Source organism: Dermochelys coriacea, chromosome 22 (assembly GCF_009764565.3).
Source record: "Dermochelys coriacea isolate rDerCor1 chromosome 22, rDerCor1.pri.v4, whole genome shotgun sequence".
Classification (NCBI taxonomy): Eukaryota; Metazoa; Chordata; order Testudines; family Dermochelyidae; genus Dermochelys; species Dermochelys coriacea.
Genome location: NC_050089.1, coordinates 6,607,507 through 6,678,875, shown reverse-complemented (window position 1 = coordinate 6,678,875; position 71,369 = coordinate 6,607,507). Strand labels below are relative to the sequence as shown.

Here is a 71,369-nt window from a genome sequence, read left to right as displayed (position 1 = left end):
TTGCAAGTACATAGCCTATAAAGATGGAGCCATGTAGGCATATCTCATACTGATATAACGGCGTGGTGGACCAGAGAGTCTCAGGCTGTCATCTGTGAAGTCTTTGGTGCCAATTCAGCAAAGCAACCTTAAGGGCCTTGCATAATCACAGGTTTCAGAGTAGCAGCCGTGTTAGTCTGTATTCGCAAAAAGAAAAGGAGTACTTGTGGCACCTTAGAGACTAACAAATTTATTAGAGCATAAGCTTTCGTGAGCTACAGCTCACTTCATCGGATGCATTTCATCCGATGAAGTGAGCTGTAGCTCACGAAAGCTTATGCTCTAATAAATTTGTTAGTCTCTAAGGTGTCACAAGTACTCCTTTTCTTCTTAAGGGCCTGTTTAACTTGAAACACACGTTTCAACTCATCCCTATTCAGCAAAGCACTTAGGCTCCTGATCCAGTTAGGTGTTGCAACACTGAGTGAAGCAATGCCCAAATACCTTTACAAATCTGTGCCTAAGGGTACATCTACACTGCAGCTTGATTAGACATCCCCAAACTAGCTTTAATCTAGCCAGCTCGGGTAACAGAGCAGTGAAGCTGCGGCCATGTGTTTCAGAGCTGGCTAGCCCTGCAACTAATCACCCAGGGGTCTGGGCAATTAAAGCTAGCTCAGGTATGTCTTCTCGAGCGGCAGTCAGAAGCCATCACTGCCATGGAGAGAGACCCTAAATCTTATTTTCAGAAGTGACTTAGACTTAGGCTCCTAAGTCAGTTAGGCATTGAAACCCTGAATGGAGCAACACCTAAATTACCTTTAAAAATCTGAGCTGTAGGGCCTGATCAATGGGTGTTTAGAATTATCCAGGTAAAGGTTAGGAATAATTATCAGTAGTGGTTTCACACCTAAATTGTGCTAGATAGCACTGATCAGAAAAGAGGGGATTTTTCTGAGGAAGTTTTTGATTTTTTAGAGAAATATTTCCACTGAAAACCAAAATGTTTCTATTCAAAATGGCACCATGGTGCCTCATGGGAGTTGTAGTTCAGGTACTCCCATTCTCTTATGTGGGCCAGACTCTCTTGCCAGCCTATATCTCCCATGATGCACCGTTTTATCCCTTCTTAGTGAGTGGAGGTTCTTCATCATAATAGTCCCTGGCCATGGTGCATTATGGAAGATGTAGTCTGGCCAGAAAGCCTGATTTCAATGGAATATTTTTGAGCAGTCCAGACCACTTTACAGAGCATATAAAAAACCCAGTCCTTGCCCCAAGAAGCATACTATCTACATGAGATATGGCACAACAAGGGAATATGAGAAAAACAAAATAAGGGAGTGCATAGACATTACAATAATGGGATGATGTGGTTGCTTAGAGAGCAGGACACACATCTCAATGAGTGTTGCAGGGGATTTCTTTTCTTTGTTGAAGGTTTATTTTTCCAATTGTGCATTTATAATATGAGTATATATATTTTGATGGTCACCCTTTAGGGTTGAAGTGGGGAGGAGAATAGAGGAACAGGGGAGGTCCTGAAGGAATAAAATAACAAGGAGAGATATAGCACATGTTCTCTACCATTTTTGTATACTGTGTAGTAGGCCCTAATCCAGCAAAACAGTGGGATTCCTCGTGGGATTTAAATTAGGCACTCATTTTAGTACTTTGCTGACTTCTGACTTTAGTATATTAGGGCTAGGCTAGACTAGAAGTGGTAGTATGTACAAGCCCAAAGAATCTACAGTGAAAGGCACCTTAAATAAAGACCCACCAGGGGTCACCTAATTAAATTAATAGGTAGTAGGTTTAAAACAATCATAAAGAAATACTTCTTCACAGACTTAACCTGTGGAACTCATTGCCAGGGGATGTTGTGAAGACCAAAAGTATAGCTGAGCTCAAAAAAGAACTAGATAAATTAGCCAAGAGGGTTAGGGATATAAGCTTATGTCCAGGTGTCCCTAAACCTCCAACTGCCTGTAGCTGGGAGTGGACAACGCGGGATGGATCACTCGATAGTTGCCCTGTTCTGTTCGTTGCCTCTGAAGCATCAGGTACTGGTCACTATTAGAAGACAGAATCCTGGGCTAGATGGGGCATTAGTCTGACCCACTACGGCTGTTTTTCCGTTGTCTCTCTCAGACCCTGATCCAAAGTCCTTTGAAATCAGTTTAAACACCCCCACTGACCTGTTGAGCTTTGAATCCGATCCCCTGTTGTCTCTCTCTTGGTCAGCAGAGTACAGTCCTACAGCATCGCAGATGGCACCCTTACTGGAATGTGACTGGACTTAGTTCTCACGCTGACTGTGATGGGAAATGCCTGCATTCAAGCCAGGCCAGTTTATGATGAGAACTTTATGCTGGCTGTTGCTTCAGAGGATGCCTGGAATAAAACAATGCAGAAGTAAAGGATGACTCATGGATGAGTGACCATCAATTAGCAGCAAAAAAGACACACACACACACACACACACTCACACCCGAGAAGGTGCATGGCAGATAGGCACGGAGCAATAGAAAATAACAAAGAAATGTCAGCAGCTGCAAAAGCCAAATTCATAATGAGGGTTTGCAGCATGTCACACGCACATGATGATACCAATTTCATTTTGCTTCAAATTACAGGAAAGGGAAACACACTCGTTGGCTGTGTTGTACTATCTCCATCACACAAACATGTACAATGGGGAGAAGAGATGTTCCCACCTGGCGACATTCGTCCCTCTGATGGTAAACATTGATGCATTTGTGATTACATGTCCCAGGTCACCAGGATGTAGCTCACTTGCTCAAAGGAAAGACGAATAATACCCTCTGTAAATCAGCCCGGGACAGAAAGCTCACTCCTGCAGCCTTCCTTCATATCATGCTCAGGTTCATTGACTTCCATGGGCCCACTCACATGTGTAAGGGCCGCTGGGAGGACGAAGGGTCATGTTGCTGGAGCAATAGCCTGGGCTCAGGAGAACTGGTTCTGCCCAGGCTTCTGGGCTAGTCCCTCTCTCTGTGCCTCAGGCTCCCCATCTGCAGACTGTGGTTAATAACGTCTCCCTTCCTCACAAGGGTGTGGAGGATGTGATATACCAGGGTACAATCCAGACTAATGAGCTGCTGCGTCACCCCACCCTGAAACCTCGGCTGCCCTACAACGCCTTGCTGAAGTAGCTCCCACCTGGGCAGCTCACAAACATTTTCCCAGGATGCAAGCCACACCCTGAGTGTCTGTGTGTAACCGCAGCCTGCTGGCCACACTTGGGTTACATTCTGGCTCTCACCAGCCTTGGTTATATTTCAGGGTGACCCCAACACACACCCAGTCAGCAGCCTGTTAAGCCAAGTCCAGGGTCTGCGTCCCAGGGTGGATGCAAGTTAGCATTTTTGAAATTCCTCAGCTTGCCTCTCTAGCCCAGAGTTGTTGCCACTTTGCAATGACATAACTGTCAGCCCTGCTTTGCCGTTATTGGCCCAAAATTGGCAATGGGCCAGCAGCACTGGATGAGCGCATGAACCACCGCCGCAAAAGGATGTCAGACGAGTTGCACATTGACGAGGGAGTGTGTCTCCTGAAGCAAGACGTGTCCCCTACTGGGGAACTGTAGTGGAGCAACTCCATATATACACCAGTGTGAAAGAAGAATCAGGCCCAGGGGATGGGATTCAAGGCCCGTTTCACGGACAATGTGAGTGTTTGTATCTTTCCCTCCCTAGCTATCCATTGTAGCACATTTCTGGCATCCATCAACGAAGTCCTGAAGCCCCTTTGTTTGTCTCTCCCATCACGCTGTTTGGTTTATAGTCATTTTCAGCCCTTGTGCCTCACGCCTCAAGGGGGAATGCAGTCGGGTTTTATCTCCTTTCCACTCCAGATTTATCAGTTATTTGTTTATTTGGGTTTATTGCTTTACTTGTTCATTTTGTAGTTTAATTTATTAAATCCCCAAGGCTGCTGAAACATGGCACCAAAAAAGAGCAAAGTACAAATTATTATTATTTGCGTGTTCTCTGGACTGAGCCAAGAAAAAGAGTCGGGGTGGGGGGGAAGGGTGGGATTCTTCTCTGTTTGTTTCTTCAGAGACACGATGGGTGGGGGGGAGGCTTATGAAATACTTAACCCTTGGCTGCCTAGCCATTGCTGCACCATCAAGCTCTCGGCATCCAATTGAAACAGAGGAGATTGTGGGGTGTAGGTTGAATATTCGTTAGCAGGGAAAGGGAAAATGAGAGAGTGTGAATCAGAAGCAGGTTCCTTTATATTACCGGTTTTCTGCCATCAGAAACTTGTCCTGTTAAAAGTGCAGGAGGGGATGTCTATGGAGCAAGTGGGAGAAGGGGGTAGTGTGGTCTGATAGGGCACGAGAATGGGAGTTGGGGCCCCTGGATTCTACTTATGGAGCTAAGAGCTATTAATATACCCCACGGGCTAGCATAGCAAAGGCCTGCAAATGCCTTGGCAGCATGAGAGGGATCTGACCTCAACGCTGCAAATGAAAGTCTGTTGCAACAGCTTGGAATTCTCCCCCAGCCATCTCTTCTGTTGCAAAGGAGCCTCCATTGCACATCCCCTGCCTTCCTGCAGCGGCAATGAGGGAACTTTCCCAGTGGACACAGCTCTGCCTTCACTCAGCAGAAGGGTGAACAGCAGCCTTTGCTCAGGTGGGTCTGACACAGTGATGCCCATCAGATACTTTTCTGGAGATAGTCCTTGTGGAAAACAAGGGGTTTCAGCTCTGACCCTATGGCTGCCTATTGTCTCTTCTAGATCGGGTCAGAACTGTTGATCTTCATTGTATCGTTTGCAATGATTAAATTCCCCTCCATCATTATCCCCTGGCATGTTCCGCAGCACAGCTGCTATTCCATTATTAACTGGATACAGCAGCTTAGATAAGTCATAAGCATCTCCTCAGCCTGTGTCTCTCCTGCTGTGTGTTAGAGTTTCTGCATATAGCATCTCAGCCTTCATTCTACCCTAGATCAAACCTCTGGAACAATTTTGTTTGCTTTGCAAACTCAGTTCACATTCACAAATGTCTTCTCCTGTCATTTAAGCAGTTTAAAAAAGTTTATTTCAAGGGTGTTTTGACTTTTAGAAAAACACAACCGACATGACATCTTTTTCCTGGCTGAGCTGTGTAGGTGGGGGAGCAGCGCCCTTAAGAGCTCAGCTGGCGCAGCTGGGTGCACTATGTACTGCAGCCAAGATTTTCAGAAGTGACTAGGTTTGGTTTCTTCCAATTCTTGGGAGCCCAACTTGAGATACCTTATAGAAACCTGTTTTTCAGAAAGTGCTGGGCACCATACCCACCCACAACCCGTCCCTGGAAACCAGGACACTTTAAGGTGTCCCAAGTTGGGCTCCCAAAATCACTAGTCACCAGGGGCAGAATGTGCACCCCCCGTTCAGAGAGGCTACCCCCTGTCCCACTTCTTCTGCCTGAGGCCCTGCCCCACTATGCCCCTTCTGCCTGGGGCTCCACCATGCCCCCCCCCACCAGCCAGCCCACTGACACAGCCCCAAACCCCAGCCAGTGCCCAAAGAAACCCTGAGCCTGGGACAGCCCGCCAGCACCCAGAGCAGTGTGGAGGAGCCCCGAGCCCCAGCTGGGAGCTCTGAGGCCCGGTCCCAGGGCTGCGGCAGAAAGCATTAGCAGGCATTTGGAGAGGCTTAGCCTCCCCCAGATTCCCTTATCCATCGCCCAGGCTAGTCACTTTTGAAAACTTTGTCCTAGGCACCTAACTGTTGGCACCCCACTTCGCAAATGCTGACCCCAGCGATGTCCCAAGGCTCGCACAGTGCCTCAGCGGCACAGCCAGCGCCAGACCCTGATCTCTAGCCCTCTGCTTTCTGCGAGCCCTCTCTGTTTCTAGACCACACTTTCCTGCCCTCTCTCCCAGCGTTTGTCCACACCCAGAGTGCATGGAAGCGGAGCTAGCTCCCATCTCCAATTAAGAATTGTACCTAAGCACAGCCAGAGAGGACAAAGGAAAGTGGTTTTGTAGGTCAGCTATTGCTGAATGGGAGACGTGGCCATCGGGGAGAATTTGATCTTCCAATCAGAGCTGTCTCCCTTCCAGATTCCATTCTGTCAGCATCTGGAAGCATGGAGAACAGATTGCTGGCCTCAACTCATCCATGGTCATTGTTTCTTTAGTCAGCAGCAATCACATCTGCAAAGGATAATGCCATTGGGTCAGAGGGATAATACCTAACTAGCTTCCTCCTCCTCCTCCTCCTCTCTGGATCACAATGAACGCTCCCTGGTACCCTGCGCTGATGGCTTAGCCCAGGTAATGCCAGCCACCAATGGGGGACTTTGCTGGGGAATCCAAAATGTGTGACTCATCGGAGTTGAGTGGGCTCAGAGATGGGACCCAGGTAGGAAAAAGTGCTCTCTTTAGAGCAAATGCTTGCTGTGGTTTCTTAGGGGCCTGGACCCGTGTTGCTCCCACAAACTCTCCCTGTGCCTTTGAGTCTATATAGCAACGCACATTTAGCTGTAAAGGCTGCAGCTGCATTCTGTAGCATGAACAAAGTGGCTTTCAAATTGCCCCAGCTCCCTTTGCATGGGAGGAAGGCAGCATGAAGCTAGAGGTGGCTTCCTCTCACCACTTCCACCTCCTCCTTGTTCTGTGCTCTACAAAAGGTGCATTGCATTTCCCCAACCCCTGGACAGCTCCCAGCCAGAAGCTGGGGCACCTGTAAACTTTACTGCCCTACGAAAGCCGTGATGTGTTTGCTGAAGGGAAGATAATAACAGGGTGCCCATAAGGGGGGCAAGTGGGGCAATTTGCCCTGGGCCCTGCGGGGGCCCCCACAAGAGTTTTCAGGGGCCCCCACGAGAGTTTTCGGCTGCACTTCAGTGGCGGGTCCTGCAGTGCTGCTGAACACACCTGGAGTGAAGGATCAACTGCCAAAGACCCAACACCGCTTCTTCCATTCCGGATCTTCGGCAGCAATTTGGGAAGACCCAGAGGGGAAGGACCCCCGCCGCCAAAGACCTCAGGCCCCCTGAATCCTCTGGGCCACCCTGGATAATAATATGAACTGGTGAACCTCAGAACGATCGGCAAGTCCAGCTGGGAAAGCATCTAAAAACCTGCAGCTGACAATGCCTATTTGGGCAAGGGCTAGGAGCATTGTCTGACAGGGAGGAGAGCTAATGTTAGATTATGGTGAGCCTAATTTTGCTCCTTTTTCCCATGCCAAGGTCCACTTACTCATGCAAATAGTCCCACTGGGCCTGGCATTTGCTCTCTTTGCCCACTACATAGCCATTTACCCCAGGGTGCACAATGCTACCCGGTCAGTGTTTTATACCCACTTGGAGCTGACTCTGCGCCGGGGTCAATGACCCAGATTTCAGGGCAGCAGCAACTCGGGCCCACTGTCTTGATATGTGCCGCAGTGTGGGGTCTATACACCCCATCACACTGACAGCCAGGAAGGGGTTAATGGATGGGTCAGTTACTTCTTCAGCTGCAGCTGATTAACCACAGCTGAGGTCAAGGAGGGTGGCTGCCAGAGTTGCTAAAAACTACCCTGAGACGGAGCCTCAGCACCCAGCTAGGAAAAACTGTGTGGAGAATGGAAACTCCAGGGAGAGGTGATTGGAAATTGCAGCTCTCTGGCAGATCCCTGCAAAGATAGGAAGCAGTTCAGGGAATCAGCAAGGGATTGTAAGAACCAAACCCTAGCTGTGTATTGCTGGAGGGTGGGACTGGGTTCCTGTGCCATCCTTTGCAGGGAGGGGAGCTGTAAACCTTGGGAGTAAAGGGACAGTGACTGGTGAGGCTGAAGACCTGGGAGTCTAGGTTTTTGTTTGGCTTTTCCTGTTACCTGAGAAGGTGTGAGGTGTTTTGCTAATTTATTTTATACCTGGTGTGTTTTTGTTTTTAAATGGTGGGGTTGGTACTACTGGTGGCTCTGCAAGATAGCCAGAGAGCGAGAGAGAGTGTGCACCCATTTCAGACACCTCGGCCTACAGGAGACTTCTGAGTATGGGTTAATTGCTTCCTATTGTTGCTTATTTATTTGTCCTGAAGCAAACTCATTTCCGGTGGCTTTTCCATGCTGTAGACTGAGTTGCAGCCACTGCCCTGAGAGATCCTTGCTTGTGGCTACTGTGCTTGAGGGGCAAACACTCAAGAGCTCCTTGTGCCCTCTCTTTTTGGCATGGCATAGAAATCCAACTTGGCAGGTGCCCTGGTAGATGGGCAGCTAGTCCTGTTATCTCCAATAGCAAGAAAGAGAGAGTAAAAATGGAAGAGCACAAAAAGAGAGAATGAGGGGAGGAGGAGATGGACAAAGAGGTTGTGAGACCATAACATAGCCCATTGTAATACATCATTATTATTGGGGATATCTCCAGTGGCTTTAACCAGCCCCTGATCTGTTGCATGCGCCCTGGAACCAGTTTTCAGCGTATCCATTTGAATGAATTTTGGTGAGGATGGACCCAGTGAATGGGTCGCAGTGGGGCAAATGCATTTCCAAGGTGGTATCCAGCATATTCATCCACAGATTTTTAAGGCCAGACTGGCCTCCTGAATGAACACAGGCTCTGTTGCTCCCTGAATTTCTGGGACTCTGCTTCCTAGCTCATGAGTGTGGTGAGATGTGTATGAAAAGGGCCTGGGGATGGGTATCAAAAGACAAACCTGGACTCCAGATCTAAATAGCAGTGCAGCCTAAAGAATCATTCGTAGCGGCACCAAAGGCAAGGCTGAGCTTGTGCAGAGTACAACCCTATGTGAAAGTGGTGAGTTGGCACCGCTCAGCTGTTCCACAGCATCACCGCTATGTACATTTGCGCTAGCGTGAGAGCCAGCATGAGTATGTGTGCACAAGCAGGGTAATCATACCCCTAGCTCGTAGTATAGATATGGCCTTGGTGTCTTAGCTGATCTGTAAAGTGGAGATGATGGCATTCAGGGATGTTGGAGGATAAAATACTAAAAGGTGTGAGGGTTCAGACCCTATCGTAACAGGGGCCATATAAGTACCTTAGGCCTTGCCTTCATTGTTAAAATGGGTGATCTTTTTACAACAGGGTAACTAACACACATGAGCTATCCCAAGGTCAAAACCACAGGGGAAGACCAAGCCCTCTAGTTTTACCTGTAGGAAACCAGCTCTGTATCCCCTCTCTCTCTCTCTCTCCTTCCATGTTGCTTTCAGTCCCTCTTTTCCTCTTGTTTCCTGTCCAGATGTCCAGTCTTTACTTCTTGTGCCTGTTTTTATAAAGCAGAAGGGATTGGTTCTGGATAACCTATGTCGTCAGGAACGTAGGGAATCATCTCAAACATGCTGATATTGTCCCTAAAGCTGATATAACAGGTTTCTGCTATGATATTAAGTGTTGGACTTTAAAAATATGAATTATGAAAAAAATTATGAACAATATCTAGTTAACTGAAAGATCAAGGTAGTAAACTAACAGTAAAGGACCCTGTTCTGTGACCTAAGGAGAGAGAGAGAGATGATATCTATTTTATTTCTAAGGCACAAATGCACACAGGCCTTGATTCAGCAAAGCACTCAAGCCTGTTCTAACCTTTAAGCATGTGCTTAAGTCCCATTGCTGAATATTGTGCTGAATTAGGGTGACCAGATGTCCCTATTTTATAGGGACAGTCCTGATATTTGGGGCTTTCTTAAATAGGCTCCTATGACCCCCACCCCCATCCCAATTTTTCACTCTTGCTGTCTGGTCACCCTATGCTGAATTAATACGGCTGAATTTAAGAATGTGCTTAAATGCTTTGACTCAGGGACACCGTGTATATCAGTAGATAAGAGTTTCTTACCTACTATAGCTTGGGTACATGTAATAGCTTTTAGGACCAGGAGGATCCATTATAATGACCTATATAACACAGGCTTAAGAACTTCATCCACTATTTGCTGCATCAAGCCCATTACATCTAACTGTGCTAGATTTATCAGCTAGTTAATGCACAGAGTAGTTTATGGCTGATTTTCCAACTGGCATTCTAACTTGCCCCCAACCCTCAAACTAATTAGGATTGAGCTGCTCTGTTCTCAGTCTCCTAAATCTCACACACCCACTTTAAGGCTCCTCTGCATTGCCAGAGTGGTATAAAGGGGCCTTAGTGTAAAGGAGACCCAGACCCATTGCTGTCAGAAGTCTCCTGTTGCGGTATTAGAGCTGAAGACGATTTGGTCCATTGAGAGGTGAGGTCAAGGTAGCGGAGATCAAAGGGGCTGGTGCAGAAAGGGAAACCGTGCACAGTGTGTAGCTCTAGCCAAACAGTTGTGTCAATACTATGCTCTACTTAATAAGTCTATCACTGTTATGGGTCCCGCCCCTTTGAGCCGTGATGGCAAGCAGGCAGAGAGCAGCTGACCGTCTGCAGTGGTGGAAGGCTGCCTTTGGCCATCTCATTTGATGAGTCCATTTGGACTCCAATGTGTTAAAAGTCTCTGGGCGTAGCATCCACGATATTTCTCACCACCCCTGCAGCTGTTCTCCATTGCTACAGTTACATGTGGAGGCAATCCTGCTCAGCGTGCATGCAGAGACTTGGCATGTGTAAGTGCAACATAAAAATTGGAGAACTGGAGCTCAGGAGATCTCTATCTACGTGCAGAAAATCCCACTCGACATGCTGATATGGCCCTCATGGCCACAGTTCTGAGCACCCCACAGTCGTAAATGGAGTTTATCCTTACAACAGCCCGTGGAGGGAGAAGTTTTATTTCTGCTTTAGAGAAAAATAAACCAAGGCAGAGAGAGATCAAAGGATTTGCCCAAGATCAAATAGCAGATCTGTGGCAGAGCTGGGATTAGAATTTAGATTTTATGGGTCTTAATCCCCTGGACACCCACATGGAAAAAGTGCAACTGGGGACTTTAGTTACTCTGTCCCAAAAGGGGGGAAAATGCTTCTTGCTGATCTCCGCAATCACTAGCCAGTATCCATACTTCAAGGGACAGGAAAGAGCAGTAGCTCTGTAGCATGGAATTGCCCATATAATTGTTAGCTGTTATAATGGTATTCTTATGTAGAAAACAAGAAACCTTCAGTTTCCAGGGATGTTGGGCTGGCACCTTTCACCAGCGCTAAATTCATTTACAAGAAAAAGATGTAAAAATAATCCCATTAAATTAAATTACCCTCCACGATTTCATCAGACTCGGCTGGTGTCCTGGCTGCACCTGAGGTGAATTACGCCAAATCCAAAAGCAGTGTCTTTTGTGGTACTCGGATGGAAAGTGCTCCCTGATCACTCCATGGCTGCAATTTCCAAAGGATTTACTTAGTTAAAGGTTATAATCTTTAACAGCTGCCTGATTTACTCAACTCATTTTCCACCCTTCATTAGAGATGCTGACATGGATCTCAGAAGAGGAGTATAATCTTCCTCCTTCTGATGCCATTTCTTTGAGGATTAAGCCTTTTTCATAAAGGCAAAGTCTGTGATGGAGACCTCAGCATGGAGCTCCAGTGCTTCCCAGCATACCGCACTGGTACAGTCGACACTATCAGCAAGGAGCTGAGAGCATATTTGCCACCAATCTGTTTAGGCCCACTCTCCAGGTTAGAATTGCTGGACAAATCTGACCATCTTCATGTTGCACAATTGGGCAGCTCTAACATCAGCTTCCTGGCTAGGGAGTCTGATTCTTTAGGAAGTCCAGTGGGCATCACCCCATAACTGATCAGTATCTCCCCCACTTTCTCACTTTTGCAGATCAGCAGCACTTAAAGGCTTTTAAAGCTATTCCCCACCCACCTCCTAGTAATGTAAAACATTCCATTAGGTCCGTCCTTTCTTGATATAGATCTGATGTTTATCTGGCACTGGTCCAGACTTCCTGCAGGCACATGTCCGGGGCCATTATCAGCGTCAGATAGTCAAAACTGGCTTGGGGCCAAAAAAAGACTTTCCTGCATGGAGAGCCTCTCTTGGCTAGACTCAAATCTTGGGCAGAGATACCTCTGGAAAGCACACATTGTGGCAAGAAGGCTATGACAGTTAGCAAAGCCTGCAGTCAGCCAAAGGAAACCATTCAAGTGCCCCAGTCACACACAAAAATTGGAGTGGGACTTGAGACAAGTTCCCAGATTTGATCTACTGTGGGCTTTGGGAGTTTGAAATTCTGATTCAGATCTTGGTTTTGCAGTTTGAGGTCAGCTCTATTGAAAAGCAAACTGCATGCAAGGTAACTTGTCAGTATCTAAACTCTGTTGGGACACACTGGGGCATTTCCATGTGACAACATTGGAGGAAAGAGACACTTAATTCGTGCCTTCTCTCAGGATGGGGGCAATTCTCCCTTCCTCCTGGTGTTTCACTGGTCTCTGCTCTAACAAGCTCAAGCTGAGAACTAATCACCATGGCCACAACTCTGCCACTGCAAAGCTCCCTCGGACATCCATGGGAGACCTGACTGAGGAGGGACTTCAGGATTTCACCACCTGTGAGTAAAAGGCGCTTTCCTGTTGATCATCGTCCGTCCTTCACCTTTTTGGAATCTGGGAGGTAGCGTGGCTCAGTGTGTAGTATGCTGGATTGGTACTTGGTTCTTCCTCTGACCTGCTGGGTGACCTGGGGCAGTCCCCCCACTTTTCCATGCCTCAGTTTTTAAAATGGGGCTTATGACGCCTGCTGCTTTTGTAAAGCGCTTTAAGAGCTATGGATGCAAGTGCTATGTCCGAGCTAGGTAGGTACTGTCTGCTAATTGCTGTGCCATTCCAATATGGCATTGAACGAACACTCTTTTGATCTAAAGGACTAATAGCAGCTTAAAGCAACAGAAGCAGGTGTCAGGCAGGGATTCTGTTGCAGATGTTGTTGGTTGGTTTATTGGGCATCCCATCCACTCTGCATTGTAAGTGGATTGGGACTAAATTTGATGCTGATCCATTGAATCTTTGTGGACCCCCAGAAAGGTCTGTCAACCAGCCTCCTCGCCAGTCCATCCCATACAAGATTTTTAGCCTGGCTTCACTCATGCAGGCCCCAACTATGCCATGAGCTTCCTCAAACCTGCGCAGTTTGAGGCTTCATGTACCCAGTATCCTCCAATGACTCGCACCTCTTGCCCACTCAACAGGTATAAAACTGCCCCTTTCGCGCCAGCTGGGGTGCCCAGGACCTAGCTCCTCCCACTGGGTGGAGCAAGAGAGTTCCACCTCCCTTAAAGACACATCACCCTTACTAAGGGGGAAAAAATTGTCACCAATTTGCTCCTCACTCTTTACCTTCTGAAGAGCTGGAGACTTAATTTCAGCTGCTTTGTCTGCAAAAGTGGTTACAATTTAAAAAAAAAATAGCCTGTATAACAATCCAGTGATGGAGCCAGGACGCTAATTCAGTGGTCAGCTGGCAGGAGTCCTACAATAAACAGTGACTACAGCAGAATAAACTAAGGGGCGTCGCGTGAATCGGCTGTCTTCAATCATCAGAGTGGGACAGGAGTTTACTCCGTCACTTGGTATCATCCTCTGGTGCAGGCTGCCATTTTTGTTTGGCTTTGCCGACCCCACATGATGGCCTGTATTTTATGTATCTGGTGCTAGGCATGACTCGCTAAGAGCCCCAAGTTGTCCTGTGCAGCTTGGTTGCACTCGGGAGCAGCATTTCACTCCACATGTTACGAATTAGGCCCATTAATTCAATCTACGTCTGTTTGTTTTTTTGTCTCTTGGCCAAAAAAAAAAAAAATCAGGAACCCAGGCTCAACAAGTTGATCTGAAGCCACATCTCAATCAGAACTAAATCCTCTGACCAAAAAGAAATACCAGGAGGCCTTTTAACATTGCTTAGGAAGGTTTCTCTCCCTCAAAATACATTTAACACTCTTCTCTTCCCCACCCTCAATTCCTTTTATTTCCGTTTAGAACGAAGGAAAACAAGCAAAATCCCAGTCAGTCCCAGACCCAGGATTAGAATCTAATTTTGAAAAGTATTTAGTATGCACAGATCAAGCCATCTTCCTTCCATTGACTTAAATGGAGATACATAAGGAATGAATTGGGAGCGAAAAATTAGTTGATTTGGACAGAAAGCAACATATGACTTCCTCCCTGGCACCAACCGCACACCGTATTAAATCACTTAGCAAAGTTTATTGCTCATGATTTTCATTACACTGATGGCCCAAAAACCTAAAGATCTGTTTATCCACATATTACACAATAATACTACTTCATCCCACGCTGGATAGGAAAGGTCAGTTTCCACAGCCATGGGGGGTCGGTATTTAGAGGCAATAGCTTTGCAATGCAGACACCACTGCCCTGGGAGCTCCCTTCACAGAGCTGACCTTTCCTGGACTGCTGACCTGGGCTGGCTACCAATTAGGTCAAAGGCACCAGAACCTAACGGCCTCATGTGCGTGTGCAAAAGGAGTGAGGATGGAGCCCTGCCATCATGCCCTAGTGTAAATGGAGAAATTGCCCACAATTACCCCCCTGCAATTTCCCTGGGAGAAGACCAAAGCCATGGGAGAAAAATGTTTGAAACATTCTGAGCAGCTCTAGTCACTACTAGATTCCCAGTGTTTAGTGCCGACGACCACAAATGAATGCATCAAAGGGACCACCCTGGGCTGAAGAGGAGCATATTACATCAGGGCAAATTCAGAGCCATTCTGAAGTAGAAGAGTAGGTGCACTCCTCCAGAATGCTCTGGGATAAATGCAGCTGGGGAAAAGCATGCATCATGATTCTCCTATAATGTTCAACAGACAGTAGAAGTCCTCTGTCTGCTTGATTCTATGGCTACTTCTATTAAGTCCTCCTCCCTCTACCTAAAACAACTTACCTGCACCTCCGGCTGTCTGACACCAGGGATATCTACATCTCCTTCTACCTGACTCTTTCCCTCACCCCTCGGTTGTACTAGTCCCTCTCCCTGTCTGCCACTAGTACAGACTTTGTAAATGATTCCTGATGCTGGGAGAGTTTCAGGGAATTCCTGGGCTGGGGTTCTCAGAGGGACTCCCACAAGTCCATCTCCAGGTGACCATTGGGACGTCCCTAAAACCACGCATTCAGCACAGCACCAAACACCTTCATAAAGTTCAGAGAAAGAAGGTGGGAGTGTCGGGGGGGGAGAAGGGGGTTGTATTAGTGCAGCAATAATTCCTGTTTGGTGGCTCCGTCAAAGTGAATGGGCCTTTTATTAAACGACTTCCCTCTAAAAGCAAAACATGGCCCAATGTGATTTATAAGGTGCTATTGTGCTTTTATTAATGGCAAGTGTTTGAAAGCAACCTGCTGTTGGCACATCTTGGCCCTGCTGCTGGCATGTGTAGAGGTGCTAACAGAATGAAGGGGAATTAAAACCCAGAAACATTCATTTAAATGTGGGCAGCAGGGAAACATTTATAAGTGCCTTATAGCCAGTTCCCAGTCCGATCAGTGAACAAAGCTACAGGGTGACCTTGGTAAGGAATAAGAGGTTCTACAGTTCCTTTTTGAAAAGAAGATTATATTTGTACAACTCCTTTCATCCTGAAAGGTTAGTAATCATGATTGCTAGTTAGATAGGAGTCACTTATTCCAGTCTGCTCTAGGTTGCTACACAGAGCTGCTTAGCTGCGCCACACAAGTAGTGAAGAACAACACTGCATGCAGTTGTAACAGGGACGGAGACTTAGGCTAGGTAAAATGTAGAAATTACCCCAACTGAACTCGGCCATGCCTACATCTCTGTTCTTGTCTATTGCTCCACTTATGTCCTGGCTGTGCCACAAGCTTCCTGTGTGACTTTGGGCAAATCACATAGCCTCTCTGTGACTCAGTTTCCCATCTGTAAAATGGAGATAATAGCATTTCTGTATGTCACAGAGATGTTGTGATGGGAAATACGCTAAAGATTGAGTGGTGTTCAGATACTATAGTAACTGAGGTCAACTCAATACCATAGTTTTATGGTTCCATTCACGGTACTACCTAAGCATCTCATAGACATGAATCAATCATTCTTTCAACACCCCTGTGAGGTAGGGGAGTGTCACTGCCCACAATTCACCTGTCCTGGAAATCTGGGCCAGAGTCAGGAACTGAATCCAGGTCTCATGAATCCCACTCCAGAGCTTTCACCGCTAGGCTGTCATTCTTCGGGAGCTTTTTGCATGTTCATCAAGTAGTTGAACCCCAGATTTCTGATGCCCGTGAAAAGAGGCACCTCCAGTGGCACGGCACTGCCCTGAGGCATTGGTTCAGGAGTGGCCCGCAAGGGAAAGTGCCACCAATGCTACTTGCCGCTGTACGCTGGGGTTTCACTGCAGCTTCCCCCTCTGAGCACTGCCACAGCCTCGCCCTGCCTGGCTGGTGAGATGGCAGGAGTGCACTGGCCCAAGTGGGCGTGGCTGCAGGCCAGGCAGCGAGGCAAGGCTACCCCCTTGTATCTTGAATTCGTTTCCCCCCTCCCCCAGAGTGAACGTTCCTCTGCACTCTATAAATAGTGCTCTCGGCCTGAGTGCAGAGGAGATCGGGAGGCACAATGCTGTCAGGTCAGTGACTAATGCCTGGGGCACTTCGTCACCCAAGGTAGCCAGCAGAGAGCTTGGAAACTGCCTACTCAGAGGAAATGGCCTTGCAGTTACAAGCTGACCCATCCCTAAAATGTGAAGCCTTCCTGGAATAGCCTCTCCCAGTCCACAGGGGCATCAAAAGACCCAGAGCACTGGGCACGGCTGAGGGAAACTCCAGAACTGCAGGCAGCTGAGTCAGACACTCTGAACAAATACCTTTTCCTTTTTCTTATGGTTCTTGGTATTAAAACAGTTCCTAAGAACCATCATTTCCCCACAAATTGAATATCACCCATGAACACCATGGGCTTTCCGAGCTTCGCTATATCCCTGTGACTGTCATATTGCAGTTACTGCCAAATTGCCATGACAAACCTGATGGGTTCCCCCAGCGAGTGGCTGGAGCAACTTGGCTTTGTTTGGACAGACTTGTCTCCTTGCTATAGCCTAACGTCATTAGCTGACTGGGGACTCTGTCCAGAATGCACTGGATTTGCCATAACTCTCTGCAAGGAGAAGTCAGCACGATTGAGACAATGGATCAAGCTCTGAGCTGGGACTCGGGAGATCTGGATCCCTAGCTCAGCCCCAAGATCTGTTGTCTGACCTTGTGCAAGTCACTTCACCTCCCCTCCAACCCATTAGGTTGTTTGTGAGCAGCACAGGGCCTGTCCCTTACTCTGTGTCTGTGCAGCACCTAGAACCATGATCTCAGTTGGGCCCTTGAGGAGCTACCAACAGTAATAAACAGTCCTCCTTTGTTGGAGCAATTAGCTCTCCTCCCTCTGTAGGGTGATGTGGCATCTCCATTTCATAGACTGTCTATCTCATGCTGGCCCATGTCCATTGGGAAGTTGGAGAGGTTCCATATCTCTTCCTGAACCTTGCTTCCCCTTAAAGAGAAGCCATCCTTTGAGAGAGGTGCAACAACAACCCAGCATCGAGTTTCACTGCTGTGTAGAGTACTCCCAACTATTTTAAGCTGCTCTTTTCTAAATGGTGTGGATATATACATCAGTTGCCTCACTGGAGCAAGGCTTGCCTGGGGATGGCTCCTGGGTGATTATAGTTAATCCAGCCAAAGGCTGAGGTGATAGTGGGTAGAGGACACTGAGTTGAAGTGATATCCTGCTCCCTTTCTCCTAGATGCTGGGGGCTATTTTTGAGGGGTAGACATATTGAGAGGAGGGACGTAAGGACTGGCTGTGGTTACAAATGGGTTTATCTAAGCAATGTGGCCAAGGTGTATCAGTACTTGTCTCCTGGGGACCTGGTGATAGTATCTCCCAGATGCAGACAAAAACAGACTGAACCACATTGTTAGGGAGACCCTATGAATAGGAAAGAAAACAGCTCAGTGTCAGAAACCCAGAAGCTGATGTCCCTTAAACCCAGTCTGACCACAGGGAAATCTACAGATTTACATTAGTGCATGTACTCCAGTGTAAATCTGGAGTAACTGTCAAATTCAGTGTGGTCGTATGGGATTTTTCTCACTGGGATAACAGATCTGAAGAAAGTCATAGAGCCATAAGGCTCAATCCTGCAAGGTGTGCTGAGCATTCTGAACTCTCAATGATTTTGGTTTTCAGGGGCAGATCCTCAGCTGGTATCCATCACCAGAACTCCACTGTAGTCAAAGGAGCTCTGTGAATCACAACTGCTGCAGCTCTGGCCTTCAGCATTCAGGACCTTACAGAAGTGATCCTTTTGGGGGAAAAGTTCTAATTTGGGTGCCTACAGCTAGACACCCAAATCCATAGGCATAAATATGGATTTAGGTGGATAGCTGACCATTTTGGTCTTAACACATCTCATAAGAATGGCCATACTGGGACAGAGCAATGATCCATCTAGTTCAGTATCCTGTCTTCCAACAGTGGCCAGTGCCAGGTGCTTCAGAGGGAATGAACAGCACATGGCAATTATTGAGTGATCCATCCCATTGTCCAGTCCCAGCTTCTAGCAGTCAGAGGTTTAGGGACACCAGAGCATGTGGTTGCCTCCCTGACCATCACGGCTAATAGCCATTGATGGATCACCCCATCACAAAACTGATTTTCTAACCGTTTGTTGGAATGTTACATACTTCTTTTTCAAATTCTGTATTTTGGGGTTGAGATAAAGCACTTGGTTGAGATTTTGCCTGTCCATAAGAACTTCTCTCCTCTGCCACTAATTATGCTCTCTTTTTTTTTAATGTTTGTTCTTCGCCAATGTCCTGTTCCTGAACAGTTTGTTTGATATGGCTGTTCCATATCACATACGTCATTTATGTCATGACCTTTAATAGTATATTTCTCAGACACGTTAAGCAATTGTGCAGCTTTCCCTAGGCGATATTCCCAGATAAGGCACTGAGCAAACAAACTTGGAGTTGACCAAACATAGACTCTAATCACTTTACTTTGAGCTGGGGTTTCAAATAGTGGTGGTTGTTTCCTTTAGTCTTTTGCCTGGAGATGGTTCCTTTGCATCCACATAGATTCCTCCCTCCCCTCCACCCCCCACCCCAGGGGCATTTGGTGAGATGCAGTGGTGCTATCTAGTCCCCAGTGAACAAGGGGTTAACTTGAACTCAGTTCCCCACCTCTCCTCACATGGGCACTCAGAGGAAGAGGTATGGAATAAGAATAAAGTTCACCCCTGTGCAGAGGGTTAGCACAAAGCTCATTGTGCTAAGTGAGACTTAAGTGGCACATAGATCTTGTGCGAAAGTGGGATCTAAATTGTGCGGATCCTCTGAATTTCACTCTAAAGCAATGATGACACAGTGAGAGACACCCATACTACCACACCAGCATCTACCAGACTAGATTATTACACACTTGGTTTGCTGGTATCTTAGAAATCCAGCAATCGTAATAGGACAGGATCAATATCTCCGTCTCCCTTATTCCCAACTTCTTCAGCAGCAGGAGACATTTATGCCATGTACACACTCCAGCTAGCTCCTCGGGTGGTGTAAATGAGCATAGCTCCATTCCAATCACTGGATCACAGCCCATGTGCACTAGCTGAGAATCTGGCCATGTGATCTTGATAAAGCTGTTTGTAACTGAATCCCTTGCAATATTGTGATATATTTGAACAGAATTTTTTTTCTTCTTTTCAGGATAGAGGAACAAACTATTAATCACTTTCCATAGATAATTTAGATGCGGAAGTGGTAGCAATTTCTTGTGCAAAAGATGTTCATCCCCAAAACTTTTGGAGTGCCCTCAAAATTTGCCAAGCAACTACAATATGACAATCAAGCTGCCATTTCCTTTGTTTGGAATAAAATAAAGAAAAGGACAAACTGTCCTTGCTGAGAGCTGGATGTGACATTAGCTGTCTCTATACAGACCTGTCCTGCTACAAGGAAGGAATTGGGGCTTATCTCATGTTGGTAGTGTTATGACTTAAGGAGCAGGAACTGACTCATCAAGGGTGTGCTGGGAATCTTTGAAAGCATATCTAATGTTTTTTAAGCACCTAGCAACATTGTTAATGAGCCAAACCGCTCTCACTGGCACCGATATAAATCTGGAGTTGCATTCAGGAAGAACTCACAGGTGATATGCAAAGTGGTATAACTTCGCATCCCTTTGAGTATGACTTCTTCAGACCTGTATACCTAGACTCCCTCAAGCATTGGTCAATAAGATGGTCCAGAGGAGCCTCAAGGAGGTGTAAACAAGGGTCAGTTAAAGTATTGTGCCGGCTATTCTAATGTACACCTTCCTTTCATCAATAAAAGCAACCATCTTCCAGCCCCTCAGCATGGGAATTCCTCCAGATTAGATTCAGTTACATTCAGTGGGCCGGATTCACATCTAACTTATTGCAGTCCATGGGAATTACACCAACGTAAATGAATAGGTAACTCTGTGTGAGTCGAAGTTGAGAAGGAGTAATTGGTGTAACATAAGCACTGAGTGGGCCTGATGAAGATGCAGTTTATAGCAACTTGCATGGAACATCAGAGAAGGAGCACAGGTTGCAGGAGGAATACATTTGGAGGAGGCACCATGAAGTCAGTCTGCGTGCACATTGTTGAAATGTTAGCTGCAATTGCAGCATCCTTGTAAATAGTTATTTTAATGAAGAACCAATTTAGTTGAAGTAATCTCATGCCATTACTCAGCACACAGTGCATGAAACAGAGTGGAAACAGTCAGTCTAGTGAGACTCAGTGAGCAAGAATGAGACAAACAAAGCATCATCCAGAAACAGAGCAAACAGGCAGCATGGAGAGACGGAGACCACAGGCAATGCTAAATTTCTCTCCCAAAAACCTTGCACAAGCATGGAAGCAAGAACTGAGTCTTTATAGGAAGCTGACCATGGGGCGAAAGATGAGAAAATGAAGATAGCTTTTTTTTAAATTGTTTCTCATTGGGGAAAAGGAGAAGAAGTGAGAGAGACACTGTTGCCAGAAATAAGGCCCAAAACATGAACAGCTAATAAGTGTGTTTGAGTACTATGACCCTAGGCAGAAAGACTGTAGAAAGAGTAGTGTTTTTTGTTGTTGTTTTTTTTACTGGAAACCAAAAACAGAAGAGGGAATGGATACGAACATTTACAGAACTGAGAGCTCTGGCACCCACAAGTAATACTGAGGACATGAAGATTCCTTGATGGGGGGGGGCATGCGGGTGATGTGATTCAAGCTTACAAGAGGGATTGTGGAGAGAAACTGCTCTAACCCTAGAGAAATACCCTTGTTTTGCAGATGTCTGAACTGTCCAGAGACAGGATCAAAACTTTGACTGCAGAACAAGAACGCAGGCCCTCGCTAAAAGAAGCAGGGTGGAGGCAGGCCGACTGGGATTGCAGACATCAGTGTATATACTATGGAGAGCAGCACAAATTGCAGAAGTTAAAAGCGCCTGGCCTATGGGCAGTGGTGCAAGGAGTGTGGGGAACCGGAACCATTTTATGTCCCAATGCTACAGCTGCCCCCAGGAAGAAAAATGCAACGGTACATGCAGTGATTGAGGAAAGAGAGAATGTCTGCAATATGATTTTAGCAGATCCAAAGACTCTCAATGCGCTGCAGGAGGAGGCTGCTAGCCATTCAACTGCCATATTTGGATCAATGACAAAGTTTATTTCAGCTAGATTGTGAAGCCAGCTGCAATATAATCCTAGCAACAGTGATAAGCAGCAGTGTTTGAGTGGAGAAATGTGACCAAGTGCTAGTGATGTACAATAAAACCATTGCTAGGCCAATTAGCAAAATGCAGGATGTAGATAAGAGACATTATCACTTAGCAAATATGTTCGCCCACAAAAGTACCACCCGCTGCTGGGCAGCAGGGCAGCAAAAGCCATAGATTTAATCCCAGAGCAATAATAAAATATCCTCCATGTGAGAGAAGAGGGAGAACAGTTTCTCTGGGTCCTGTCCAGTATTGTAACAGAATTTAAGGATCTACTTCCAGGAGATGGACACCTAGAGGGCAAACTGAAGTTGAGGGGGAACCTCATGTGCAGCCCATAAGGCTACCAAAATACAGAGTTTCATTAACCCTGGTGGAGTCGCTGAAGAAGGAACTGGCAAGCCTGCCAAGAAAAGACATTGATATGTTTGTTGAAACAAGCACAGAATGGATCCCCGACCTGTAGGGGTAAGAGAACCATCAGGTCAGCTGAGGAGCTACATTTGACCCAAAACCACTAAACAGAGCACTGAAACAAGTCACTCCACATTGCCAATGATGAAAGTTCTTCTATCCAGAGCCAAAGGTTTTCACTGTTCTGTGGCGTCAAGAAGGGGTTCTGGCATATTGAGCCAGTCAGTCACTTGACAAACTTTTTCACATCTTTTTGGCAGGTCCCAGGGGATATGAATGTCCATCACATCAGCCTGGCCTCAGAGGTGCTCCACTGTAAACTCTGTTTTAACAGTTTTATAAAGCACTAACTTTTTGAATCTCTACTGTCAGATTGTCTGACCCACCCCTCACACAACTGTGGACACATAAATTGATTGTTTTTAACCTTTTTTTTTTATTTTAAACATCAGTATATCTGAAATTATATTTAAAAACACATTTCATTCTGCCAGCCTCCATGTAGGTAAGCCAAGCTTGTTGTTTGATACATGCTATCTCCTACCATAAACTTTAGGCTCTTTAGGGTGTACCTTGACCAGTTAATGTCTGTGAAGACTACACCCATATGGAATAAAAATCTAATCCTGATAGGGTTAGGCTGAGAGTAGGCCAGTTTCTGCTCCCAAGTAGGCAGAATGCACGGACCCATACCCCCAAAGAATAAGATGAAACTTTAAATACCACTTTATTTCAGGTTTGCTATCAATGCACAAACAGCAAAGACTGATGTACAGTATACATGGTATACACAAAGCAGCCAGTACAATAGGCATTTCTGTCCTTCTGCCATACATTTTGCAAAAGAACCACAAAAAAAACAAAACAATCCCCACCCCCGCCCCCCCATGACTGTGACAATTCTTGATGGTGTAGGGAACCAATTCTTTCAATGGAAAGACACAAAGGGCAGCCCCTCAGGACCAGCTGCACAACTGGAAGCGGTAGGGGTTCAGCTGTGCTAGACACAGAAACCCCACCAATAAATGTCATGTATATTCCTAAGGATGTGGAGGGGGTGGACTCTGAGACAGGGAAAGAGGTAAAATAGAAGTGTTACATACAGACACTGTATAATCTAGGGCCTGGTCCAGTATGGCCTAGTGCAGTGCTACTCAAAGTGGTGGTCCGCGGACCGGTGTCGGTCCTCCAGCCATCGGCTGCCGGTCTGCGCGCACTTTGGGAAAAAAAATTGCCAGTCCCCCACATCACATAGCTTGAGAAGCACTGGCCTAGTGCAGAACTCTTTGACTACCCTGGTAACTGCTTGCCCAATGGGATTTAGTTTCCTTTCTCCTGATCCTCTCTCACTAAAACATATTGTTTCTCTTCTGTAACCAGTAACCAACCAGTCCAAGTTCTCTCTTCCCCTATGCTGATACTAATTTTATATTATGAGAGATTATGGGAATGCTGAGCATTGACACTATCTTATCAATGCTTATTGATCACTCACCACTGGGAAGAAAAGTGAAGTGAACACTCAAGAGCTGATGTGTCCTGGAGACTGGGCATGGTTTGATTCTGTTAACTATGGCCTTTAAAGAGGATGAACCACAGCTGGAGTTAGGTAACAATAAACCCCATCACCCATTCTGCACAGCATCTGTGAAGGACAGTGGGGAGAGAGAGTTGGTGTAGCTCTATCAAAGTCAATGGCGTAATTAAGGCAACAGAGCTATACTGATTTACACCAGAGGAGGATCCAGCCCAGAAGCCCTAAATCTATCCATCAGAAAGGGGTTTTGCCATTGAAGAACTGTCTATAATCCTAGTGCTATAGTTCCTTGATCTGAAATCCAGCATTAGGTATGGTTAATGCCCTTTTAATCAAAAATCAGAATTCTGTTGAATTTCCAGTTGGGGTTATTTTGAAGCCCAGAGATCTATGGGCCCAGTTCCATCCCATGCAAGTCTATGCCAAAATTCCTACTTGCTTCAGTGGGCAAGGAAGAATCATCTTCCCCATAGGGTGGAGAAGCTGCCCCAGAAGACATTCCCTAACTACTGTTGCTGGCATCACAACATCAAAGGGAATCCTCTCGATTAATATAGGGCTTTGGGGCTGGAGAATGATCCATGGGCAAACCTTGGACAGAACATCCAACAGATGCAGATGCTCAGTGCAGCACTTTGCGTGTAAGACAGACAGCTCAAACAAGAGATTTGGATGCTCTGTTATGGGCCCACACTTGGGAGGTGGGCTCCTGAAGGCAAGCTCACTCTAGAAGAGTGTCCGATCAAAGTATATCAAGTGGGCTGGCTGGAGGGAGCTTGTGGGTAAGAAAGGCTATGATAGAGCCATGAGGAGCCCAATAGAAGGGCAGGAATGGACAATTAGCCCTTTGCCAAACAACATCTGAAGATGAGTTGTTCATGTACTTTAGAAGGCAGTTGGTCTTCGGTTCAGTGCCTGAGTTGCAACCCAGCCAAGGGCCAATAATAAAAAATAATAAAAAATACTTTCCCCTGCTCTGGTATCCTCCATGATAAGATCTCAAAGAGCTTTGCAAAAAATGAGCAAGTATCATGATCCCCATTGAACAGATGGGGAAATCGGGCCACGGGGGCCCCAATTCAGCAAGGTATAATCCTCACTTTAAGCCTGTGAGTTATCCCCTTGATGCCAGCGGGAACACTTGCAGACTTAGGGTCTGTCTACACTGCAATCACAGGGTGTGATTATAGTTTGAGTTGACCTACCCAAGGTACCTTCAATCTATCTAATCTGGGTCCTGGAGAAATGAAACTTCTGGCTTTTGCTTCAGCACAGACTGTCCAAACCTTCCTGGGCCCCTGCTGAGGCTAGCCTGGGCTGAAGCATGCATGACTGCAATGTCACTGCTCAGGGACCTGAGCTAGCTAGATTAAAGCTAGCTCAAGTATGTCTGCACAAGATGTAATCACGCTCCTCAATTGCAGGATAGACACATCCATAAAAGTAGGGATGGGCTTAAGCAGGGTTCGTGGCATATATCTGAAGGCCGGAAAGGCCCACACAAACATCTGCTGGGAGGAGAGTTAGTCCCCGTTTCTTTTATATTTCAGGACTGAAGATCTCTGTGTTTTTGAGGGCTTGTCTACACTACCCGCCAGATTGGTGGGCAGCAATCAATCCAGCGGGGGTCAATTTATTGCGTCTAGTATAGATGTGATAAATCGACTCCCATCAACTCCAGTACTCCACCAGAACGAGAAGCGCAAGCAGAGTTGACGGGAGAGCGTCAGCTGTTGACTTACCGCAGTTAAGATACCGCGGTAAGTTGATCTAAGTACATCGATTTCAGCTACGCTATTCATGGTCGACCCCGCATGATAGTGTAGACAAGCACTAAGAAATAACCCTGAACAAAGATGTTAGGAGAAGAGACTGGAGGATAGTGTGAATACTGGGCATGGAGTGACAGTTAGTGACATACACGAGCACCATTTTGAGAAAAGACTCAGTATTTGCCACCCATGGCAGTCATGCATACAATGCTCTTGGCAGTGTGTCTCATTCTTCCAACAGGAAGCACTGCGGTGGGGCACAATTGTGCAGCCATATTAGAATTACAGCCATATTCTCACGTACACAGAGATCCCTTTAGGCTTCAGCAGGGTAAAGGGGTCACGGGAATGCAATTTATGCTCATTTTAAGGCACCTTTACACTATTAGCACAGCAAAAAGGGACCTAAGTGTAAAATGGTATCTGGCCAAAAGAGGTTTCTTTAAAATACATACCAACACTGTATTAGGGGTACACTGCCCCTTCACACACCCTTCTCAAAGCACCATATAAAGAGGCATAGTCTTCTGAGAGGATCCAATGGAAATGACAAAATTACCCCAGGTCCGCAGGGTTTGCGTAAACCACGAGGAAGGAGAATAAAAATATGGATCTTAAGCACCATAAGAATCTACGTTGTTCGGTCCATACACATGAAAAGCAAAAGCCGCCGATCAATGGCCGGCGTACAGCCCTGCATGACAACACTGCTGCACAGGTCTGGAGAGCAGCAACACATCGGCTGCGGAGTCATTGCTAGCAAGCCCTGAAGGCATCGGTTCGTAATAGACCCCAGCACTTTATTGCACTGGTCGTTAAGCAGTATAGTTTGTCGTCCTTGCAATGGTAGTTCCTTTTGGTCCCATCTAGCACTAGTGTTTCAGGGGTTGGGGCGTGACCCTTTGAAGCCTTGAGGGAGGCTGGCCATGGCGATACAGAAACACACTCTTGTTGTCCTTGATGTTTTGTTCGATCCCGGAGAGCAGTCCCCAGAGACCGATCCTGTTCCTACCACGCCCATAGCATCCTCTGGATGGGGAGGGAGCCTGGACAGTTTGCAGCTTCGAGGTAGATGTTTTATTTTACTTCATCTCTGAGCAACCTGTTCTATAACACCCCTCTCATGTGGGCACGCTCTCGCCCTGCGTACAAGTCCTTTTGTCCGCTGATATGCCCTATGTAACAGACCCCTCACTTCAGACAGCTCCCCCTCTCCCTCCCCCCAGCTGCTGTTCAGCCTTCAGCCATTTATCTCCAGCCAGAGAGACACCAGGCCTTCTTTGGAAGCAGTGCCCACAGGGTCAGCACGGCCTCAGGGTGCAGAAATCCAGCTCCTGAGGCTTCTTCCTGAGGTTGCAGCGATCCCGAGGCAAGAGCTGGCCGGCCCACGCCGTGCATTTCAACAGGCGCCTCTTGAAGCCCCGGCCACAGGTTTTGGAGCAGGGGGACCAGGGGCTCACCTCCCACGTGGGGCAGGGGTCACCACATATCCTGACATCGACGGGCTGCTGGGCGGCGTCGCACGCGGAGGCCAGTTGGCCATAGGAGTCGCGACAGTGCACGGAGCGCTTCTGCAGCCCATTGCCGCAGGAGACGGAACAGGCCTCCCAACTACCAGCCGCCCACTTGTAGGACACGCGTTTGTAATTCGGCCTGCCCGGATCCAAGCGGTTGGACATGCTCAGGACGTTGTTGTTGAGCACGGGCGGGCTTTTCCCATCTTTCCGGTAAGAGGACTTGTCGTCTTTGCTCTCCTTAGGCAGGTAGAAGGAGTAGCGCACGCGTGGTGGGGTCATCTTCCCCACTGACAGCACCTCCACGGTCAGCGGCTCCTGGATGGGCTTGAAGGCCTGGAGGCTTTCCACCGCCGTGCCCGTCCCACTGTACCGCAGCACGCTGCCCTTCACCATCAGGTCCCTCTCCACAGCCGAGACGATGAAGTGCCCGTTCAGCAGATACTTGCCTTGGCCGTTCTTCAGAGCTAGGTAGTTATCGTCGCTGATGAGGCCCTTGTAGCCCCGCTGCCTGATGTCAATGCTGGAGGCTCCTGCCGGGATGATCACCACAAAGTTGTAGCCGTGCCTGTAAGAGATCAGCAGACAAGCCACCCGGGAGGTGGTGTCAGCATCACCGACATCACTGGCCATGGGCCTTTCATTTATAAGCTGTTGCTCTTAGAGGTGAGACTCGTCCTCTCTAGGGCTGGTGCTTCCCAAACTTCTCCCTCCCAGCTCTGCCGGGACCTTTCCCCTGGCCTGAACCCTCCTCTGCTAGACTAATAGAGAGACCCCACAGCTCTGCCAGTATGCCTCAGTCCTGACCCACAGTGTCCCATCCCAGCCCTGTCAGTACTCTGCAGCCCCACAGCTGCTCTATAGCTCTGTTCCTGAGACTTTCCCGGCCCTGACAAATCCACACAAGAGGTGCTGGACACACAGCATCAAGGTAGGCTTCCCTGTTCCCCAGTGGACCTCACCCCTGAAGGGGTCATCTCTAGTGATGAGAGAGGAGTTCAGTCTCCATGAGTTTCCTTGGTCCCTCTGCTGAGACGGCTACCAAGGCAGGTAATTGTGGTGCTGAGTCTTTCTGATGTAGACACCTGACCACTAGGTACTAGGCTGAGAGCGATCGATCATTTTACACAGTCCACTAGAAAGCCACAGTAAAACCATCTACTCACTCCCAGCCTGGGCTGGGTCTGATTCAGAAACCTACAGCTGAAAGGGTCACTGGTCCAGGATCAGCCCCTGAGTCATCTAGTACAGTGGCTCTCAACCTTTCCAGATGATGGTACCCCTTTCAAGAGTCTGATTTGTCTTGCATAACCCCAGGTTTAATCTCACTTAAAAACTACTTGCTTAAAAAATCATACAAATGTGTCACAGCACCCTCTTACTGAAAAATTGCTTCCTTTCTCATTGTTACCATATAAAAATCTATTGGAATATAAATACTTATATTTCTGTGTATAGTATATAGAGCAGTATAAACAAGTCATTATATGAAATTTTAGTTTGTACTGATTTTGCTAGTGCTTTTTATGTAGCTTGCTATAAAACTATAAAACATATCTAGATGCATTGGTGTACCCCCTGGAATACCTCTGCGTACCCCCAGGGGTACACGCACCCCTGGTGGAGAGCCACTGATCTAGCAAGGTTCAACTGTAGACAGTTCTTCCCCCAGCGCAAGAGACCAGATTGAAACCCCTGAGAGTAGCCTAGAACTTGGAGCCTTGTGCTCCAAAAATTCAGGCCCTACCAAGGAAGCTAAAGGCAGCTCTCTCATCCCTGGAAACACTGCCATTGGTCCCTCCCTTCCATGAGCCCATTTTATAGGGCACACTGGGAAAGCAGCAGGATCCTCTGGCACTCACATGGGTTTGGTGAACAAGCCCGAGACCTTCTTGCAGCTCTTGTTGTCTCCTCCACACACGCTGCACTTATCAAACTTCTTTTTGGAGCCCAGCTTGCCGTCACATCCCGCTTTGATGCATTTGCCCTGGACGCAGACCGAAGTGGAGTCGGGCGCGCAGGGAGTGCCGTCCACAACCTGAAGTTGACCCGCAGGCAGAGGGAAACACAGCAATCAAGTTGCTTTGTGCTCAGGCGAAGATATTTGCCCCACCTGTGCGTGTTCCACCGGCATTCCAAGAAAGAACTTCTGGGTGCCCATCCGGGACTATCATAGCCCCATGTGCCACTGAGCCGGCAGCTGCTCTAAACTAAGTTGACTGAGCAGCCCAGTGTGGAGGTGTTGTTGTGTTGGAGGACATAAAGCCACCTTTGCCTCCATTCCGGGCTGTGCCTTCGAGAGGTACTAAACGGAACGGTGCTCTTTGATTGCTGGCTGCCACGTCTATAACCACATCTCCCTCTCTTTCCTCACATTTAATCCTGAGGGCAACACCCTGCAAACTAGCAGCTTTTGAGATTCGATTAACCCTTCGGCGGTGTCATGTGCGCACCACATTCCCAGTCCCAAATCTGGCAGCCGGCCCCGCCCTGTGCATGTGAGCCAGAATCCCCGGAGGGAAGTGTCTAGTTATCCTTTATTCCTGTTCTAGGGCCATAGGCATGCAATCTGGGATGCTTTACAAACACAAGTCCAGGCATGGGGCCAGATCCACAGCTGGTGTAAATTAGCACGGCTCCATTGATTTACACCAGCTCATCTGGCACATGGCCTCTCATCTAATCCCCTTTATGCCCCATGATAACACTGATAGCCAAAGAACAGGCTATTTTTCTGGAATCCCAGCCTCTGGGGCAGTGAATTCTAAATGTCACCCGCTGGGTCAAAAAAAATCCTTCTGATCACTCATTTCCAGGTGCCCTTGTGTTTCCCTATAGCTCCATACCCGATTTCATTTACAGCCACGCCCCTTCCCCCACGCTCCCAGGTTCACACTGTTTGTCCTCCTGCTCACCTTAGGAGCCAACACATAGAAGTAACCCGTGCCATTAGCTCTGCAGATGAGCTTGCATTTGTCCCGAGGCGAGACTCCCGAGTACTTCGGGACCCAAGAGACAGTGGCGGTGAGCCGGTTGGTGCTATGGTTGTAGCCATTGAAAGCCTCGCACTGCTCCTCTCGGAAACTCTTTCCTAGCCCTGGAAGGAAACAAAGCACACGTGGGCATTTCACCAGAGAGGACATCCTCAGCTAGGAAGCATCAGCCATACTGTATTGCACCGTGGAGTCTGGGGATGCCCAGGGTCAGATTCTTCTCTCCCTGCAACTGGTTTTACTCCAGTTCTGCTCCATTGACTTAAGTGGAGTTGCTCCTGATTTACACTAGACTGGCTAGGCTCTGGTTCCAAATGTAGGGCTGGTCTGACTTGGTCCCCAACTGGACTATTAAGGATTGTAGGTGTCTGCCAGACTATCTGGCTCTCTGGGTTTACTAAAGCAAATGAAGCTCTGGTGTTGCAATTCATGAGACATGTTATATCCTAGACTCAGAGGAAACTTGTCTGACTCTTTGTAAAGTCAGGGCACCCCCAATGAAGAGATGATGCAAGGGAGAGTGGTTTGTGGGGGTAGGATAACAGTGCTACAGTATCACCAATGGTGGAGGGAACAGAGAGCCACTTCAAGCCTTACTCACAGCTGAGGCGGTGTCAGTTCCAGGGGTAACATCCCACAACCATTGCTCAAAACAACTGCCACCTTTTTGCTCCAGGGAAAAATGAAACCGGCAAGACTGTAAAGTCTGCATGAATGGCTCACTTCTTGGCAATCACTGCCTCATATTGCAGGCCATTTCTAGTAAGAGGGCGGGGGAGGGTGGCCACTTGATGTTATTGCAGTCGTTCAGAAATGGGAACAAGGTGTGTAATAAAAGATAATAAAGCTCTTCATCCAAGGGTCTCAAAGGAGGGTAAAGAATATTATCCTCATTTTACAGATAGGGAAGTGGTGAGACACAGAGTCGGGCAGTGACTTGCTCAAAGCAACACAGTAAGAATATAAGAATGGCCATGCAGGGTCAGAGCAATGGTCCATCTAGCCCAGTATCCAGTCTCCCGATAGTCGTCAGTGCCAGATGCTTCAGAGGGAATGGACAGAAGAGGGCAATTCTTGAGTGATCCATCCCCTGTCATCCAGTCCCAGCTTCTGGCAGTCATAGGTTTAGGGACTCCCAGAGCATGGGGTTGGATCCCTGACCATCTTGGCTAATGGATATGGATGGACCTATTCTCTATGAACTTATCTAATTCTTTTTTGAGCCCAGTTATATTTTTGGCCTTCACATCATCCCTTGGCAATGAGTTCCACAGGTTGACTGTGCATTTGTGTGAATAAATACTTCCTTTTGTTTGTTTTAAACCTGCTGCCTATTAATTTCATTGGGTGACCCCTGGTACTTGTGTTATGTGAAGGGGTAAATAACACTTTTTCTGCACACAATTCATGATTTTATAGACCTCTATCCTATTTCCCCTCACCCCCCTTAGTTGTCTCTCTTCTAAGCTAAGGAGTCCCAATCTTTGTAATCTGTCCTCGTACGGAAACTGTTACATGCCCCTGATCATTTTTGTTGCCCTTCTTGGTATCTTTTCCAATTTTAATATATCTTTTTTTTTTTAGATGGGGTGACCAGAACTGCACACAGTCTTCAACATGTGGGCGTACCATGGATATTCCACACTATGTTTGTTTGTTTTTATCTGTGTGTTAGGCACTCCTTGCAAGGCCTCTGAGCAGTGTGCAATAAACCCCGAAGAAGACATCTGACAGTTATATTATTAGAAGAGACACCGAGACCCTAACCAGGAGATGGCAAGGAAAGAGTTAACACTCTCTCCTGAGCAGAGGAAACTACAGTGCACAGCTGCAGCCCCTCGGTGCAGAGATTGTGGCTCCTGTCCATGACTATGGCTGAGCCCAGCTGTGGTGAATTAGGCAATTCCCCCCAGCACATTAGAAGAGGCACGTGCTGCAAGAAAGCTGGAGTAGCTGGCATTAGGAGCTGGGTCCTGCTGGTGGGAAGGAGGAGGAAAAGCTAACTGGACAGGCCTTTCCAAATGGCTCCATGCTTGAGCTGCACAAATCAGTCCTTTTGGTTACGCTCCAGACCTTCTGATGTCCTTCTGAATAATTCTGTGAAAAGGCCACAGTCAGAGGGAGCTTGGGCTATTGGTCTCTCACTGTGCAGGGATATTTAGGGGATTGTTAAATATCTATCTGGAAGGTATTTAGACTGTTGCCCATCACCATAGTACCTGGGCGGCTTCCACATATGATCGGTAAGAGTAGCAAAGCTCCGAGAGGATTTCATGGTGTCTTTGGCAACTCTCCCTTTGGGGAGTCAAAATTCTGCTTGGGGGATGGTGTTCTGGGTGTTGACAGAGGGTTGGAAATAGAAAGCGAGGTTTGTATCATCAGTGTCACTTATGGGACCTGGCTTTCTCAAAGCTGTACAGCATTTTCTAATGATACTCAGACACTGGATGTGCCTGACCTCCCCTGGAAGACCGTTCCCTAGCCAGAACCCCTCAACTGAGAGTGATTTGTACCCAGCTCTCAGTGGCTTTGTCTTGGGCTTCGTGACTTTTTCACTAGGAGGGTGGTGAAGCACTGAAATGCGTTACCTAGGGAGGTGGTGGAATCTCCTTCCTTAGAGGTTTTTAAGGTCAGACTTGACAAAGCCCTGGCTGGGATGATTTAGTTGGAGTGTATAATCTCTCTCACACACACAGGCACTAGCACTATATTCCCCTGCCCTGCAAGCTGTGCAGTCACTTCCACTTATCCAGTGTGTGATATTCCACTGTAGTACCATGGCCAGGCTGGAGTAAACTGGTGATGCTCTGTTGGCTTCAATAGAACAGGCTGGTGGCTTATCCCCACTTTGCACTGCTGTAAATGACTGCACACAGCAGCAAGGCCAAGGAGAATTGGGCCCACTGTCCCTCTTGAATTTGTCCCTAAACTTGCAAACATGGCAGTGGTTGCTGCGACGAGGCTAGCTACAGCTCGTCGAAAATGTTTGACGTTTTTTGCAAAATGTTCTTGCTTATTTTTTTACCAGCTTAGTGCTCAAAATGTTCCAGAAAATTGGGTTTTTGATTACAGTTATTTTGTGTGCACACAAAAAAATTCTGCATGTTTTACACATACTCTAACTTTAGCTCCGCTATGCACAGATGAAACAACAGTTCCAGACATCTGTCCGAGCTTTAGTCTCTCGTGATGTATTGTTTGCTTGATACTGCAGGTGGAGTTAGGTCAGACGTTACCAGCTCCAAATACCACCTCCTAATCAATGTGGGCAAATTAAAAACCCAAACCAGCTCTTTTTAGGTCTGGTTAACTTTCCTTTTCTGCCCCATCAACCAGGTTTTGTGGGCCTTTGAATGTTGGCCAGGGCAGAAATACCATGAAAACTGGGATTTTTATTGTATTTCCAGCTCAACTGGACTGAGTGGAAATAGAGCAGAGAAGGAATGAGCGCCCCCGTTTTCAATGGGGATGAGCCAAACTGGGTTCTACTAAAAGATACAAGCTCCCATTAAACCATGACCTACTTTAGATCTTCCCAAACCCATTGTAGGACTGATATTTAGAGATGTTTTCTTCACTTCTGGCATGAAAATCCCTTCCGACCGTCTGTTTTCCCTCATTCACCTGCTCATTTTTGCAGTCTCAAGAGGCTGAGACACCACTCTGTTGTGTGTGTATCAGTACTGACCACGCACTCAACCTTCGGAACATCTCTCCACTTACGGATCCCATCACATCGTGTCTGAGCGTCTCACAGTCTTTTGTGTTTTTATGCTCACAACTCCCCTGCGAGGTAAGCAGTGCTATTGTCCCCATTTTACTGATGGGGCACTGAGGCCCAGAGAGGCTAAGTTACTTGCCTGAGGTCACACACAGAGTCTGTCTCCCCCTAAGTACTAGGTTGGTGCTCTAACCATTGAACTGCCTTCCTCTGGTACCTACTGAGATCTCCAACTTGATTTGCAGACCAGAGAGAGCTGTGTAACCTCCAGAAAAGCTGCCAAACGTTTGGAGTCACCTGACCCAAACCTCCATAGCTTTTGAGGCTTACACCTCCAAACCCCTCATCCGCCACTAACTTCAGTGACACCTAACAGCGCCATTAGCACAACAGAGAATCAACAGCAATGGGACTGAGTGGGCTAGCAGGTTGCTGCTTGGGATTGGTGGTTTGCTTTAACACGTACAGCTCTTTGAAAGGCCCAACTGTGCCCATTAGAAACTAGTGCCAGGGCAGGTCTCTTCCCTCCCGGCTGGTCCCGTCCCTTGGGGAAGCCTCACCTGACTCAGAACAAAGGTCGAGGTTACAGGAGCGGTACTTGACCCGGACACCTTCGCAGTACTTCCCTCCGTTGGCAGGTGCTGGGCTGTTGCACTCGCGCTTGGCTAGCTGGACTCCCCCACCGCAGGTCCGAGAGCACTGGCCGTACGGGGTCCACTTCCCCCAGCTGCCATCCACCTGCGGGAGAGAGGGTGTTAAGAGGAAAATCCCTTGGCCCTACCACCATGTCTCTTCAAAAGCAGCCAGTCGTGCAATATTTGGGTCCCCTGTGGAGGGAATCCGACTTGGGGGGAGGTACCCAGCATTAAGCAGAAAAGGACTCTACTCTCTATGGCTGCCACACCCAGCATAAGCCATTCACACTTGGTGTCAGGAGAAAACCAAGAGGAGAACAGAGCTGCTTCAGAGTGACGTTTTGGGCGTAGCTCTGTCCTCTGTCGGAGGGAGCCTTAGCCCTAGCAACCAGGGCCCCAAGTCCTTTGCAAAGATATTATTTTGGTTCCTCCTCTGCTCCATCCCCACAAGCACATTTGCTGTTTATACACCTGCTGGGGACTCGGCTTGGCCTCCCGGGTTACAGATGGGAAGTGGGGGCTTTCCCATCGAGCTTGCTGACTTTCCGCAGTGCTTGGAATTGGCTGGCCTGTTTGCAACAAGTTTGCTTATTTGTGGCAGGTGTTCAAGCAACACCCAGCATCACAGCCAGTGTCTTGGATGGCGGCCGTGGAGATGAACTCCACTCTGAGCCCGCCAAGTGCTCACGCCGTGGTGAGGCTGCTCTATGAGGAGTACGCTGCGGTTATCCGGTCTAGAGGAGCCCTGGATAACTGCAGCCAGGCCCAGCGCCCTGGAGAAACTGTCACGATCGCTGGGTTCGAGGACGATGATGACTAGCACACCTGTGCAAATGGGGAATGGACAAACCCCTTCAACTTCTGGCAGCTTCCCTCTCTGCAGCAAGGTACAGCCCGGTCGATGGCTTTCGGCCATGCCCCTCCCTTGGCCGGCCCCTGGGAGAGCGTTGCCACTATGTCACCTGATTTCAGTGCATAAAGAACTCTGAGCTACATATTCTCAGCTTCAGCTCAAGCTGCCTTGCCGGGCTTTGCCTTATATGCCCTCCCGCAGCCCTCCCCACTCGCATCCCCCAGCACGGAGCAGTCAGGTACTCACCCTGTACTTACTGATGTTATGCCTCTCGACACACACGCCTTTCAGGCAGAATCTCCCCTCCCCGCAGCTGGTGCCATCGGCCCAGGGGAAGTGGCGCGTCTGGCACACAATCTGACCCCGGGCTTTCCCCGTGCACCAGAGCTTGGTGCAGTATTGCATGTAGGGGCAGGGTTTGGAGCCGAGGCCAAAGGCCAGCTCGCACTGCTGGTTGAGGTTGTAGCTGGCCCCAGGGAGGTCCTCCGGCAGCGAGATGGGCTTGATGGGCTGATCCAGCAGGCAGTCCCCTGCGGGGCAGGGAGAGAAATATTAAATGGGAGATACCATTCGAGTGACTGGGCATTCAATACACAGGGTTGCTGCACCCAACCCTTGGAGAGCATGCAAAGCAGACGTTCATGGCTGATGCAGGCAGACCTGTTACTTGGCACACTATAATTTGTGGAACTCACTGCAGCAGGAAGCCATCAAGTAAAGCTAAAGCTGGATTTTCTTCTCTTAACAAGGCCTGTGTGATTTTTCTAATCAACAGCATTTGTAGTTTCAGTGGTTTCCATCCCATTCCTACGGGTACAGGTGTCCACTAAGCAAAACCTACCAATGCAACTGGCACTGACTAGCAGCTTCATCAGCCTGGCCAGTGACCAGCCTCCCCTCATACTTAGAAGTAACTATTGAACTTTTGCAAAAAGAAAAGGAGTACTTGTGGCACCTTAGAGACTAACAAATTTATTAGAGCATAAGCTTTCATGAGCTACAGCTCACTTCATCGGATGCATCCGATGAAGTGAGCGGCATCCGATGAAGTGAGCTGTAGCTCATGAAAGCTTATGCTCTAATAAATTTGTTAGTCTCTAAGGTGCCACAAGTACTCCTTTTCTTTTTGCGAATACAGACTAACACGGCTGCTACTCTGAAACCTGTCATTGAGCTTTTGAGATCGGTCTAGGGGATTTAGACACACATCTCCCATTAAAGCTGAATATCCTTGAAAATCTCAACCAATCCCTCTGGGTCACAAGACATAAGCATGTTGGCCGTAAGTTGTTCAGAGGCGCATCCCAGGAGAAAGGGCTGCAGTAGTTGTGTATCTAGCCCTTACGTCATGTAGACCTCACAGCAATGAGTACAGTCGAGATGGTGCGTGCAGGGGGAGGGGAAGTAGGTGGGCAGAGGCAGGTCTCTAGACTGACAGGTCTCAAGGCAGCTGAGTCAGAGTTAGCCAGGGCCCAGACTGATTTGCCCTCGGCCACTATTGACCCCCTGCATGAACACAGCTTATATGATTTACTGCTTGCCAAGAGTAAACTGTTTAAAAAGGGAGAACCGTGCCGGAGTCTGTAGAGCCGAGGGACGTCCCAGCTCAGCTGTGAGAGGGCTTCAAGGCTGCAGACATCTGGTGTGAGGAGCACAGATGCTTCCTCTCTCCCCACCCCCTCATCCCCGTGAGAGGCAAAGGCTCTAATTCTTCACACTTAAAGCTCCTGAGCTGCAGGGCCTGTTTTAAACCAGGTCCCAGCAGGCGAAATGGGACTGGTGACCTGCAGCTGGGAGAAGGCGAGATGAAAACCCAGGCTGCACTGACCCAGAGCACTGGGATGGAGCGGATCTCACCATGGAGCAAGCATGGATCCTGTCACAGGAGTAGGTAGCTACAGGCTCCCAACGCCTGCACTCGCTGCTTACCCACTTCTCCTCCCCGCAGTGTCTCCACACTTTATGTCTGAACCCTTACCAGCTGGATGGCCCGTTCCCCGGCTGCAGTGTAAGCCCCTCCGGGCAGGGATTTTGCCCCTGGGTCTGTTTCATTAAGTGCTGCATGAGCCGCCATCAGCAACTGCAGCCGCATTCCCCTTCCCAGCATGCCCAGCTCACCGTGCCCGCTGTCCAGGAAGTCGGTGATTATGGCGGCACTGCAGGCCGACCAGGGGTTGGCGCGATCGATCTGTATGAGGGTGGGTGACATCATGTGGTTGGTCTTCAACCTGCCGAAGACTTCCTCGCAGACCTTCACGTTGTCGTGGGGCATGTTGAACACGTGCCCTGGAAGAGCGAGGGGAGCCTTTAGTCATCCTGAGCTCTCACACTGCACTTTTCACCCATAGGTCTTGGAGCAATTCACAACGTCCGTCCCATTATCTCCATTTTACAGCTGAGAAGCCTGGGGCATCGCAGCCAAGTGACTTGTCTACGAAGCCTCGGGCAGAGCCAGGAGGAGAACCTGGAAGGCCCATGCCTAAGCTGCAAGGCCATCCTTTCATCACAAGGCAACCTCTCCTTCTCTAGCAGGAAGCTCTGATCTGACCAAGTTTCCTGTACATGGATAGTGCGCTTAGTCTCAGTTTATATACATATCTGGCTAGTCCCCTAGGATCCTGGCATGGATCCTGCTCTAGCTAATGCCACAGAGCCCTCATTTGCTTTGATGAACCACCACACCTATATGGGCCCTGTTGTAACAGCAAAACCACCACTGCCTCAGCAGCTGATGTCTCTCCCCTCCGCCCCGTGTGTTCTTCCCGGATGCTAATGAGTCACATCACCCTGATCTTGGCCATTCTGGCTAAGCCAGAAGAAATCGTTTTGCTTGTGGGACTAATGGCTCTAAAATGCCTGCAGCCCGGTGGTTAATGGTCTGGGTGTCCTGTCCCGCCACCCCGGGCTCCACAAGCTCCATTCCTTGTGTTTAAACCAGATCGTCCTTAAGACGGACAAGTTATAACACATTAAACCTGCCAATGAGGTCTCTGAACCGGCACTTTGCTGGCCAAAACACACACCATCTGCTTCTTGTATGGATGCGGTTTATTCAGAAAGAAAAGAAGGAAAGGAAGAAAGAAAGAACACTGAAGAGAGAGAGCGATTTCATTGCTCAACCCCCCAGAGACTGCAACTGTCTCTGGATTTAGGTGTATGCCTAATGCATCCCAGCCTTGGTGTGTTATTTCAGGACACCCAAATCCTGGAAACTGAACTAAAGTGGCAATAACAACAATAAAATATAGCTGGGCCGGCTGACCCGCCCTCACTGGCCCCTCTTGCTTTCCTAGCAGCTGTTTTCCAACAGTTCCTCTCTCACCTCCCAGAAGCCCTGGGAAGAAAGCCGGTGCGTTTCACTTTCTCACCCCGAGGTGGAGTTTCCCCTGAAAGCTGTTCTGGACACTTGGCTATTGTCTAAACTTCCTGAGGCTGCAATTCAGGGTTATTTTAAACATCTCAGGCTTTCTTCCCTCCTAATTGTGGAGCCATAAACATTAGCAGGTTTGGGATATGGGTGTGGTTTTTTTTTGTTGTTGTTTGTTTTTTTCCCCAGGTGGCAACTGCAGCTTGGAGCTCCACATCTCTGCTGTGGGTTTGGTTAAAGTGGCAGCTTTCTAAGCCACAGAATGATGGATGGAGGCGTTCGCTATTAAAACCAGAAATGGTCTGGCAACTGTTTGAGGGACAACGTGCAAGGCGGAGGCTTGAGAACACAGAGAATGAATGACTTGCCTGGGAGATCGGACACTCGTGCGGTTCATGGAAGCACAACTCTGGTGACACTAGCATTGTACAGCAAGGGGAACAGAGCGTCAGCAAACTGTACAAGAAAACGCAGTCATGCTATTATCAGCGGGGCAGCACATTCCAGTGGGCTAGGAATCAGGATTCCTGGGTTCTATCCTGGCTCTGCCACAGCCTTCTTGTGTGACCTGGGGCATGTCACATCACTCCCCTGCACCTCAGATTCCCACTGGGTGCCACAAGCTTTGAGATCTGTGAAGTCGAGGAACAGGAATGCTGGCCAAATTCTGTTCCCCCAAAAGCCACAAATGAGGGAGCAACCCCAAAAGGGGATGGGCATGCTCTGCCCTTGAACCTCAGCTCCTTACCCAGCTCGTGAGCCGTGGTGAAGGCAGATGGCAGCCCATCGTCCTCGATGACCGAGCAGCTGCGCTTGGGGTCACACATGGTGCCAACGTCGGCCATCCCCAGGGTGTCGCAGGTGGTGGCGCCGCACAAATCCTACAGGGAACGTGGGGAGAGGACAAATGGGACCAGTTAGTGGTGGGCAAGAATTGCACTGGTGCTGCAGACCCGGAGATGCCAGCACCAGAGAAACCCCTCTGAGATGCCAGCGTGTGGCTTTTGTTATTGCACTAACTAACCCCTAGAAAACAAGACCGATAGGAGACTACAGGATAGGAACCATGCATCCCCGTTTACACTGAGTAGGAGCCAGGAAACCTTTGTGGCTCACTGACCTAAAATACACACTACCTTGGGCTGTCCAGTGCGATGAAATGACACGTTTGGAATTAACCTTGGCACCAGCTATATCTTATATATAACATTTTCCTGAGTCTTCAGTGACACTGATTCCTGACTTCTAAGGCCCCTATAGCCAGGGAGGGGCCCAGCCTAAACACCAGGAGCTTTTTTCTTTTTGTTTCAAAAGGACAAAGGGCCTGACCCAAATCCCCCTGAAGTCAATGGGAAGGCTCCTGCCTTTGGATCAGACCCAAAGGAAGGAGACTGGTCAGCTTCTCACCTCTGCTTGGCTTTGAGAGGTTGACGGGTCAGAGCCAAAGTCTGTTGAATTCATTGGAAAGGCTCCCATTCACTTCAGTGGGCTTTGGCTCAGGCCCCATGCCAGCTCTGCACTGGGAACAGGCAGGCAGTCTGAGTTAAACAAGAACTGGCCCCACCTTTGCCTGCAATTCAAACTGCAATTGACCTTTTAAGGGCCAAAAGATTATTCCATTCCTTCCCTTCTCCCCTTCCAGTTTCATAGTGGCTCCAGCCTGTCCGAGTTCTGGATGGGTCCAGAAGCGTTGGAGAACTGTGAACTCGTAGGAGAGTATGTCCTGGGCATGTCAGAAATGGCACAAAGAACCACCTGATCGCCAGATTCCCAGCCCGATTCTGCAAATCCCAGAGGCCTGCAGGGTTCAGAGGAGCCAGGCTGCAGAGGGATTATCTGAACCAAATCTATGAACTGCCTGAGGTTTCTCCAGCGCTAGTTTGTCTGAATGAAACCAAAGCAGGACTAGGCCCTGCCAGAGGATAGCCTGAGGATGTCCTGAGTGTCTGTCCGCTCTCAGAATGGGCTTCCACACAGTGGGGATATTTTTTAAGCATAGGTAAGATATCATCAAAATATTCTGCACACATGCTTATTGTTATAGGCACAGTACCTACACATGCATATTCATTATGATTATTGAGTATGTGTATTACTGTAGCACTGAGATCCAGACCCCAGAGTGCTAGGCGCTGTACAAACATAGAGGCAGACATAGCTCCTGCCTATAACAGTTTAGAGACTAAATGCTCCAGATTGTCAAAGGATGGGAAGACTGAGACAGCTGGGGAAATTGACACAGACACCAAGATTTTCAAAAGTGATTGGTGATTCTGCGTGCCCTGCTCAAGACATCTTAAACAAGATCTGATTTTTCAGAAAGCACTGAGCATCTGCTTTCTGAATATCAGGTCCCTTTAGGGTGTCTCAGATTGGGCCCATAAGAACTGAGACATCCAAAGTCATAAGTAAATCTTGACTGGAGAGATTAAGTGATTTGCTCCAGGTCCTACAGGAAGTCTGTCCTATAGCCAGGAGTTGAAATTAGGCCTTCTGCCTCCCTGGCTAGGACCTTAACCATCAGACCAGCCTTCCTCCCTCATGTATGCAAACAGTGCTTCAGTTTCCCTGAACATTTGCTTAAACTTCCCTACCCTAAACAAGCTAATTGCAGCTCTCAGCCCTCACGGGTCAGTGCAGTTTATCTGTGCTTCCCAGACACAGATAACTCACACAAGCCAGTGAATGGCATGATTCATTCTGTGAAGGAGGAGATGGCACTCTGTTAAACTTGCAGGGAATGGCTGCCTTTTTAACCAATGGATTGAACCCTTATAATGATGATCATACTTTGCACCACTCATCCTAAGATCTCAGAGCACATTTCCAAGAGGGTAAGCATCACTCTCCCCATTTTACAGATGTGGGGACTCAGGCATAGAGTAGGGAAGTAACAGCAAACCAGTGACAGCACCGGAAATAGAAGCCAGGTATCTTGGGACCTTTACCCATGCTATCACCACGAGCTGGTGCTGTGTCTCTGTGCCACACCAAAGGAGAACCATTCAGAAGGAATGAGCATGGAAATGGCAGAGGAAGAAATCACAGAAACAGCTGGGGGAGCCGTGCTGGAGATGAATGATGCAGTTGTGAGACTGCAACTGCTAGGAAGGGTGGTCCAGTGGTTAAGATGCTCATCTGGGGCTTGGGAGAGTGGGGTTTGATTCCTGTTTCTGTCACACCCCTAGGAGATGGGGGCTTTCTAAGCACCTGAGGCAGATAGACTTAAGGAAGCAGATATGAGGGGAGATGATCCACAGCCCCAAAGAGAGGAACAAGGGAGTATCTCTGTCAAGCCAAGAACAGCTTTTCATAGAGGAAGCTTCTCCTGTTCTGATGAGGTGCTGCCGAAAGGTTCTTTGCAGCTGGGGAAATCTGCAGCCTCCCAGTTGACACCAGAGAGGTGAGTTTTATCTCCCAGCTGGAAGCCCTGAAGGCAACTAATTGCTCTCCTTGTAACCTATTCCCCTCCTTTCCCAGGCTGGGAGGTTTAGGTCTGACCCTGCCTTTCCTCCTAGTTCCCATGTGACCCCACAGACACACTGAAGAAGACAATAGTGACAGCCACCGAAGGCAGAAGCCCCAAGCAGGGGGTTATGCCACATCTATGCCGTAAAATATTCTCTCTGCTGGAGTTGTTAGGAGCCAGGACTGACTGTGTCTAGCAGATGTTGCTTATGGAGACAGAGGCTGGTATATAGATTTCAGCTGGGCAGTGCCATTGCCAGATATAAATTGTTTCCTTATTTTGTAGCTCACAGGTGAACAGAACCAGATTGGCTAACTACATCAGAGCCTGGAATTCCCTTAAACCAGAACACATGCAGTCTTGTTAATAGTCTGCTACATAATAGAGATAACAAAGACATTGGGGATGCCAGCCATGGGGGAAGGGAAATTTCCCCTCTGAAAGAACTGTAATCCAAGCGAGGCGCTTGGAGTCGGGACTCCTGGGTTCTTCTCACACCTCTGCCATCGATGAATCACTTAAACCAGAATCTTCACCCTGAGGTGCCTAAAGTCAGACACAGTACTGATTATCTTATAGCACCTCCAAAGTATGCTCAACATTTCACAGAAGACATGGTAAGCACAGTCCCTGCCCCAAGGAGCATCCAATCTAAATTCCAGAAGAGGGGTGGGTGTGAAAGGAGCCAGATTACAAGAGGTGTAACCCCTCTTTCAGAAGTGCTGAGCATCCACAACTCCTGCTAAGGTCAATGGGAGCTGCCGGGGCTCAGCACCTCTGGTGAAACCAGACCAATTATCTGGATGCCAAAATATGGATTTTGGTACTCCAGTTTGAAGGTTTGGGTCTTTAACCTCTCAGTGCCTCAATTTCCCCATCTGTAAAAGGCAGTTGGTGACCCTTACACACCTAGTATGGAGCATGGGGTGAGAATGCATTCATTAGGGTCAGCTCCTGCATCATTAAAATCTGTGGGAGTTTTGCTATTGTCTGCAAAGGGGGAAGGATTGGGGCCAGAATCCCTGTAGATGCTTGGGCCATCACATTCCGTGAGCGAAAGATCTAGAGTCAATTCTTGGCTCTGCCGCAGACTCTCTGGATAACCTTGGGCAAGTCACTTAGCATTTTTCTAGCTCAGTTTCTCATCTGTTAAATAATGATAACCACACTCCCTTTCTCCCAGCCTTTGTTTTGATTATTTCAATGGTGAGCTCTTTGAAGGAAGGCCAGCGGATTGTACCTCACTATATGTCTACAGAGGGCCCAGCACAACGGGGCTTAGATCTCTGTTGAGGCCAATAGGGGCTACAGTAATACAAATCATACGGTCAGATAAGTCACTGTTCAAATACACAGTATTATTGTTGCGTGAGTACAAAGTGTCCATCCTCCTTTTCCCCACACTATTCTCTTTCTCCAAAACTCAAGGAAGAGAGGGGGTTAAGGAGACCTACTGAGGATGACCCATCCCCAGTGCCGACCTCACTCCAGGACTCTCGTATCGGATTCCACTTGACAGCTCCGCTGAGTTTTTCCCTTCTAGGCAGCCCTGGACTCTCCCCTGGCTGTGCAGCCTTCTCCTTTGAAGTGCACCCACAGGGGAGAGTCTGGGAAGAGAAGTAACTCCCTGGAATTTACACGCTGACATTTCATTTGTTTGTGAAGATCTGAGCATCATTTTTCACCCCTTTATCATCTTCTGAGATCAAGCTGGGAGACGCAGGAATCTAGGAGAGGTTGTGCTCGCAGGCTGTGGGAAGGGGCAGGGAATCTCTCCCACCTTAAATATGGATGGGATCAAGTTACAATAGGTGGGCCTTTGGGGTGCTATCACACAATAAATAAGAGTGATTCATGCTGCGTTCCTCTCCAGGCCAATAGCAAAAAGAATTTGATAAGTTCATGGAAGACAGGTCCATCAATGGCTATAAGCCAAGATGGTCAGGGATGCAGCCCCGTGCTGACTTCCAGATGCTGGGACTGGACAACAGGGAAGGGATCACTTAATAATTGCCCTGTTCTGTTCATTCCCTCTGGGGCACCTGGCATTGGCCACTGTCGGAAGACAGGATCCTGGGCTAGCTGGACCAGTGGTCTGACCCAGTAGGGCCATTCTTATACTGTGTAATCGCACAAGAGAGGCCAAGGTAGTCTCCAAACTGAAGTTCCGATAAGAATCCAAACTGTTGGGGGCTTATTCAAGGTTCGTCCATCAATAAGTATCAATGTCAATAACTTCAGAGGGTTCTGGCCCTGCCCTGCTGGCTTTAGAAAAAAGCATGTGGCTGAGAATTCATTAAATACTTTGAAAACATCAAGGTAATAATCTGTCGGGAAAGGGCTGGCCTTTGCATAGTAAAGAAGCAAGCCTCTCACGACTGAAGAACTGAACGAACAAACCTGCACTTGTCTGCATGTGAAATGAATGTGACAGGCTCACCCTGGTCCCTGGTGAGACTATATCGGCATCACAAAGCCATCCCACGCTTTTGACACTGCCGGCGACAAGGAGGGGACCACAACTCGGATATGAGAGAGAAGCTGGCAGAGCCACACCGGGAACCCAGAGAAGGATTAATATGGGTTGCTGCAGATCAGGGTTCAGGGGCATTGGCGGAGCTGAGTGGGAGTCTCAGGGAGGAGGGGACAGAAGGTCTTGACCCTGAAAGTGCATGGACAGAGTCGGGGGAGTGGGAGCCTGATCTGGTTTATTTGATCTTTGAAGCTTAAAGTCACAACTGGGCAGAGAGCAACTGGCGGCTTATCTCCAGGGCCTGGCCCAGGCAGGAGGCTCCTAGAGCTTTCTTCCCTTGACTGCTGATGGCTGCAGCTCATAAGTCTTGAGGGAAATCTCCCTTTCTCTGACAGGCAGGTTACAAGAGGGCACTCAGCAAATCCATCACCGAGATAGCCCTGTTGGCTGCTGAGGAATTCAGGAGAGCTGGCTTAACCGCTCTGTCTCTGTTGTTCTCCAAGGGGCAGCCCTAGGTTCTGGGGGCCTATGTGCAGCGAGTCATGAGGAAACCTAGCCAGTTTCCTCCCCACCTGTCGCAGTGGCCTGCAGTGCTGCGCTGAGTCAGGTCTTGGCGACGGGGCCCTATTGGATTCCTAAGGCCAACAGTCGCTCCGTCACGTGTGGGCAGCACCACCCTTGCATGAACTCCTGCCCACTGACATCAGAGGGAGTTGTGCCGATGCCTCTGCCAGGATGGCCAGGCCACTGTATCCTGCCCACCAGGGATGGGCATTGATCTCAACTTCTCAGACAGACTGGCTCTACACTGCCCTTGCTGCTGTCCCTGGCTCCAGAAGATCAGCAGCATGACTTGTCCATGTGCCTGGTGAGCGTCACGGCAATGCGTAGGAGCACCTGGGCACTTCCCTTCAGACAGTGCTTTGGACGTTGACGGCTGATGATCTCAAAGCACTTTAACAAACCACCAGGGAAATAATCTTCAAACCCCTGGTATTATGAGCCTCACTTTACACTGCAGCCCAGATAGGGTAAGTTACCTGCTTTAGTCAGTGGCACAGCTTCCCACGAGGGACAGAGGGTACTTAGCTTAGTCTAATGTAATCTGGTTTAGATAAAGTAGGATTGTGTGTTGCCAAGCAAGTCGGATCTCTGTGATCTCGCTCCTATTTTATGCCCTTCAACTTTCCATTTCCCTCTTTCTGGTTTTGCATTTTCTTAAATCTTGCCCAAGGGAAACAGTGAGCAACATGAAGACCACGGAGCCTGACTGCTTTCACTCATGCTAGTGCAAATCAGGAGTAACCCTGCTGAAATCAACAGAGCCACACCTGCATAGAACTGAGGTAAGTGAGATCAGAACCAGACCCTCTGAAATCCAAAGTGTCAGGACCTGGTTTCTGTTGGGGGAGGGAGGGAAAGCCCCATCATCATTTCCTGGGAGCATTGAGAGCTGCAGGTCTGGGTGTTCACAGACTGAAGGAGGTGTGAATCTGTGGATTATTGCGTTGCTCCTGCACATCACCCCTGGAAGGATGATCCAGTGGTTAGGATGCTAGCGAAGACCTGGGTTCAAGTCCTTGCTCTGCCTCCAGCGTCTTGTGAGTCACTTAACTGTTCTGTAACTCAGTTTCCCCATCTGTAAAAATGGGAATAAAAACACTTTCCTACCGCATAGGAGTGTTCTGAAGATAAATTTGTTAGAGGTTATGAGGTGCTCAAGTACTATGCTAGCAGGGGCCAGATAAATGCCTTCAATAAATATAGGGGAAATATGCACATTCGTGAAGGCTGAAGCAGCAGCATCCAATGGATGAGGCACTAGACTAGGAGTCAGGAGACACAGATATGCTGTGGGACCCTTTTCAGTTCACTTCCCCTCTCTGCAGCTTACCCTCCTCATCTGGACAATGGGATACTGATACTGACCTTCACTTTGTAAAGTGCCCGGAGCTCTACACCTGGAAACTACTAGTCAGGGCAGAGTTGTAGTCGTATCAGTACAAGTAAGGGCTGATGCCTCAAACCGACCAGACAAAGCCAAATGCTGGGCCCCTTCTCAACACTCTGTGAACGAGCCCGTGCTGTGTGCTGAGCTGAAGATGGTATAGTGTTTACAGAACAACCATTTATGCCCGGTTCTTGGCTTATCTGCTCCCTCCTGGAACCGAGAAGCAAAGCAGCCCAGGGCTGTAGTTTGGGTAAGTCTGCTTGAATATGGAGTATCTGCCACAGCCAGAGCCACTGAGGGCAAATGGTCTTGGTTAAAAGTGGGGAGGGCACCGTGGGGACACACCGGCAAGAGGCTGGAGTTTCCTTGCTCATTGCTCTTTTAAGAGTTCCTGTTTCCTTGCTGGCTGAGAGCACTCTTGGCTCCCTGCCGAACACCTGCACTGACACACTGACCCACTTACTGCTGCAAACCTTCTCCGCTGACTGCAGGGATAGAGTAACAAGCAGCTATTACCCGGCCCTCCTTAAACCTCTGGGCCTGGGTTCAAACCTGAACCTCAGCCTCCTGGTGCCATTCCCCTTTGAAATGCCAGATGGCAGCGCCACAACCACCTGCCATGCCCCTCACCCCACTGAGAATCCCTCCTCCAGTCATGCTGGAGATCCAGCCAGCTCCCAAACCTGGCTCAGAAAGGTCAGTGAAGGGGCACAGAGCGAGGGGAGCTGCAAAGAGGAGTCAGCAGAGAAAGAGATTCCAAAACATGGGATTGGGGATGTGTCTGGGTGCTCCCAGAGTAACAATGGGATAGCATCTCCTCAGCACGGGGAGAGACTCTACAGAGAGCCGGAGGGGAGAGGGAGAAAAGAGAGAGGGGCAATTGGGAGGAAACAGGGTACAGGTGGGGAAGAAGAGGAGGGGAAGGAAATAGGGGGAGTAAATGAGAGGAACAAAAGAGAAAAGAGGGTGTGAGTTTGCAATGCAAAGACCCTGAGCCTCCACGTCCTTATGTCAGCACTGACACTTGTGCAATGTGTGGGTGTGAAACTGCACCACTGGTGCAAGCAAGTGGAGACTCCTGGCCTAGCAGCGTTTTGCACCTGCCTTGCACAGGTGCAAGACAGGAGAGGACCAAGCCCAAAATGTGCAGCTGGGCAAAGTGTATTCCTAAGCGCGGGAAGATTTTGCACTAGCAGCACAAGGACAGATTGTTATTGGGACTACAGGGAAGAGGCAGGAGGTGTGTACTACGGGGATGGCAAATTATAGACGCCTAGATAGGCAGACTACATGTTAGAAAGAGGTAGCAGGAAGAATCTAAAGCAAGAGGCAAACAAACGATTGCCCTAAAACAGTCTCCTTTCCTACCTGAATCCAAAGAGATTTTAAGGCTAATGGATTCTTTAGGCTCAGCTAATCTGATCTTCTGCATAGCACAGGTCAGAGAATTTCCCCAGAGATTCCAGCATCAAGCCATGTAAAATGACTCCACCAAAACTCGAGAGGGGGCTGAAAGCATCCAAACCTGGATTAGGGAGAGCTTTCCCATCCCACTGGAAGCCAGGAAAATGCTAACGGCATATGCAAGTGTCACCCATTTAAAATCCCCGCAGATCTGGCTATGGTGGGAAAGGGTGGAAGGTGGAAACAGCCCAGTTACAGCTGCTGCATCCAATGGGATTTGCAGAATGTTCACAGAGAATTCATGCTCATTACTTCACTTCATCTTGGCTATGCTGAAAATGATACTAGTACTGGTCCAAGAATGGGATTTTACAGTAAATGAAGGCCTTGTCTGTCATGCCAGCTCCCTGCCTGATCCAGACACAGTTCTCCTGGTCTGGCTCTGCCCACTGGTCCTTTACAAGGTGATAATACTTTGCTCCAACAGCCCTCTCATCCCGAGGCCCGGAGCTTCATCATAACCCTGTATGTCCCAGCCACTTCACAAATAGGGAAACTGACGCACAGAGAGATGAAGTAACTCATCTGGGGTGACACAGAGTCAGCGGCAGAGCAAGGCAAGAGAACCTATCCTTCCCTGCTCTAACAGCTAGACCATTCTCTGACCCTGCCCAGCTGCGTTTGTGGAAGATGAAACAGACGTATTTCTTCTCCGTCTTTTCCTAGACTTTCCTAGGCCACCCTCTTTCATCCCCCTCTGTTGGCTGTTGGAGAACAGCCTACACAAGCTGTCATTGCCGCAGCTTGGCAGGCTCTACAGAGATGCCACCATCTCCACGTGGGGCCCGAGCTGTTGCCTCTCACCAGCCAAGCACAGAGACTGTGGTCCCATCTCCCATGGGCTCCATAATCCCATATGATACTCATCTTTCTCCTTATCCCCACTAGAGCAACTCAGGATTATGCAACCACTGTACTGCTGCCCCATTGGACTTCTCCCACCAGGCTTGGCCGCCTCCCCAGTGATTCCTAATCAGTGTCTTTCCAGATGCTTTGCAAGTTGACTGCAGGGAACCTTGCGGCAGTTGTGTCAAGCACTTGGAGGATGGAACTTCCTCCCTCCACAGACACACAACTGGGTCAGCCTGACTCAAAGGTACTTGAGCTTTTCATTATCAGCTGCATGTTTTCTAAGCTCCCCACCCTTGAGTCCACGGATAATGGAATTCTATACCCTCTCCCACCTCTGGTGCACAGCAGTAAAGAGAACAGCTGTTTGGCAAAGCCGTCCATTTAACGACCGGGCAGTAGACATTTTAAGAACCTCCATGGTCATCATTGGCAGATATCAATCTGAACAAAGCTGCAGAGCATCAGTTTCCAGATGGTTGTCAATGCAGCCAAGATATTGGACGCCACTTGCCGAACCAATCTCCATTCCCTAGGTGCAGTCACAAAGGGCAGCTGTGCAGCTAAATGCCGTATGCTCCAATGGCCCCTTGTTCAAGCACCAGCTAAAGTGGGAAGAATGAGATCTCTTGCTCCCACTTGCTTGGCAGACCTGAATTGGCCAGATGCACAAAATGAGTTCACCAAGGACATATCCGCAATCCAGAGCAACTGACATCATAGAAAACAAGGCTGTGCGGGAGCTCCTGACGCCAGATTGAGACAGGACAACTCCATCTATCAGCGACTTGCTGACTAGAACTGGAAACTGCCTATCAATTGGCATTTAGACTAAATAAAAGTTAAGGGTTTATGTAACAGCCTTTTGGCGGGGAGATAAACTCTTAGGTACCAGGAGACTACAGATGGACAAGTTCAGGGAAGGCAGATGTCTCCATTGATCACGTGCCCTTGCATTGAGCTTGCATTGGGGTTTCAGGAATGGACGGTTTTGTCATGCGTAAAAAATGCAGCCAGTGTGGCAGCACATGCATGTTTAAGGCCAAACTCATCCCTGGTGTAACTCCAGTGACTTCAGCAGGTTTATGCTGTGGTGAATCTGGCCCATTAGGGATAGGGTCAACATGCTGCCTGTTCTTGCAACAATCGTAAACCAGACAGGGCCTGATGCAAAGCCCAATTGAAGCGGTTGATGTCAGCAGGCTTTGGATCAGGCTGTCTGTATTCGTTCCCATTTAAAGAGATTCAAGTCCATCTAAAGGACTTGATCTGAGGAGATGAATTTCCACTGCTGAAATTGTCAGTGGTTATGTTGCCACCATTCCAGGGTAGATCAGAGGTCGCTAGTTGTTGTCACAGGTCTGTGGTGCTCATATCATGTTGATCATTAAGTCTTGTGGTCATCAATATCCTTTCCTTCCATGAGTGCCTTACTAGGACACAAGTTATGGAAAGGCCCCCACAGCTTCCAAAGGGGTTACTGATCTGCTCCCGGATCTGATCCCCCAGAATAAAGAGAACAGGGTGGGAGGGAGGTAGAAAAAAGAGAATTGAAGAATCACTGTCACTATTCTATGTGCTTTTTCCCTATCATCCAACCCACCCTAGCTGATTGCCATGATATTGTGTATTCGTAGACACTTCCTCTCTTTCTGACTAGCCTCTTTCTTCTCCCTGACACCTTCCATTGGTGATTTCCAAATTCAGCAAGTAATATCTCACCCCATTAATGGCTATAGTCACATGGTATCATAGTCACTAACCTAAATCCTGGTCTCTCTGAAGACAGTGGCAAAATTCCCATTGCTTTCAACAACAGGATGAGGATTTGGTCCACTGAGCCAGATTCTGTCCTGGTTTACACTCTGTGTAGGGACTGCAGAGGAGTAGCTGAGAGTACAATCTAGCCTATGTCAGTCTGGAGTCACTGAAAGCCCAGGCAGGTAATTGGAGGTGATTAGTTAAGTCTGTCAATAGCACTCATCATTGTAGCAGAAAGGAGAAAGCTTCAAGCAATGTGATGTGAATCAGCAAATAGCAGCCATGGAAAGGGGAATGCAAAGCCCAGAGTGCTTTAATGAGTTGGGTGAAGTATTCTGAGTATTTTAAGGGCAAATACGAAGCTTGATGTGTGCAAGCATTTCCCATGGGGAGAAGTGGGACCGAGGGCAGTCAGGAGCCCAAAGTCTGTCTGAGTGTGGCAGAGTTTCTCCAAGGAAGTGTCAAGCATGTCATCTGTTTGCATCCAGTCCAAGTGGGCGGTGACTGAAAGTCACTCGTTCCCATCTGTTGGCTGTTTCGGGGCACATGCGAAGTGAGCTGCTGCTCTGAGTCTTGTTCCCATTGCACAGTTCACCATGTGGCAAAATAATCATCCCAAACAGCACTGACATTGGCACCATTGCTGGCAGAATCAGCTGAGTTCAAGGACTGAATGAGGCAAAGAGAAAGAGCTTCAAACAAATCAAGTCGAATACTTCCATCTCTCAGCGGAGCCTCAGAGGGTCTCCCTCCAGACCACAGCAGCAGGGGCTGTGGGGAAGCCATCGCCACTGCTGCCAGTACCGTACTTGTTCTGTGGACAGAGAGAGGACTCCAGCCTGCAGGGATCTGACACCTTTCACCAGCACTATATTCACTCAGGACCAGTAGAGGAGAGAGAGTTCCAGGCTCTCATGGGGCTCTTCAAGTGAATGAGTCAGAGGAAGTGTGAAGCTGGGAGAGGCTCTCTCTTTGGCAGGTGCAATGGGCAGCTCCAGGGCTCAGCTTTCCAGCTACTCCCAGCTGAGGAGGAAGGCTTGGAAACCAGGGCCAGATGTTTGCTCCGCTTCTGGGGCTGTCCTCAGATGGACTCAAGCAGGTTGCAAAGAGAAGCAAGTTTCTGTGCCCTGTTGGGAGCCCCAGTGTGCCCCCAACTCTGCTGTTTTGTATCAGAGAATCAGAAGCTGTGATAGATACTCATGCTGGGCGTGGGTTGGGGGTGGGGGTTTTTCCTTCCTGTCAGATATAAAACACCTACAATCTGGAATCTCCAGGTTGCTGGTGAAAATGCACCATGGAGAGATTATTGGAAGGGTTTGCTGGCCACACCCAGGCTGTGACAGAGATTTTTCTGGGCTGCTGCTCGGAAGGCATGCCATGCATCCAGCAGAAGCCCTGGCCTGCCCTGTAGTTCTAATTCGACCCTCTGCCCTCACCACCATCTTTGCTCTCCCACCCGAGTTCAGGCCCTTGAAGAACGGTGTAACTGGCTGGGTGGGAGGAGGGCTGTTACTCAGCAGCCCCCCCCCCTTTGGAACTGCGAACCAAGCTAATGACACCCAGACCCAGACTCCCCCCCCCCCAACTCACTTTCTTTTCTGGCAAGAGCGACCAGAAAAGAAACACCGTAAGTCCAGTGGCATTGCAAATGAGGTAATGAGGGCGCCTGTTGGACCCGCGGCCGGGGCTCGCTTTGCGCAATCGGCCCGGCGTGCGCTGAGCTTTGGCAGGAGCGGGGCAAGGGGCAGCCTGGCGGGCAGGGTGCAGTGTGCAGTGCCCAGGGCCTTGTCCCAGCCAGGGCCAGGGAGGGAAAGCCCCCCCCACACACACACACGGCTCGCGGACCCCCCCCCCCCCAGACCCACCTGCTTGGTGAAGAGGATGGCGGTGTCCCAGTACTCGGGGTGCTTGTCGCTCACTTTGTTCCACTTCTTCTGCCAGGCGCAGAAGTTCCGCAGGGTGAGCGCCGCGTTCCCGGTGACCTTGGGCCCCTTGTCGTCTTGGCCGATCACCAGGAACTTGACCACCGCCAGGTTGATGGGGTTGAGGATGCTGGGGTGCTTGTACAGCCTGGCCGCCGTGGCCATGAGGGTGAGCAGATAGTGCTTCAGGTCCGCCCCGTGGAACTTCACCATGGACTCGTCCGCCACCACCAGCGTCTCCACGTACCGGGGGATGGAGACGAAGCGCTTGGCGCGGCCGCTCATCCTGGGCAGCCTGGTCTCGTTCAGCTGCTTCTTCCGCTGCTGCTGGGCGCCTTTGTATTTCTCCAGCGCTTGCAGGATGGCCGGGTTCAAGCTGGAGCCCACGCCGCACCTGGAGGTGGGGTCTCCGGCTTGGATAGGCGCGCTCCTGCGCTGCAAGAGGTGCTCCCCCTGGCTGTTCCTCCGCGCCCCGCTCCCGCTGTCATCCCGCAGCGGGCTGATGAGATATTCAGCCCCTCGGTACCCGAAAGCCCCCCGCAGCCCCCCGCAGAGGCTGAGGGCGGCGAAGGATTCCCGGTCGGAGTTGACATCTCCGGAGTAGAAGCAGTGCCTGAGGTCGGGGCGCTCCCTGGCCGCGCTGGGGGATGCGCCCAGGTAGTGGATGGCGAAGGCGGGCGCAATGAACTGCGCGTCTGGAGTCAGGTTCAAGTAGAAATCCTCCTGGAAAGCGGAGATCTGGAAAATCACCCCCTGGGGGCTGGGCTCCTCCGGGCCCCTTTTGAAATAGTGCCGGCCGTTGATGTCCGGGTCTAAGCGGAGCGGGGTCACGATCTCGCTCTCCAGGGGGGAGCCGAGCGAGGGCAGGACAGCTAGGCACAGCCCAAAGATGCCCAGCAGCCGCAGCATGATCCCGGGCGCTGCCCAAAGGGGTGGTGAGTTTCAGATCAGCAGCCTGATCCAGGCGGGCGAGGGGGAAAGAAACAAAACCTGCACCCAAGCCCGCTCGCACCGGTAATCCAGCTGTCAGGATCCCCAGGAGCGCGCTCTTGTCAGCGCCAGCCTCGCCAACTCCAGCGCCCGTGGAGGGGCTATCCAGCCCGCGGCCCCCGTACCTGTCTTTTCAAGTGCATCTGCTTTTCTGGGGGTTTATATACATTTCTGCCATGGGCAAAAGAGCGAGGATTTGTAACCAGAGTTCTTGGGGGGGGGGGGGGAAGGAGGTGCTGAGGGCGCTTATTGGACCTGCCCTCAGCCACTTGTAGCTCTCCAAATACTATTATCACTGCACAGGGCTGCAAGTTTTTAAAGAGCCAGAGCAGCTTGTTACAAAACTGCAAGGAGTTGCTGGTGTGCTGGTGTTATTCTTGGTCTTTGCTCCCCTTCTCCTCCCCTGCAGCTGGTTTGCACTTTGTTCCACTTTGGGGTTGTTTTGGCAGCTTTGATTTTTTTTATTATTATTATTATTTGTTTTGGGGGGGGTTGTTTTTGATTAAAGTCCTGGCTTCCCTGTGTCTGTTGTCCTTCTTTATTATTGTGTTTGTTTGTGGCTGCTTTGAGACGAGATCTTAGTGTTCTGACCCTCCCAAAGTGTTGACAGCTCAAGAAGAAGTGCCAAGGGCATGTTATGTAAAAGGACTCGCTAGGAAATGCACTAGATAGTCCCAAAAAGGCTGCATAAGGCTGCATTGTGTCTCCCTTCTCCTAATTAGTGCTGGCTTTATCCTGCTGAGAAGCTATTAATCTTCACTGCTGACCACTGGTTGCAAAAAAAGGTTCTTTAAAACAAGAAACCTTTCTGCCATTGCCCTGGCAGTTTGGAGATTTGTTTTAAAATTAGTTTCAGAGTAGCAGCCGTGTTAGTCTGTATTCGCAAAAAGAAAAGGAGTACTTGTGGCACCTTAGAGACTAACAAATTTATTAGAGCATAAGCTTTCGTGGGCTACAGCTCACTTCATCCAATGAAGTGACACGAAAGCTTATGCTCTAATAAATTTGTTAGTCTCTAAGGTGCCACAAGTACTCCTTTTTAAAAAAAATTAGTGTTACACCAAGTTCTACCCCTCAGGGCCAGAGCCTGATCTTGCCTCCCCTGCATTTGCTGAATAATGCCTTCAGCTGCCAGTGGTCCTACTGAAATCAGTGGGCTAGCTTTCCTCACAAGGACAAAGCATTTAACAGGGTCACCCCAAGAATGTCCCAAGGAAGGACTATTGGCTCCTAGAATCGCAGTTGCAACTGGCTGGAATTTTTGCCACAAAATGTTTTTTTCACCCCAAAATACCAATTTGTCAAATCCGAGACTGCGGGTGGGGAAAGGGAAAGAATGTGAGAACATAAGAGCAGCCATACTGCATCAGACCATAGGTTCATCTAGCCCAGTATCCTGTCTTCCAGTTGTGGCCAGGAGCTTCAGAGGGAATGAACAGAACAGGGAATCCTTTTGTTTACTTTAAACCTGCTGCCTATAAGTTTCATTTGGTGACCCCCATAACCCAAGAACTAGGGGTCACCAAATGAAATGAATAGGCAGCAGGTTTAAAACAAACAAAAGGAAGTAGTTCTTCATACAATGCACAGTCAACCTGTGGAACTCCTTGCTAGAGGATGTTGTGAAGGCCAAGTCTAGAAGGGGGTTCCAAAAAGAACTAGGTAAGTTCATGGAGGATAGGTCCATCAATGACTATTAGCCAGGATGGGCAGGGATGGTGTCTGTAGCCTCTGTTTGCCAAAAGCTGGGAACGGGTGACAGGGATGGATCACTTGGCGATTACCTGTTCTGTTCATTGCTTCTGGGGCACCTGGCATTGGCCACTGTCGGAAGACAGGATACTGGGCTAGATGGACCTTTGGTCTGACCCAGTATAGCCATTCTTATGTTCTTATATTCTTAAGTGATCCATCCCCTGTCGCCCAGTTTCGTTTGGAAAAAGTTCCTGACTTGTAAAAGCATTGAAAAAAAATTAAGTTTTCAAATTGTCACAAGGTCCTATTTTGACTTTTTCAAATGGAAAAACTTTGGGTTTTACGGTTCAAACTGACTTTTGTCTTTTTTGAAATTTCACTTCATTTCTACTAAAAACAAACTGAAGAAAGAACAAAAGGGCAAAATCAAAATGAGACCTTTCAAAATGATCAAAGGGAAACATTTCAATTGGCCCAAACAAAAAATAATAATAATAATTTGTTGATTCATGAAATTTTTCAAGATTTTGATTTTTGGCCCAATTCTGGACAAGGACATTTTTTTTAAAATTTGGAAAATTCTCACAGGAGGCGAAAACAATTACCTGCCCGCCCCATCACAATTCCCTTCTGCTCCCCACCAGCCTCCTGGGGGCTAGTAATTTGTTACTGGCCTATACCAACAATCAGTTAATACACAAACTCTTAGCTGCACCAATCAATTAATGGAGGGGGTGGGGCTACGTCTCCACCTATGTCCCTCCCCACACACTTGCCTTGATGGAAAAAGGCTGGAATTTTCTGAAGAGCTCTGCTCTCATTTAGGCACCAAAATAAGTAGCTGGATTTTCAAAGCATCCTGGCACATTGGATGCATAGTGCTTGAAAATCTTACCCCACCTAAGCACTTAGCCCTGTATACACTCAGGCTCAAGGTCTGTCCAAGTCACAATTTAGCCCAATGAACCAAGGTGGCAGAATTTGGACCATGGTAAAGACACCTGGGATCTTCAGAGCAGGGTTTAATGTTAGAGGAGATGTGCGGCTAAATCCCCTGTACTGTTTTGCAAATCTCAGCCTATGTGCCTTTGACAATTAACTGCCCCAAACAAAACCTTTAGCACACATACTTTCTGGGCATGTCCCAATGCAAGGGAGACAATACAATCCTTGGGCTATTTGTCTGACATTGTAATTCCAGTACGTCATTCCCCACTTCTCTCCTATTGTTAATTGCATGTTTATTGCGTCTTGATTAGCATTAAACTGCAGTTTCTTTGGAGCAAGACCTGTTTCTTACTCTGTGCTGTACAACATCCAGCACAATTGGGCCCTGATCCTGATTGGAGTCTTTGGGAGTGATAATAATAATTAAACTATTTTAGCAGTGAGCACATTGGCTTTGATTCAGCAAGGTGCTTACACACACGAGTAGTCTCCTTGACTTTAATGATGCTTAAAGTCATGTACTTGCTCCTGTGCCTGGCTGAATTGGAGTAATATCAATAGATGTATGGAATGGTGTCTGGGGGAGTGTAAATGTATATATACCCGTGACTGGGTGTGCAAGTGCGTATGGTGAGTGTACGTAGATGTGTCTGAGAGACTGTGATATCTCTGGGTGTGCGAGCATCTGTGTGTCTGTGATATAACTGCACATGTTGTTCCTGGAGGCTGTCTGTGACAAATGCCCATGGGTATGAACACCTGACTATGTCTAGATGTCTGAGCACGTAGGTATGTGTGAAAATGTATATGCAGAACGTGGATCACATCCTCAGCTGGCGCAGACCAACCTCACTCCACTAACGTTAATACTAGCTGAGGTTCAGGCTTTCTTGTGTGTAACCTAGTCAGTTTGGGATTGATCCTGAAACCCTCACTCATGTGGGAAGGGCTGCCAGAGAGGCTGTGTTTGTTTGTATGTATCTGGTTCTCTGTGCATTAGTGTCCATAGGCCCAGAGCCTCAAATGTATGTAAGATCCTAACTTCCACTGATCCTTTGAGAATCTGGGCCTATAGTGTCTTTATCAGCTGCCAAAGCACTGGCAATCGTCCTGCGTGGAACAATCCTGTTCTGATTGGCAGGGATGCACAAGGTGACCAAAGAGGTTTTTTCCATCTTTGGCTTCTCTCATTCCATGCTAAATGGTTTTATGCTTGAATTAGACACATGCATTTAAATAATGCTCTACAGTTAGCTGCTAATACATAAGTCGCGTATTCAAAGCAAAGGCTTGTTTTTACTCCACCAGGTTGATTTAAAGGTAAATTAAGCCGGTCTTGTAGACGTGGTGGTTTTGATATGATTTAAAGGCTTTGGCATGGAAGTGATGGTAGCAGAAGAATTTTATGCATTTCCAAAATACAAACCAACAGTGCTGCCTAAGGGAGACTGAGCTTCTTGGCCTACAGTCCCATCTGCCCTAGCACCAGGATCTCACCACTGACTGGATTCACCATCAGGTCACCCCGTAAACTACCTTCCAGCTGAACTTATGACCCAAAAATCAGACTTGATGAACCCATAATTTTAGCTAATTAACTCAGTGACTTTAATGAATCAAACTCTGTTTGTACACCAGCCAAAATGCAGCAGTGACTTGAGTTCAGCTGCGAATTCATACTTCATTTTTCATGTCAGACCTTCCGAACTGCTCGGAAGAGCCTTAATTTAACCCCACTAAACAGAGTCCCTATTTCATGCTGATAGCTTGGTAAACCTGGGTTTTTATCCGAGGTTTCTCTTTTGCATGCTGCAGTCAGAAAGCAATGAGCAGAGGAGGGAACCCCTCAGAGAATCTCACACTGTGCACCTGATAACACATCAGGCTCTGTGTGCCCTGATGTGGACGTGTTTTGAGATGGACTCAGAAGTACAGTTAATGAATGTGTAAGAGGAAAAGGCCAGGCTTAAGTATGAGCAACTCAAGACGTCACAGGGGACCTGGCTTCTGAGGACCCAACGCTGGAGAGATGAGCCTGAACCAAACCCCTGGATCCAAACATGCTCAAAGTCCAGGGTCGCTCAGAATCTGAATTCAGATCTGAATGTGGCACTAGACCTCTCTCACTACAATGGACTGAAACAAACCTTTGGGACCGAAACATCCCTGTGGAGAGGGGTTGAACTCCAGAGCTGAACTTTGCAGCTCAGTACCGTACAGCACCCAGCACCACAGAACCCAGACCTGACGCCTGTGGGCACAACTGCAATTTAAATAGTAATCAGCTCCATTGGGCTGACTTGGCTACTCCCATTCAGGTCAGATTTCCCAATCTGACACCAACACTGCATGGCGGTCCACGTCACTGGTGGGTCCCTGGGTATTTGAAGGGATGTCCCTTATCTGGAGGCTAACATCACACATCCCATATGGATGCAGAATGCACCATGGGTGAAATTCACACCGGTGCAGAGGGCCAGTACAAGGTACCAGTTAAGTCTTACTTAAGCTGGATTCTGAGGTCTTTGTTCCGTAATTCAGTGAAGAATGACACAGTGTGATTCAGCCATATGGGCAGGAAACAGAAGCCTAGGGGATGCCACCCTTTAAAAATCAGCCTTTTAATTTCATTGTTCTTCATTCCATTGACATACAAGGAATTATCCCACTACCTGATCCCATACTCAGGCAGCCGGAATGGAGGGGTAACTCATAACCCAATTCTCTCTCCCCATGGCTCAATGGCTGGGGATCGGCACAGATCAGAAAGCCCTGCTGGAATCCATGACTCAATACTCCCAAGCAGAACACACAGGCATTTTGAACTTGACATTTTTTTGTTCTAATCTAACCCTCCCACTCTGTTTATTCTTTGTGGCCACATGTCTAAAGAAAACAAAACCCTGTTATTTGAACATACAACTCAACTCCCGTATTAACCTAACTGGTTTTTTCCCTGTGTGTCAAACTTGGGATGGACTGGGCTAGTGTCAAAGAATCATAGACTATTAGGGTTGTAAGCGACCTCAGGAGGTCATCTAGTGACCCCCTGCTCAAAGTAGAACCAACACCAACTAAATCATCCCAGTCAGGGCTTTGTCAAGCCAGCCTTTAAAAACCTCTAAGGATGGAGATTCCACCACCTCCCTAGGTAACCCATTCCAGTGCTTCACCACCCTCCTAGTGAAATAGTTTTTCCTAATATCCAACCTAGACCTCTCCCACTGCAACTTGAGACCATTGCTTCTTGATCTGTCATCTACCACCACTGAGAACAGCCCAGCTCCATCCTCTTTGAAACCCCACTTCAGGTAGTTGAAGGCTGCTATCAAGTCCCCCCTCACTCTTCTCTTCTGCAACTAAATAAGCCCATTTCCCTCAGCCTCTCCTCAGAAGTCATGTGCCCCAGCCCCTTAATCATTTTCATTGCCCTTCGCCAGACGCTCTCCAATTTGTCCACATCCTTTCTGTAGTGGGGGGCCCAAAACTGGACACTCCAGATGTGGCCTCACCAGTGCCAAATAGAGGGGAATAATCACTTCCCTCTATCTGCTGGCAATGCTCTTTACTAATGCATCCCAATATGTCACTAGCCTTCTTGGCAATGAGGGCACACTGTTGACTCGTATCCATATTCTCGTCCACTCTAATCCCCCTGGTCCTTTTCTGCAGAACCGCTTAGCCAGTCAGTCCCCAGACTGTAGCAGTGCATGGGATTCTTCAGTCCTAAGTGCAGGACTCTGCACTTGTCCTTGTTGAACCTCATCAGATTTCTTTTGGCCCAATCCTCCAATTTGTTTAGGTCACTCTGGACCCTAACCCTACCCTCCAGTGCATCTACCTCTCCCCCCAGCTTAGTGTCGTCCGCAAACTTGCTGGGGGTGCAATCCATCCCATCATCCAGATCATTAATGAAGATGTTGAACAAAACCGACCCCAGAAACGACCCCTGGGGCACTCCACATGATACTGGCTGCCAACTAGACATGGAGCCATTGATCACTACACATTGAGCCCGACGATCTAGTCACCTTTCTATCCACCTTATAATCCATTCATCCAATCCATACTTCTTTAACTTGCTGGCAAGAATACTGTGGGAGACTGTACCAAAAGCTTTGCTAAAGTCAAGGTATAACATATACACCGCTTTCCCCATATCCACAGAGCCAGTTATCTCATCATAGAAGGCAATCAGGTTGGTCAGGCATGACTTGCCCTGGGTGAATCCATGTTGACTGTTCCTGATCAGCTTCCTCTCCTCCAAGTGTCTGGCACTCGTTTCTGGCCATAGCATCCCAATGGGTCTGAATGGGCTTCTACTGAGCCAGTTTTGCAGGACCATCATTAAGAATATTGGACTGGGAAGGACCTCTTTGGTCACAGATTCCCATCCCCTGCTATCACAGGCAACCCTATCATGGAACCCTGCTCATAAACTTAGCAAGCTCCAATTTAAAGCTAGTTCGATTGTTTGCTCTGACTACTTCCATTGGGAGGCTGTGCCAGAGCCTCACTCTGATGGTTAGAAACCTACTTCTAAGCTCCAGCCTCAATTTCTTCCTGGCCAGTTTACCCCATTTGTTTGTGCCAACATTGTCCTTTAGTTTAAATACCTCTCCTCCCCCAATCCCCCAGCCCCCGGGCTTACCACCTGTCATAGGGTGACTGGTGCGGCACGTCTCAGTGCACCCAGGGCTGGGAGTTGCCGAATTGCCACCTGCCTCCAGTCCAATGGTCTTGCCTATGCCAGCTGGGTGTTAGCTCCCCAACACAACCAGCCTGTCAACTGCTTAAGCACCCGCCTCTGAACCTGCCCAGCCGCCGAGTCCCTTCAAGGTGTGCCCCTATGATATCTATCCCCTGAACCCTGGACACCCACAGACATCCTAGATCCCCATCCCCAAAGGAGCAGTATATCCCAGATAACCAGTTTTCCCTTAGTTCACTGCTCCAATCCCACACACAGCAGGTGCTTTCAGTTCAAGTGAAACAAGAGGAAATTTTGTTTAAGAAAGAACAGAGACTCCAACCGAAACAAGTGTGCATGCTGGAAACACATAGATATACTCAAAACAAAATCAGATAATGCAAACTAGGGCCTACACTTCCAACTAGTCACCCTTCCACCCCAGCAAAGTAAATCCTCACCCCAAAGTTTCGCCTTTTGCAGTTCTTGCTAGCCCCATGGAGCCAGGACCCAATCTTTCATGACACACCCCTGCTCAGCAAGATACCTACTCAGTGAATGGATGCAGGGTGTCTTTCTCCACCCTGTGATATACTGAATCTATCTTTTGTCTTTATTCACAGGCAGGGCCATCCCCGTCTGTTGTAATGTTCCTTTTTACCTCCAAGTGGATTTGATTGTTTGCAGTTGTCTTTGACGGTTTTCCATTGACTGTTCTGGGATGGGGCAAAGGTAGACAATTGAGCCTTGTATTACATCACCAGAAGAGGGGTGACAAGTCCCTCCTACTGGAATGGGCCTTCCCCAAGACACATGATTCCCTGGTGACTAGCTTTTACTCCAAGATCACAAGGCATAGTTCTAAGTATAGTTACATTATTTCCTAAATCTTACCCCATGCTCATCTCACAATGATTAGGAGTATTGATAAGTTACAAGCTTTCAGGAGAGCCCTCACAGGCTACCTTTCATGGATAAATACCATGAAAGTGGGGTATTGGGCGTAGTGAGTTTGTCCGGTCTGAGACAGGAGTTGCCAGTTGGCACCAATGGTCCAACTGGCCCTTTAAGAGAGAGTGCAGCCCAGTGCACCTGTGACTGGTCAGCTGTCCACCCCCTCCCCCCCCCCCCCGCAATGGGCTTCAGAGAAGGCACTGGGACTATTTACAAGGGCTGAGCCTGAGCTAGAGTTAAAGTGAAGCAGAGTTCACGTGAGAGCTTCCTGAGAATGGAGAAGAAATGGACGGAGCAACAGAGAGTTGCAGGAGGGGAAAAACTGCAGGAAACTTGAAGGAGAATGGTGTCTGTAAGCAGCTGGTGATAAGTGCTGTGGCCAGTTGTTTGGAGGACTGGCTAGAGCTGGGGACCCTGCTAAGTTGTCTGCTGAGGAATGGGGGGAAGAACCAACAGAGTCAGTGCAAGCCAGGCCTAGAAGCAAGGGGTTGGCTTGGGGGGGGGTCCCCAGGACCAGAGGTGAGGGGGCTGGAGAGTGACCTGCTGTGAGGAACCGTGACTTGGGGTCCCAGGAGAAGATTCCTGGGCAAGAAGTGGGTCTTGGCACTCTGTAGTAGGAGGCCTGCGGAGCAGGGCCCCGAAACAGGAGCTAAAGGAAGTGGGACAGTGGGCTTATGACTCTGGGTTGGGTGCGCTGGGAACGGTAGCCTTCAAATGGGACTGAAGAGCTGCTGTGGTGTAACCTTGTTTTACTTTGGGGGTTTGGGAGGAGCTGTGTTTGCCCTGAGGGGCCTGCAGCCTCTGGCACATCCCTATGAATAGAAGGGTTTGAATTTGATGCTTTTCCTTCGAATAGGCTGATAAAGGGGCAACTGAGGTGAGCTGAGCCTGTGCACGAGGGTGCAAGTTCTCGGTAACCTTCACCCGATGTATTTTCAGAGAGCAATCCGATCCCCTCTTGGCTTGTTTAGCCAAGCAAAATGAAGGCTAAGGGCTCTTAGCTGCCTCCTTGTGAGATTGGCTCTGATCATCCAATAGCTCTTTTCTGCACCTGCGCCTATTTAAATTTGCCTTTCTTGAACATGTACTGTCTTTTTGTTCTATGTTTGTACAGCACCTAATACAGAGGGGTCCTGGTTCATGCACAGGGCTCCTAGGTGCTGCAGCAATACAAAGAACAGCATGGGTGTGACCAGAGTTGGACACAGAATTCCAGCTGAGGTTTTACCCGTGCCTTGTACAAAGGCCTTGACGCTCATTAATATACAAGTGGGGGAGAGTGACTGCTGCCCTTTGAGTTGGACAGAGGAGGTGAATGAAATAGCCTGTGGATTAAACTCTAAAATGTCCTGTTGGAAGGGAAAGGTTCCAGAACCTTCTCCTGATACCTCGGGGCTGCAGACTGCATGATGCACCCCGCACCACAGCATCCCTCGGCCTGATGCTGACGACAGCTTGCAGGTGTGTCTTGTTGCTGCTGGGATGCTCTTGAAAAACATAAGGAGACCGCAGGTTTCTTTGTAATGATCTTTCCCTTGAGTGACAGCTGGAGGGAATATTCATGCTCTGCATCTCATGTATCTGCAGTTAACATTGTCCCCGGATGGATTCCCTACTGAAGAGAGTAGTTTATGTGTAGATCTCCCACATGTGTCTCTGTTCCCTCGGGATATCTCCGTCTGTGGCTATAAGAATTCCTCAAGGAGGCAAAAAGGGATTGCACACAGGGTCAAGCATTGCACAGTCGGTCAAATGCACTCATTGGGATTTGCCTGCCTTTGATGCCGCAGATACTGGGCATTGCTGGAGGAGGAGGACTCCTCTGGGAGCTAACACCTAGTGCTCATGTAGTATGTTTCATCCATAGATTTGGGGCCCTCTATCTTGGTTGGGCCTGCTAGGGGTTACTGGAGTACACATTATGAGGCACTTTAAGGTCTGTTATTAAGGAGGGGCAGTACTACTACACTTATGTTACATAGGGGGAAACTGAGGCACGAGGACATGAAGTGATTTACCTGTAGTCACAGGCAGTAGAAGAGCTGGAAGTAAAACTCAGCTCTTCTGATTCCCAACCCAGTCCCCTTGATAGACAAACAGCAGAGATTTGGAAATCTGTTCATTTCAAGGTATCTTGCTCTGAAGGGAACACATGTCTCTCCCGTGGTAGGAGAGGCCATGCATAGACACAAAGAGCACTGATCGCTCAGTGATGGCTAAGAAGCCCTTTTGCTTCTCTTTATAGTCCCCAGCATTCATTGTCATTGTCTCAAGTGTCAAGATGACCCCTGGGGTTCAGATTGTGGGGTGTCTAACACCATGCTGTTTCCTCATTCTCCTTATAACTGGGGTTTATCTGCAAATGCAGATGCAAATGAACTGCCCGTTGTCTCTGGTGTCCTGATGCTCAGTTTATATTGTAGACACAGGCAAATCAACATCCCTTTGTGTAGAACTTGCTTATCAAGCCTGCCCCAAAACATATTTCAGGACCTATTTCCAGCACAAGTACATAACTTTTTATCCCCCATCAGTACATATATTATGCAACGACATTCATGACTGGGGTGTCACCAGCTCTCATTTGCTACTTCACATGACGCTCTTTACAGATAAGTCCTATGACAGAAATGTGTTGGGTGTAATGAGTGTCAGGAATTACAGAACAATGGGCCCTTGGTCAGTTGGCACTGAGGGGCTCAGAGGGTCACAGGTGGAATTTTTATTTCAGATTATCTTTGTGCTTTCTTGTTTTCCTTCAAGTCAAAGAGAGAGAACATGCAGTGATTCTCTTTGTACCATTCTGCATCTGACCTCTGACACAGAATGGTCCCTGGTGTCTCACCTGCTGCTGGCAGAGAGACTCTATTACCTTTAAAGGTGCAGTAAAGAGAAATTTGAATGGGATCTCTTTGCTGTTATGTAAACTGCAAACACCATGATGCTCTTTGTATGTGCATCTGTGAATCAACTAAGACAAGAAATAGGGGAAAGATGCACTGTTGGGATTGCACTGTAAATCTCTTTCAAGGCACTTGGGGCTGGATTTTGCTGCTTTACACTCTGATAATTCCATTCTTTGTGATGGGAGTCAGCCCTGAATTGTAGGTTGTAAGTGGGAGTGGTGCGATCTAAAATAGATAGTATCCAGACACAGAAGGGGCTGGTTTTTCCAGATCTGGTTCAGATGATGCTAAACTCTCCCAAGATTAGCTAGTGAGATCTGGGCAGCACTGGATCCAAACATTAACCCTTGCCTTGATTTAAATTCAAAATCCCAGCCTAATGGTGGAATTTTAAATCTGCTGTGGATCCAAATGCTTCCTCCTCAGCCCTTCTCCCAACTCTCTCTGCTCCCATTGGTGTGTTTCCAAAGGCAGAGAGATTTTTATTTTTATTTTTTTACATTCTGAAGCCACTTTGCAAAGTCAAATGAAGGGGGGGAGGGGTGGAAAACCCCAACGATCTCCCATATGCGGCAGTTCAAAAAGAGCACTAGTTTAAAATAGCCTGGTAGAGCACTCGAAGCCAAAGACAGAGTGGAAAGATTCTAGCAGAGGAAATTCTGGCTTTATTACCCCACTTGTCATGTTGGCTGCGTCAGAAACTGGACTGCAGCCCAATAGGACATACTGAGCGCCCCCCGCTGCCTAAGCCAGGAGCTCCGTCCTGACCACCTGATCAGGAAGAAGTATCCTGTCTCCAGGGAGAGAGGATGGATCAAACCAAGCTGTTTGGCTGCTCTTTGGGGAAGGCTGACAGGAATGAAATCTGGCTGGGTCCTAATGGGATCGTTGGGGAGAAATGGAGGCAATCTGAACGTTGGGAGGCTGTTGTACACCTAGGGCCGAACCCATCCCTGCTGTCATTCCACGCCGTCAGAGGATTTGCAGCAGGGATCTATTTGGCCCATGGTATTCACCAAATAACACTCCTATGGAGGTTAGGTGACTAGCTGAGGACATGGAGAAACTTGGGAGCAATTCTTGCTCACTTAGTCTCTCTGTGCAATGGCAGTAATTGCACTGCTCTGCTCTTGTGGGTGTCTAAATGCACTAACAATTGTAAGGCACTCGGATACTATAGTGACGGGGGGCCATATAAATACACTGATGTCCATCTGTCTATTTTATGTATGCAAAAGCTGCAGATATACACAGGGTTGGCCTGGGAGAGTTACATATTTGTCTAAACAAATCAATGCCAACCGATTAGGAGCAGAGTAGAGTGTATTTGTATGGGGCCTTGTTGTCCTCTACTGAAAAATCTACTGAACACCCCCAAAAGGACAAGCCTACATAAATCACTGTATTCCTAGTTAAAAAGTAATTCTTACACAGGAGTCACTTAACTTAGGCCGCAAATGGTATGTGACCTGTCTATGCTGGAGTGTTTTGCATGCTTGTAGCTGCATTAGTGCAAACCCCTAGTGTGAATGCGTCATGCTGGCATAAAAAGTCGGGTAAACTTCACTAATGCAAGTCACTTTTTTACAGCGTGCAGCACATCTACAATTAGGGGTTTGCACTAGTGAAACTATGGCAATGCCAGAATTCCCTGGTGTACCAAAGCTCTTAAGACAGCCAATTCCCCTCGAGTGGGCTACCTTGCTAAGCAACTGTTTTGAGGAAGAAATAGAAATTTCTTCTATTGCTCCATGGGTCTCTGCCCTTCTGGGTCCCCTCTATATGGAGGCTAGGGATGAGTAAACCAGTTTATTTTTTCAAGTGGCATTCCCTGCCTCCGTGCTGTAGTTCCTGACAAGCAAGAAGTTTCATTTCTGCAGAGCTCTGAGAATGTCCAGGTATGGGCCACTTCACCTTGAATGGGCCCTTAAACGTGTGTTACCTACTGATGCTAAACAATCTGCTCCACCTTGTAGTGAGCTGTGACCCTCTGAGTACATTTCCCAGATCTGAAGAGCTGTCCCTTGGGTACGGTGAATGAGGGCGACTGCTCTGGGCCCCGCGGTCAGTCTTGGAAGTGATGGGTTGGTCCTGGAAGTGACGACTTCGTCACTTCCACCCCGAGCCCTGCACCCCACTAGGGATGGCCCTGTGTGTAGCTCAAAGACTTGTCTCTCTCTCTCTCTCTCTCTCACCAACAGAAGTTGCTCCAATAAAAGCTATTACCTCCCCGACCTTGTCTCTAATATCCTGGGACTGACACAGCTCCACTGCATAGAGGTACTCTTCTGTCACTCCTGCCTTGGCTGGAGCTCATTCTGGAAATACCTAAATATCACAAGCAAGTCCGTTCTTACCACACCTCCAGCCCAGCTTTGCAGGCCTGAGGGCTCCATGTAGTTCAACTGAGCTTCAGCAAAGCATCTACTCGATCTTTTCTGTAACCCCAAACCTTTCAAAGGTTCAACCCTCCTTCAGGCCCAGCGAGCAAGTTCTGTTGGCCCTGGGAAGAGCAATTGGTCAGTGAACTGTCCTTCCAAATCAACTGATGCTTTTTGTAGATTGGTGCTTTTCTCTAGTGGCCCGTCTGACCAAACACTTGCATGAAAGGCAGGGTTGCCCAGGGGTTAGTGCACGAGTCTGGGACTCCAGAGACCCCTGTTCTACCCACAAGCTTCCTGTGAGACCTTAGTTGAGTCACATAGTCTCTCTGTGCCTCAATTCCCTGTCTGTAAAATGCCTCCCAATGAGGCAGCAGTAGTGAAACATCATGCAGGTATTTAATGTAAAATGCATCCACAGGGTACTGGAGCCCTAATATGCAACCCTGAGATTTACAGCCCCATTCTACTGTATGCACCTGGTTTATACAGGATTCATCCCAGATTAATAAGCCTCTTGCAGGATGTCTCCAGCTGGAAAGATGGTTGCGGAGCGTAGCTCAGGTTCAAAACAAAACCAAAAATACTGTGCTCACAGAATTGCAAAGCTCCTGAGCTGGGGAAGCCTGAAAGGTTGCCCGAAGTTTACACTTCAGGAATAAACCTGGTGTAATGGGGATTCACAATCCAAATACCAAAGACACGTGTGGACTGAGCAACCTGTTCTATAGGTCATTTGTTTTCTTGTCAGCCTATAAACGCAGCATAGTTAGAGCACGGATTCTCACGCTTTACCATTGTGTGCTAACCAGCATATGCTCCCTGTCCTAGCCAAAGGGAACTGAGCAACTGTGACTTTAAGGGACTTGCGCAAGGTCACACAGAGTCTGTGGCAGAGCCAGGAGTGAGCACAGAGCTCATGAGACTTAATCCAGCACCTTAACCATACAACCACCCTTTCTCTCTCAGTAAAATGATTATGTCAGAGATTCCTCCTCTCCCATCTAGCTCTGCACAGCCACCTCTTTCCCCTCCATAAACACGTAAGACCCCTGCAGCAATTGCCTATTTGGAAAATCACATTGGGGAAGTATTGGACATATTGGTAGCTGACTTTAATCTATGACTGGTCCTTATGTGGCTGCTGTCGGTGCAATAGTTGAGCACCTCCACATCTTTCATGAATTTATCCTCAACACCCCAGTGAGGAAAGGCAAGGCTATTTACCCTCAGTTTACAGATAGACAGACTTCCCTCACTGTAGGAAAGCTGAGAATTGAACCTCACGCTCCCAACCACTAGGCCACCTGCTTCCTCCCACTACATCAGGGATCGAGCTGCTGGGAATAAAGAGGGGCCAAAACCAGGTGACCAACCAGCTCTCCATCCACCACCAGCCAGTGTTCTGCAGCCCCCTGGCAAGGTTTTGTAAACAGAGGTCCTAGAATCCATCGACTCTGGCCTGAAAGAGATTTGCCCCGTGCAGATCTTCGCTGCCTGTGTACAGAGTTATCTGTTGCATCAAAACTTTCTTTCCAGTTCTAGACATTTGACACTTCAGCCAAGTGAGTGGAGGGAAAAGTCTGCAAATAATGTTTCAACTCTTCTGCTCCCTGCTTCACATCCTGCCTAGGAAACAGAGCATCAGCCTTTTGGCTCCGCAGGCTGTTGACACCTGAGGCCGAGTAAGATCTGCCGCCAGGCACAGCACTTGTACCTTCTCTGGGCCGGCAGCAGGAGTCATCGGTGCACATGCGCTCCGAGCCAGGCAAAGGGATGTGGACAAATTGGAGAGAGTCCAGCAGAGGGCAACGAAAATGATCAGGGGGCTGAGGCACATGATTTATGAGGAGAGGCTGAGGGAACTGGGGTTATTTAGTCTGCAGAAGAGAAGAGTGAGGGGGGATTTGATAGTAGCCTTCAACTACTTGAAGGAGAGTTCCAAAGAGGATGGAGCTCGGCTGTTCTCAGTGGTGGCAGATGACAGAACAAGGAACAATGGTCTCAAGTTGCCATGCGGGAGGTTTAGGTTGGACATTAGGAAACACTATTTCGCTAGGAGGGTGGTGAAGCACTGGAATGGGTTACCTAGGGAGGTGGTGGAATCTCCATCTTAGAGATTTTTAAGGCCCAGCTTGACAAAGCCCTGGCTGGGATGGTTTAGTTAGTGTTGGTCCTGCTTTGAGCCGGGGGTTGGACTAGATGACCTCCTGAGATCTCTTCCAGCCCTAATCTTCTATGATTCTATGAAAGCTCTTCCTGAAACAATGTAGATCCCACAGCTGGGTGCCACCCTGTAATGGATCTGTGCAGATGGATTGACCACTGAACCGGGCACCTGTGGCATCAAAAACAGGATATTGCAAATAAACCCAGGATATTGCAAATAAACAGGATATTGCAAATAAACCCACAATTGCTTAGCGGTCGGGGTAGCTGCCCTGATTTTTATCCCCAATAGCCCTCGGGGAGCAGTGGAACCTACAGGCACCAGCCAGTATGTTGCACCATAGTGTGCATATGGCTGGCATGGCCTGTGGTGGAGGCTGCTAGTCAGAATCTTGCTCTCCAGCCTCCCCCCCCGCCCAAGGTTCAGAACCAAACCCAAATCCAGGGCTTCTGGGGAACAGGATGCGGGGGAACCCTACACCTTTCCCTCTGGGGAGGCCTTGCGCCATGACAACCTCCGCTCTGCAGTCCTCCAGCATCCTCTGAGCTCTCAGACCTGCCGTGGCCTAGTCTGGCCCCGCAGACGAGGAAATAAGCACAACCCTCAAGCATAGCTGTGCTGGCAGGAGCAGAGCTTGACTTAAAAAGGGGCTGTAGGTGGGAGAGTATCTCACAATCCCAAACTGTCCCTCTTGTAAGAGTTTGACCCAGGACTGTAGGGTACTGTGGGGTATTTGCCAACAGGTGGGATTCCCAGGTATGGGTAGATCAGTGGGCCCAGCTCCATGTTAAAACTGAAGGCAGAGTCTCATTGCAGCTGCTCCCTGATTGATCTCTTATCTGAGTGATGCATTTTGGGGGGGCTCCCCATCTCATCTGGCTGGGGTTCACCTCTCTGCTCCTGGCCCCCCGGTTCAAGCTGTGTGCATGGGTCAGAGGGACTGAGGCAAAGAAGCTGGCTGGAGGTGTGCTGTGCTCCCAGAGCACAAGGAAGGGGACTGTGGGGCAGGATCACACAGAAGGGAAAGAAGCAGAACGCCCCCTCCTGTTTGCACCTACTTGAACTGCTGCAGAGAGGCCAGGAGGTGAAGGGAAGAACAGTGGAGACACAAGTGAGACGAGAGAAGGGGCAGGGAGAAAGATGCTCGGGATGAAATGGGGCAGGGTAGGGAGGATCTGCACCATGGGAACAAATGGAGGAGGGTTCCTGCCCCACAAAGAGGGGAAATAAATTAGAGAAAATAAAGGCGAATGTGGGAGGGGAAGAGAAAGTTGGGATGTGGGGAGGGAAGGAAAGCATGTGAGGGCCCCCTGCCCTTTCCACTAGTGGATGGATGTTCTGTGGCTGTGTCCTTAGATTTGTTCTGTCTCTCCTTGGAGCTGCAGAGTGGGGACAGGGGACATTGCCGCTGCAGTCTAGCTGCTGCTGTGGGGTATGTAGCCTCTCGTGCCCTGAGTTACATCAGCCCCTGGGTTTCACTAGCAAGTAGGATTTCCCCCTTCCCCTTCCCTCATCCAGTTCTGCAGGGTTTCACCCAGTAATGCCCCTATTGTACCATTTAAAACTTTCATGCCTGGGAACAGCACCACCCTGCCCTAGCAGCTGGGCAAAAGCCCCACACAAGAATCTATCCCAGCTGGGGAAGTTCATGCTGGAGTTTGGGTTCTGCTACTGCCCTGCAACCTGGCCTTCTCCTTCTGCCTGTGGCTTTGAGATGGGTGGAAGGGATCTCAGGGCCCAGGGGAGGAGACCTCAGCAATGCAACCTCACAGTGCAGGTGCCACCTTGCTGGGGGAGGCAGACCACTTGCCCTGTGGCTGCAAAGCCTGGCTTGGGCTAGCCCTCTCCCCCCCCCCCCCGCCTATGGATCCACCAATGAAATAGTTCAGCCAGGAGCCACTCATGCCATGTGCCACACCCTTCCATGTCACATGCTTTGTTGGAGTCACAAACCCATCAGTCCATTGCTTGCCTGGCAGCATCAGTGTTGCTGATGAGGATAAAACAATGCAGAGCTGGTGTGTCTCAGAAGCCATAGGAAACATAAGCCAGGGGGTATTGGGTAGCCTGGGGGACTGATAGCGGGCTAGGAAATCTGTCATGACTAAGGGACCGAGTCAAATCAAGCACCGCTCAGTAGTGGCCAAAAGGCACTGCCATGTGAGGGGTGTGTGAAGACATGTATGGAATGAGTTGCTGAGTCTCAGCCTGGTGCCTAATGTACATCCCCAAAATCACCAGCATGTTTAATCCATCTCAACAGAAACAGCAAAAGCACCACCGAGCCAATGG

At 48.6% G+C, this 71,369-nt stretch overlaps 1 protein-coding gene and 1 long non-coding RNA gene across 2 annotated transcripts; one reads left to right on the top strand and one right to left on the bottom strand.

Moving 5' to 3' along the window:
- Positions 1 to 22,194: 22,194 nt before the first annotated feature.
- On the bottom strand, positions 22,195 to 53,988 carry ADAMTS15 (ADAM metallopeptidase with thrombospondin type 1 motif 15). The gene is made up of 8 exons (XM_038380989.2): positions 52,287 to 53,988; positions 39,203 to 39,335; positions 37,206 to 37,373; positions 35,334 to 35,617; positions 34,160 to 34,337; positions 29,801 to 29,982; positions 28,748 to 28,923; positions 22,195 to 27,453 (listed from the first exon to the last, which is right to left on the bottom strand). The coding sequence occupies exons 1-8, from the start codon at positions 53,250 to 53,252 to the stop codon at positions 26,673 to 26,675; spliced, it is 2,868 nt and encodes a 955-aa protein (XP_038236917.1). The 5' UTR covers positions 53,253 to 53,988; the 3' UTR covers positions 22,195 to 26,672.
- On the top strand, positions 31,850 to 35,337 carry LOC119846822. Its single transcript, XR_005290011.2, has 3 exons — positions 31,850 to 32,121; positions 33,519 to 33,671; positions 34,836 to 35,337. It is a non-coding gene; the product is annotated as an uncharacterized LOC119846822 (long non-coding RNA).
- Positions 53,989 to 71,369: the final 17,381 nt, after the last annotated feature.

Excerpts from the sequence above, each read along its gene's own strand:
- ADAMTS15 (XM_038380989.2), bottom strand. The coding sequence starts at position 53,252 with ATGCTGCGGCTGCTGGGCATCTTTGGGCTGTGCCTAGCTGTCCTGCCC. Across the intron at positions 37,374-39,202 it reads CACCACGGCTCACGAGCTGG|GGCACGTGTTCAACATGCCC; the intron begins GTAAGGAGCTGA and ends TCGCTCTTCCAG. Across the intron at positions 28,924-29,800 it reads TCTATGTGTTGGCTCCTAAG|GTTGTGGACGGCACTCCCTG; the intron begins GTGAGCAGGAGG and ends GGTCAACTTCAG.